The 54,351-nt window shown below is 42.4% G+C and overlaps 1 protein-coding gene across 7 annotated transcripts; it reads left to right on the plus strand.

Annotated features, from left to right (window-relative positions):
- Window positions 1-305: 305 nt before the first annotated feature.
- On the plus strand, window positions 306-48,839 carry LOC140211471 (spermatogenesis-associated protein 9-like). 7 transcript variants are annotated; one of them, XR_011889468.1, is made up of 6 exons: window positions 306-2,362; window positions 37,126-37,211; window positions 42,531-42,749; window positions 44,703-44,789; window positions 44,877-45,241; window positions 47,525-48,839. XR_011889468.1 is itself a non-coding variant. In XM_072281192.1 (5 exons), exons 2-5 carry the CDS (start codon window positions 22,699-22,701, stop codon window positions 44,847-44,849), a joined length of 483 nt encoding a protein of 160 aa, XP_072137293.1. In that variant the 5' UTR covers window positions 306-2,362; window positions 22,653-22,698; the 3' UTR covers window positions 44,850-48,839. The 7 variants fall into 7 exon arrangements, 5 of the variants coding, with proteins under 5 accessions (XP_072137293.1, XP_072137290.1, XP_072137289.1 ...); XR_011889467.1 differs by having other exon boundaries at window positions 306-602; window positions 44,877-48,839; XM_072281192.1 differs by adding an exon at window positions 22,653-22,729 and having other exon boundaries at window positions 44,703-48,839.
- The last annotated feature ends 5,512 nt before the right edge of the window (window positions 48,840-54,351 follow it).

Consider the following 54,351-nt stretch of genomic DNA (forward strand, 5'->3'; position numbering starts at 1 on the left):
TTTGACATACAAATTGCAGCTGCTTTGCTTTCTCTTATAGTTTTGAATACAGCTTGTTCCTCCAGTTGATCTAGTGAAACAGTGCCCCCAATTACCATAGCACCCACGCAGCAATAAAGTTATAAGCTCTGTCTCTGTGCTGGTCTAAGGTCAGATCCACTCTATACTTCTGCTTATTCGTTCGTTGTCAATGTCGTTACGGTGATGATGTCACTCACTCTCACGCAAGAAATTGATAGTATACATCCAGGCGCAGATCCATGGTCTCGCGAGACTAACGGATACCCCCCCCCCCCCACACACACACACACACACACACACACACACACACTGCATTTTTACAAGCTAGCGTGGGCCTGGCACGTGCATTATTTTGGCCGGCGTGAAAAATGGATCAATTTTTAGTCAGTAAATGACCTCATCCAGAGGAATCAGTGGTGTCTCAGCCTGAGCCTGTCTTAATTGAAAGTGACATGCAGAAAGAAGTGAGTGGAGATGAGGACGCAGCAGTTCATCAAAGGAGTGTGAGCGCGAAGTAGAGGAACAAGAAACGGAGCGGGATTCGGAAGATAAAGGACATGCAAAGATTGTCCAAGAAAATTGTGAGTATATGAGAGCAGTGGTTGAGTCTCTATGCTATACTGCGTGCCAAGGCATTGCCCAGCGACGACACCGGGATCTAGCAGTAGGGGAAACTTTGTTGAGTTGCTCAGTGGAATTGGGAAGTTTGATAAGGCTGTAGCTAAAAAAATAGAAGACAATCCTGGAAATGCAAAAAACACCCATCACGATATCGAAAATGAAGTTATGAGTATTATGGTAGATTTGTAAGAAGTCAGATAAGGGCAGAGATCAAGGGGGCTGGACATTTTGCCATCATGGTGGATGAAAGTAAAGACTTGAGTAAAAAGGAGCAAATATCAGTGCTGGTGCGGTATTTCAATAACGAAACGGTGCTTGAAGAATTCTTGCTCTTCACTCCAGCAGAAGGGTTGGACACAGAGTCGCTTCTTAAAAGCATTGAACAGACACTCGCCCGGTGTGTTATTGATAAGAACGCGTGTATGGGTCAGTGTTATGATGGGGCGGCAGTGATGTTGGGGTGCAATAACGGGGTACAAGAGAGGTTCAGGAAAGAGGTCCCGCAGGCATTATATATACACTGCCATGCTCACAGACTTAACCTTGTTTTAGTGGATGTTGTGAGCAATGTACCACAAGCGGGTGAGGTTTTTGAAACTGTGCAGCTGCTTTACAACTTCTTTTCAAACTCAGTTGCCCACGATCTTTTCATGAAGAAACAGAGAGAACTGGAATCAACTACACAGTCTGTGGAGTTGAAGAAATTGTCAGATACACGCTGGGCATGGCAGTATACAGCTTTGTGGGCTATAAGGAAATCACTCCCTGCCATTCTAGCTACACTACAGGATATTATGGGTCAACCAAATGCAGGGAGGAAAACGGAGGCCAGAGCTGTAAATGGACTGATTGACGAGCAGTTTGCTTTACTTCTCACTCTGTTTGAGAATTTATTCCAAGTCACCAAGTTCATGTCAGACCAGCTACAATCTCCCAATTTGGAGCTTTCATCCGCTGTGGATTTGGCTCAGTCTGTTATCGATGAACTCTCAGCAAAACGGGGAGAGGAATCATGGAGTGAAATTCAGACAAGAGTTAGGGACCTCTGCATCAAGGCCGGTATACAGAGCAGACCACATGAAAGGAGACAGGCCCAGCCACCCCGCCGCATATGTGATTTTGTTGTTGAGGCCCAAACTGAACACACACCTGTCACATCCTCTGATGACCTTCGCAAGCACTGTTTCTATTCGGTTATAGATAGACTTCTGACTGAAATGAAAAGACGGTTCTCAATTGAGACTGGGGGTGTTCTGACTGGAGTCTCAGCATTGAGTCCCAAACACAAGTTCTTCCTAGGCAAGAGCTGCCTTTGGCCAATGGCCCAATACTATGGAGTGACTGAAGTGAACCTGACTGCAGAGCTACATCAGGTTCGGCATCTGCTGGAAACAAGACAAAAGCGAGGACAGACAGTGAATGACACAGTGGAAGCTCTAGCTCCAATGAGACCCTACCACGATGCATTTATAGATTTATACAAACTAATCTGCATATCACTGACTCTGCCTGTGACATCTGCCTCATGCAAATGGAGTTTCTCTTGCCTCAGACGCCTCAAAAACTACCTGAGGAATAGCAGCGGCGATGCTCGGAACAGCAACTTGGCCCTGTTGGCCATAAACAGCCGGAGGACCGAAGCACTTGACATCCAGAAAATCAGTGATGCTTTCGCCACCAATCACAACAGACGGATTGTGCTTCTCTGAAAACATCAATGGTGAGTGCAGTTGATTTTTTAAAAATTTGGGCCAAGACTAATGCTGATTATTATTATTATTTTGTGGTGGATACCCCATAGTCCTCACGTTTCCTACAAATCCTAAAATATTACATTTACTGCTATTAAGCCTACTGGTTTTGCTTAGACTTCCAAGTGGTGATTCTGTTGATTTGTGTTTTAAATTCAATAGCTGAATTAATTGAGGTATTGCATGGTCAGAGTCCAATTTGTCCAACTCCTGGTAAAGCCTTGCATCTGTTGTTTGCCTTATTTGACTATAACAACAGTGTATCTTTTGGCATTATCTGTTAATGTAATGTGAATAGCAGTGGACATTGTGTTGAAAAGCATGAATTTGACACTGGTTGTGGGGTTGGTGCGTGATTCACGTTGTGCGCTGTGGGTCGGACGCTCTGTTGGTTTGTTTGTTTATGCTCTATGTAGTCCGGGTTGTCTCCGATGCTGTTGACTCTGTCACAGTTCACTTCTATATTAGATCTATCAATTGCTGTTGCTTGTGAATCAACAGAGGCATTTGTAGTAGGCACATAATGCTTGAAACTGACTTTTGAATGCCATACATCTGGCCTTACGAATACATATTATCATAGGGTACATCCCTCAGCACCATCACTGAATCATTCAGCCCCACTGTAGCACCAGCAAGAAAAAATCTCTGGTGCCGCCACTGGTGGAGGCCAGGTCGTCGGGTGTATTTAATGCAGAGTTTGATAGGTTCTTGTTTGGACATGGAATCAAAGGTTACAGAGAGAAGGCCAGGAAGCGAGGCTGAGGAGGAGGAAAAAAAAGTATCAGTCATAATTAAATGGCGGAGCAGATTCGCTGGGCCAGATGGCCTAATTCTGCTCCCATGTCTTCAGGTCTGTTCCCTGATGGGAGCTGACAAACAGTCCATGAGCAGGGTGGGTGATATTACCAGCCTTTTTGTATCTATGTCCTTAATGTCAGGGAGGCCGGTGCTGGTGAAGCACTGAGTAGTTTTGACCACCAGTTGTAGGGTCTTCCCATCCACTGGAGTGCAGTTTCCATACCATGCTGTGATGCAGCTTGTTAGGATGCTCTCTACTGCACATCTGTGGAATGATGTGAGTATAGATGTGCAAAGTCCAGCTCTCTTCAGCCTCCTCAGAAAGTAGAGTCATTGGTAAGCTTTGCTTGGTTGTGTAGGATGTGTTCTAGGACCATGAGAGGTTGTGCAAGACATGTACTTCTAGGAGTTTGAAACTGCTTGCAGTTTCCACTGCTGTGCTGCCAAAGTAAAGGGAGATGTGAATGGTGTGAGCTCTTCTGAAGTCCATCAGACACAAGGTGTAGGAGCAGAGGTCAGCCATTTGGTCCATTGAGTCTGCTCCACCATTTAATCTTGCCTGATCCATTTTCCTGTCAGCCCCAATCTCCTGCCTTTTCCCTGTATCCCTTCATGTCCTGGTTAATCAAGAATCTATCAACCTCAGCCTTCAGAAGGTTCACAAAAATGATTCCAGCATTAAGTGGCTTGCCATATGAAGAGTGTTTGGTGGCTCTGGGCCTGTGTTCACTGGAATTCAGAAGAATGAGGGTGGACCTAATTGCAACCTATAAAATGCCAAAAGGCCTTGATAGAATGGATGTGGAAAGGATGTTTCCTCTGGTGGGAGAGTTTAAGACCAGAGGACACAGCCTCAGAATAGAGGAGTGTCCTTTTAGAATGGAGATGAAGAGGAATTTCTTTAGCCAGGATGGTGAATCTATGGAATTCTTTGCCACAGGCAGCTGTGGAGGCCAAGTCTTTATGCACATTTAAGGCAGAGGTTGAAAGATTCAGGTCAGGGCATGAAGGGCATGAAGGGATGCAGAGAGAAGGCAGCAGATTGGGGCTGAGAGGAAAATTGGATCAGCCATGATGAATGGTGGAACAGGCTCGATGACAAATGATCTAATTATGCTCATATATCTTATGGTCATATGGTTTCAATGAGATCACCCGTCATTCTTCTGAATTTCAGTGAGTAGATCCAGAGCCATCAAAAGCTCTTCATATGACAAGCCTTTCAATCCTGAATCATTTTCATTAAACACCTTTGAACCCTCTCCAGTATCTGCAGATCCTTTCTGAGATAAGGAGCACAAAACTGCACACAATACTCCAAGTGAGGACTCATCAGTGCTTTATAAAGCCTCAACATTACGTCCCTTATTTTATATTCTAGTCCCCTTGAAATGAGTGCTAACATTGCATTTGCCTTCCTCACCACAGACTCAACCTGTAAATTAACTTTCAGGGAATCGTGCAGAAGGACTCCCAAGCCCCTTTACACTCCGATTTTTGAATTTTCTCTCCATTTAGAAAATAGTCTATGCTTTTATTTCTGTTACCAAAGTGCATGCCCATACACTTCTTGACACTGTATTCCTTTTGCCATCTTTTTGCCCATTCTCCTAATCTGTCTAAATCCATTTGTAGCCTCTCAACTTCCTCAAAACTACCTGCCCCTCCACCTATCTTTGTACAGTCTGAAAAGTCGGCTACAAAGCCATCGATTTCCTCATCCAAATCATTGACGTATAATGTAAAAAGAATCGGTTCCAACACAGACCCTTGTGGAACACCACTAGTCACCATCAGCCAACCAGAAAAGGCTCTCTTTATTCCCACTCTGCCTCCTGCCAATTAGCCACTGTTTTATCCATGCTGGAATCTTCCATGTAATACCATGGGCTCACAGTTTGTTAAGCAGCCTCGTGTGTGGCACCTTGTCAAAGGCCTTCTGAAAATCCATATAAATAACCAACCGATTCTCCTTTATCTATTCTGATTGTTATTTCTTCAAAGAATTCCAGCAGATTTGTCAGGCAACTTTTCCCTTGAGGAAACCATGCTGACTGTGGCCTATTTTATCGTGTTCCTCCAAGAACCCTGAAACTGCTTCTTTAACAATTTACTCCCACATTTTCTTAACCACCGAGGTTAGACTAAGTGGCCTATAATTTCCTACCTTCTGCCCCTCTCTCTTTTGGAAGAGTGGAGTGACACTTGCAATTCAACTATCTTTTGTAACCATGCCAGAACTAATTGATTCTTGTAAGATCATTACTAATGCTTCAGGCACCTCTTTCAGAACCCTGGGGTGTACAGCATCTGGTCCAGGTGACCTGTCTACCTACAGCCCTTTCAGCTTCCCAAGAACCTTCTCCTTAGTAGTGACAACTTCACACTCTTCTGCCCCCTGACACTCTCAAATTTCCAGTATACTGCTAGTATCTTCCACAGTGATGACTGATGCAAAATACGTATTCAGTTCATCCGCCATTTCCTTGTCCCTAGTACCTGTGTTACTATTATGCTGTCTTTAGTACTATTAGCTGGCTTACCTTCATTTTCCATCTTTTCCATCTTAATGACTTGTTTTGTTGCCTTCAGCTGGTTTTTAAAACTTTCCCAATCTTCTAATTTCACACAACATTTTGCTTTATATGCCCTCTGCGGCTCTTCTGTTGGCCTTGACCTGTCTTGTTAGTCACGGTTGTGGCATGTTGCCTTCAGAATGCTCCTTCCTCTTTGGGATGTATATATCCTGCACCTTCCAAATTGCTTCCAGAAATTCCAGCCATTGCTGCCCGAATTTTTTTCCCCCAAACAGTTTTGGCCAGCTCCTCTCTCTCTTACAGGCCTCTGTAATTCCCTTTACTCCACTCCAATACTGATACATCTGACCTTAGCTTCTCCTTCTCAAATTGCAGGGTGAATTCTATCATGTTATGATCAAGCCCCTAAGGGTTCCTTTACCTTAAGCTCACTAATCAATTCTGATTTATTGCACAACACCCAACACCCAACACCCAAACCAGAATAGCTGATCCTCCCATGGAATCAACCAGAAGCTGCTCTAAAAAGCCATGTCATAGGCATCCTCAAAATTCCCCATCTTGGAATCCAGCATCAACCTAATTTTCCCAATCAATCTGCAAATTGAAACCCCCATGACATTCTTAACATTCCCTTTTTGGCATACATTTTCTATCTTCAGTTTAAATTGTTGATTACATCTTTATTACTGTTTGGGGATCTGTATATAACTCCCATCAGGGTCTTTTTACTCTTGCAGTTCCTTAGCTCTAACCACAGTGATTCAACACCTTCCAACTCCATGTCTCCTCTTTATAGGGTTTGATTTCATTTGTTACCAACAGACACACTCCACCCCCTTTGCCTCCCTGCCTGTCCTTTTAATACAATATGCATCCCTGGACATTGAGTTCCCAGCTAAAATCTTTCAGCCACAATTCAGTGATGCCGACAACATCATACCCTCCTGAACAACCTAGCCTACCTGAATGCAAAGACTCTTTAGGTTCAGGTGTAACACATCTTTTTTTATAGATCGGATCTTCCCCAGAGGAGATCCCAATGATCCATAAATCTGAACCCCTGCACTCTCTACCAGTTACTCAACCGTGCATTCACCTGTGAAATTATCCTATTCTTACCCTCACTGGCTCATGGCACAGGCAGCAATCCAGAGATTATTACCATGGAGGTCCTGCTTTTCAGCTTTTTGTCTAACTCCCGATATTCTCTCTTTAGGACTCCTCCCATTTCCCACCTATGTCACTGGTGTCATTATGTATAAGACCATAAGCTCCCTAAAATCTCTTTTCAGGACCTCCTCCTGTTCTACCTACATCATTAGTGCCTCTAGCTGCTCGCCCTCCCTCTGTAGAATACCATGGACCCAATCTGAGACATCCCTGACCCTGGCACCAGGGAGGCAGCACACCATCTGAGTGTTTCTATTGCACCCACAGAACCTCGTCTCTGTTCTTCTGACTGAGGAATCTCCTCTCAACACTGCAGTCCTCTTCACCTCTCTTCTCTTCTGGGCAACAGCGCCAGACTCGGTGCCAGAGACTCAGTCACAGTGGCTCCCCATGCAGGTTGTTCCCCTCTATCTAAAGTAGTATGTTTATTATTGAGGGGAACGGCCACAGGTGCACTCTGCACTGACTGTGTGTCTCCCCTCCTTCTCCTGACAGTCACCCAGTTACCCGTTTCCTGCAACCTAGGGGTGACTACCTCCCTCTAGCTCCTAATTATCACCTCCTCATTCTCCCGTATCAGTCGAAGGTCATCGAGCCGCAGCTCCAGTTCCATAATACATTCTCTCAGGAGCTGCAGCTTGGTGCAGCTGGTGCAGATGTGTTTATCCGGGAGACTGGGGGTCTCCCAGACTTTCCACATCTCACACACAGTACAAAACAATGCTCCTGGAGCAGAATGGCTTCTGGATGAGAATGCACTGCAGTTCTTTGCCCAAACAGACGAGGAATGAACAATAAGAACAAAAAGAAAAACTTACCAGATATTTTATCTCTCCGAAAGCCAATGAGCCAAAGCCACTCACAAAATTGGCTGCTCGGTTTGTGCTTGCATTATTTTATTCACTCTTTCTAATGAATCCTGTTCAACGCTTTTTCACAGTCCTACTCTGAAAAACTGCCACAAAGTTCTGCCTTCTCAATCTTGAGGGCGGACCTGATTAAAAAAGGCAGTTCTCTTCATGTACTCCTGCCCAGTGATAAAGTCATCAGCTTAGTTGTGTTGACATCAAGGAAGAAATTATTTGCCTGGCACCAGGCCTCAAGCTCTTCCGCCTCCTCACTCCTGACAGGTCCTGACGAAGGGTCTTGGCCCGAAATGTTGACTGTGCCTCTTCCTATAGATGCTGCCTGGCCTGCTGCGTCCACCAGCAACTTTTATGTGTGTTGCTTGAAATTCCAGCATCTGCAGATTTCCTTGTGTTTGCAATCTTACAGAGGATAGCAGAATTCCATTTTGAATTCCAACATCCCAAGCTGTAATACCATCATGCTAACCACTATGGTATCGTGACACTCCTAGTATTAAATAGTGTTGAATGCCGAACTGAAGTTACAGCATCTTATGATAACAATCTCAGTATTTTTTCTTGTAACTGTTTCCTAACTTTCTCCTGGGTATGAGGATAAACTACATCCAGCTGTGGAGCATTTGCTTTGGGTAATGAGGTTACCATTAACCACAGCTACCACCAGGTCACCCTTAGGCAAGGTGTAGCACCTGTCAGCCTCCCTACCTGGGTTACAGTGAAGCCACGGATTGCAGGTGGTGGATGAAGCAGAAGGCAAGTTGTGAGTAACACAATCGATGGTTCCTGCTTCTCAGGTGCTGAGCAGTAGATCCTTTTAATAGGACAATGTTCAGGGTCACCCGTCTTGTAAAGACACTGCATCGGAAGCAAGCAAGGGGAAGCTGCTTCTTGTATTTCATAACGCAAACAACAGGAATTCTGCAGATGCTGGAAATTCAAGCAACACACATAAAAGTTGCTGGTGAACACAGCAGGCCAGGCAGCATGAGAGGCTGCCTGGCCTGCTGCGTTCACCAGCAACTTTTATGTGTGTTTCTTGTATTTCATCCCTAGTACAACCATGGTTAACACATACACAAATGTAAAAGACAACAGCGTAAATAGCAGCCCACTTCCGAATAGTGCGGACACCTCGCTCGGTACGGGATATCGTGTAAACAGACAGGTGAACCTGGATCGTCGTACCACTACTGTCAGCAAGAACAAGAGACTGCGAATCACCACTTGGAATGTTCGAACGCTGCACCAAGCTGGTAAGCTAGAAAAGGTAAAATTAGAAATGAAGAGGCTAGAAGTCAGCATCATAGGCCTAAGCGAAATAAGATGGAAAGGCACTGGAGTATTCTAGTCAGACGACTACAGGATGATATACTCTGGTGGAGATAAACATGAAAAGGGTGTTGCAATCATCTTAGACAAAGAAACATCCAAGAGCCTGCTAGGATACTGGCCTATCTCAGACAGAATGATGCTAATCAAACTAGAAAGACAACAAAACAACATCTCTATCATCCAAGTATGTGCACCCACAATGGCAAGCTCAGAGGAAGAAATTGTTGCCTACTGCCACTCCCTAGACAAAGCACTAGAAGAATGCAAATCACAAGAAGCCATCATAGTCATGGGCGACTTCAATGCAAAAATTGGTGAGGGAAGAGAAGACCATATTGTTGAGACCAGGGATTGGGAGAAAGAAATGAAAGAGGAGAAAAGCTTGTATCATGGTGTAAAGCAAACAATCAGATAATCACCAACACTTGGTTTAAACAACATCCAAGAAGGAAATGGACATGGAGGAGCCCAGATGGGAACAACAAAAATCAAATCGACTACATCACAATCAATAACAGATTCAAAAACTCGATAACTCAATCTAAAAGCTATCCTGGAGAAGACCGGAAGTGACCACATACCTGTCATTTGCAAAATGAAAATAAAGAGGAGAAAATTAAAGAAACCAAAAAGATCAGAACCATTGGATTATCGACAACTACAAAACAACCCTCATATGAAAACAGAATACACAATCAAGGTGAAAAACCGTTTTCAGGTTTTGGTGACGTCATTGTTCAGAATGGCGGCTTAAATCAACAGCTCCTCTGGAAAAACGCATATTTTGCCCTGTTAATCCATCAAATACAAGATCTTTTGAAAATATCTGAATTGATAAGGGGGGCAAGAATGGGGAGAAAGAATGGAGATTAAAAAAAAGCAACGCTGCAGAGCCTATGGAAGAGAGAGGTGCAACACGCGGCTCTCCTACACGCGTGCGTGGTGGCGAAGCTGACGTTGGGCCTCATGCGCGCGGTTCTCCTATACGCGCGGGTGGTGAAGCTGACGTTGGGCCTTATGCGCACGGCTCTCCTACACATGCGGGTGGTGAAGCTGACGCGGGGCCTCATGCAGGTGAAGCGGCAAGTATGACGAGGATTCTGGAAGAGATAAGGGAAGTCCAAAAAGATATAAAGCAGCAACTCAATGATATAAAGTCAGAGCTCACCAACGTCAATCAGAAAATAGCGGTGGCAGAGACTTGAATTGAGAAGGTGGAAGATCGCGTGCAAAACGTGGAACAGATACTAAGTAAGACGATAAAAATATTAAATCAACAGGAAAATAAATTGCTTAACCAGGAGGGAAGATCGCGACCGAAAAATATCATGATTTATAACGTTCCCGAAGGAGCGGAGGATTATCGATGATGGACTTTGTAGAAAAGCTGCTGCGGGAAGCACTGGAGATTCCCCAGACTATGGAGATTGAAACTGAGAGGGCACATCGTTCGCTTGTCCAGTGGCCTCCCGGAGACAGACAAAGTAAACCGAGCTCAATAGTACTTAGATTCCTTCGATTCAAGAGCAAGGCGGCGTTTCTACGAAGGGCCTGGGGTAAGAAGAGAGTTTTTTTGAACGGGAAGTTAACATACTTCGATCATGATTACCCCCCTGGTGGCCCTACAGAAATAGAAGGAGTATTCCGAAGCGAAACAAATATTAAAGCGAGAAAAGATTAAATTCCAAACCCCGTACCCTGCTAAACTGAGGGTATTTTACCAAGGAGGGATACGACTATATCAGACAGTGGAAGAGGCGACTACAGACATTAACAACAGAGGACTGCCCCATTAGCATGATCAAACCAAGGGAAAGTCTGGCTGAGCAGTTATCCCGATCTGCTTGGGAAATAGTAAGAGAACCAAGAAAGCAGGGGACGGGAGGAGGACGAGAGAAGGATATTAGGAAGAGACTGTGAGTTCTCCAAGGACAGCCCTCACCTCCTCCAGAAGACCTATAAGGTTTGGCTAACTTTAAAAGTGCTGATAAACTAAACGGAAGCAAAAATAGACGGTGATGTACCTATCTCAAGAAATACGTGTTAGAATGTGGATTTTATATTACTCAATTTTTAAAAATTCATTTATTCATTCCCTTTTCCCCACCTAAATGAGAATATATACATGGGAGGAATACATAGGGAAATCATTTCTGTATAATGGACATAGTTTTTTTTAACATAGAATAGTACAGCACATTACCGGCCCTTCGGCCCACAATGTTGTGCCGACCCTCAAACCCTGCCTCCCATATAACCCCCTGCCTTAAATTCCTCCATATACCTGTCTAGTAGTCTCTTAAACTTCACTAGTGTATCTGCCTCCACCACTGACTCAGGCAGTGCATTCCACGCACCAACCACTCTCTGAGTAAAAAAACCTTCCTCTAATATCCCCCTTGAACTTCCCACCCCTCACCTTAAAGCCATGTCCTCTTGTATTGAGCAGTGGTGTCCTTACTTACTCTTATGGGTACTGCAACGGGGGCGCTCAACCCACAGGTAGGAGGGGCTATCCCCCACGGCTAGACTTTTCTTCTAGCCCAACCCAGGGTCATCTAGAGACCCCAGTCTTGGAATCACACCTTCCTTACCTTCTTTTTTTATTATTCACGTTTCTTGACTCTTATTTGTTCAGGGAGTAGATCGATTATGTTCTACAAATTTCAATTTTATACTAACAGATAAATACACATAGCTAAGGACAAAGTAAAATTGATTTCTTTTAATGTCAATGGGTTGCTGAACCCAGTCAAGCGCAGTAAAATTCTATCAAAAATGAAAAAAGAACAAGCCCATGTAGTATATTTACAGGAAACTCACTTAAGTGATAATGAGCATGGAAAATTAAAGAGAATGGGCTTCACTAATTTGTTTTTCTCCTCATATAAATCAGGACATAGAAGAGGAGTTGCTATTCTCATCTCAAGTAAGCTAAATTTTGAAAAAGTATTTGAAATGGGAGATAAGGAGGGCAGATATATTCTGGTAAGGGGGAATATAGATGGAAATCCAGTTACTTTATTGCTCCCCCAGGAAGTGATATTAGTTTCTTCCAGAAAATTACTAATATTATGGTAATGGAAACAGAAGGTGTCTTGATATGTGGGGGAGACTTAAATTTACAATTACAACAAAAGTTAGACTCTTCCAATAGAAAAACTTACGAAACAAAGTCCTTACATAAGAAAGTTAACACTCTCTTTGAGGTTGTTGGCCTAATTGATATATAGAGGGACCTTTTCCCTGACAGAAGGGATTACACTCATTATTCTGCCCCCCTCCATTCTGTATATACAAGAATAGACTATTTCATAACATTTAGAAAAGATAGAGACAAAATGATCACCTGTGGAATTGGGACAATAGATGTAAGTGAACATTCACCTCTATATCAAAATCTGTTGGTTTTGACCTACAACCAAAAAATACTATATGGAAACTAAATTCAAGTCTACTCAATGATTATGATTATGAGGACACGCAGTCTCCTTTTATTGTCATTTAGTAATGCATGCATTAAGAAATGATAAAATGTTTTTTCCAGAATGATATCATGAAAACACACGACAAACCGACTTAAAAACTAACAAAAACCACAGAATTATAACATATAGTTACAACAGTGCAAAGCAATACGTAATTTGATAAGAACAGACCATGGCACAGTAAAAGTCTCAAAGTCTCTCAAAAGTCCCATCATCTCACGCAGACGGTAAACCTCCAGCGCAGCCGACTTGCCGGTGCAGCGTCCCGGAAGCATCCGACCACAGTCCGACTTCGAGTCCGTCCGAAAAACTCCGAGCCTCCGACCACCCCTTCGACACCGAGCACCGAGCACCATCTCTGCCAAGCGCTTCGACCCTGACCCCGGCAACAGGCAATATGCAAAGCTGAGGATTTGGGGCCTTCGTCTCTGGAGATTCTCAATCGCACAGTAGCAGTGGCAGTGAAGCAGGCATTTCAGAAGTTACTCTAGATGTTCCTCTGTACTTCTCACGGCTGTCTCCATCAAACCCGGATTGTGCACGGCCCCTAGTTACACATAATCGATATTCATTCGGAACGGCCGCGCGCTCTGCGAAGCGCTGCCATCTTCTTCTTCCTCCAGGTCCCCATTTTAAGGAACAAATTAAAAAAGAAATTGGTCTTTACTTAGAATTCAATGATAATGGAGAGGTTTCACCTCCCATTCTATGGGATACTCTGAAGGCTGTCTTCAGAGGGAAAATTATAGCGATATCTTCATGTAAGAAAAAAATAAGGAATAGAACACTAGAGGAATTACAAAATAAGCTGAAGGAACTAGAAAAAAACACAAATTGAGTTTGGCACACGATACACTAGAGGAAATTTTAAAAATTAGGAATGAAATTAATAGTTTGGCTACACAAGAAATTGGAAAAATTTTAATGTTTCTGAAACAGGGACACTGTAAAAGTGGATCTAAATCTATGAAAACATTGGCATGGAGACTGAAAAAAAAGATAGCAGAAAATACAATCCATAGAATTAGGAATCCAAGAACAAAAGTGATAAAAAATAAGCTAAGTGAAATTCAAGAAACTTTTGAAATGTTTTACAAAACTCTATGTTCCAAAGTTTCAGGGGAAAGCATAACCCAAATTGACACCTTCCTGAATTCTTCAGAGTTACCCACTTTAAGCAAAGAACAAAATAGAACGATGACTGCTGACATGACTGAGGCTGAACTAAAAACTACAATTAGTAGGCTTAAATTAAGCATGTCGCCAGGATCAGATGGATATATGGCAGTGTGGTATAAAGAGTTTAGAAGTGAGTTAATTCCTATTTTACCCTCCACACTGAACTGGACTCTAAGAAAGGCGCAAATGCCACCCAGCTGGAAGGAGGCGATAATCTCAGCTATACCGAAAGAAGGCAAGGATAAAATGGAATGTGGGTCATTTAGACCAATATCTGTTCTTAATGTGGATTATAGAATATTTACCTCCATCATGGCCAAATGATTAGAAGAGTTTCTACCCACACTGATACATAATGATCAGGCAGGTTTTATACAACAACGCCAAACACAAGACAATATATGAAGGACACTTCACATTATGGATCATATCAAAAAAATGAAATTGAAGCAATAGTGATAAGCGTGGACACTGAAAAGGCATTTGATTCAGTTAATTGGAATTTTCTTTGCAGAGTTTTACATAGATTTGGTCCACATGACACAATTATTAAAACTATACAGGCACTATACGGCAATCTTACTGTTAGGATTAAAACCAATGGATATTTATCCAATAGTTTTACCCTAGAAAGGGGCACGAGACAGGGTTGTGCATGGTTACCGCTACTCTTCGCATTATATCTGGAACCATTAGCTCAATATATCAGACAAAATGAAGATATCAGGGGAATTACAATTAAAGGGACAGAGCATAAATTGGCCTGTTACGTGGATGACATTTTGATCTATTTAGGGCAACCAACATACTCGTTACCTAAATTGATGCAATCCTTTGAACAATATGGCCAATTGTCAGGATACAAGATCAACATAGATAAAACTCGACTACTTTCATATAACTACAGCCCACCAAGAGAAATTGAAAGTAGATATCCTTGGGCGTGGCAAACAGAGTCCGTCAAATATTTGGGCATCATTATGCCAAAAGATTTGGCAAAATTATCAGAATGCAATTAATAGCCTATATATAAAAAAATTAAGGAAGCTATAACAAGATGGAACTTAATTCCTTTTCTTGGTCTCAGTTCAAGGATTGAATCTATTAAAATGAATATACTGCCCGGACTACTATATCTCTTTCAGACCCTACCAATAGAGATTAACCAAAATCAATTCAATGAGTGGAACAAGATGCTATCAAGATATATATGGCAAGGTAGAAGGCCTAGGGTTTGTGTCAAAACTTTGCAATTAGGAAAGGAAAAGGGGGGATGGGGCCTACCTTCTCTTGGAGATTACTATTTTGCAGCACATTTGAGAGCTGTGATATGCTGGTGCAACCCATTATATCTCGCTCAATAAAAAAAAAATTGGAACCATTGAAAAATCACTCTGAGCACCGGTGCCCCACAAGGCTGTGTACTCAGCCCCCTGCTGTACTCACTGTACACCCATGATTGTGTAGCCAAGTGTCCATCAAATTCAATATATAAGTTTGCTGATACCACAATTGTAGGCCGTATCTTGGGTAATGATGAGTTTGAGTACAGAGAGGAAATTAAGAACCTGGTGGCATGGTGCAAAAACAATAACCTATCCCTCAACATCAGCAAGACGAAAGAATTGGTTGTTGACTTCAGAAGGAGTAGCGGACCACACGACCCAATTTACATCCGTGGTGCACAAGTGGAACAGGTCAAAAGCTGTAAGTTCCTCGGGGTCAATATCACAAATGATCTGACTTGGACCAACCAAGCAGAGTCTACTGCCAAGGAGGCCCACCAGCACCTTTACTTCCTGAGAAAGCTGAAGAAATTTGGCCTGTCCTCTAAAGCCCTCACTGATTTTTATAGATGCACCATAGAAAGCATTCTTCTAGGGTGCATCACAACCTGGTAAGGAAGTTATCCTGTCCAAGACCGGAAGAAGCTGCAGAAGATTGTGAGCACGGCGCAGCACATGACACAAACCAATCTTCCATCCGTGGACTCACTTTACACCGCACGCTGTCGGAGCAGTGCTGCCAGGATAATCAAGGACACGACCCACCCAGCCAACACACTTTTCGTCGCTCTTCCCTCCGGGAGAAGGCTCAGGAGCTTGAAGACCCGTACGGCCAGATTTAGGAACAGCTTCTTTCCAACTGTGATAAGACTGCTGAACGGATCCTGACCCGGATCTGGGCCGTACCCTCCAAATATCCGGACCTGCCTCTCAGTTTTTTTGCACTACCTTACTTTCCCTTTTCTATTTTCTATTTATGATTTATAATTGAAATTTTTAATATTTACTATCTCCAGGGAGTGGGAAGCGCAGAATCAAATATCGCTGTGATGATTGTACGCTCTAGTATCAATTGTTTGGTGACAATAAAGTAAAGTAAACATTGAGGAGAGGATACTTCCCATCCCCATACAGGCAATTTTGGCTGATAACAACCTACAAAGTTACATAAATAATACTGACAACCCGTGGGTGAAATGCACTCTTAAAATATGGAAAACTATTATAAAAGAGTATAAACTAGAGAGAGACATTGCAATTGTTAAATGGTGTGCATATGACTCGGATTTTACGCCGAATAAACTGGATATTAGATTTAAGGACTTGACAGCTAAAGGAATAACAGCTATTTGCAATATAATGAAAGAAGGGACACTGTTCAGTTTTGAAATGCTCAAAGAGAAACACTTATTAGAAAAACAAGACTTTTACAAGGTATTTACAGATGCAACAGTATGTTAATAGGATGATTAAAAATGTAACCAAGGCAAGTACATGTCTGATAGAGCTATTTAGAAAAGCATATAATTCAGACAACAGTAGTAGAATAATTTCAAGCATTTATAAGGCTTTGTCAAATCTTAAAACACATTCAACTTCATACATTAAAACAAAATGGGAGAAGGAAGGAGGGATAATAATATCTGAGGAAGACTGGACAATAATATAGAGGTATCAATGGAAGTGTACCAGTTCACAGAAATGGAGGGAGTTCGGATGGAAAAACTTGATAAGATATTTTTTTACACCCTCTCAGAAATCCCATTATGATAGTAACCTCCCTGTTTGCTGGAGAAATTGTGGAAACCAAAATGCAAACCATTATCATATTTTCTGGGAATGCCCCGTTATCAAAGACTATTGGAGTGGGATACATAATGCCCTACAAGACACCTTTAAATGTGAAATACCCTTCGAGAGTAAGACCATATATTTTGGGTATATACCTCAAGAATGGTTGAAAAGAGATAAATATTTAATGAATGTACTGCTGGTGGCTGGTAAAAAGACCCTTACCAGGAAATGGTTATCACAGGAGAGCCCAAATTTAAATGTATGTATGGAAATTACAATGGACATTTACAAAATGGAGAAGATAACAGCATCTGTTAATCATAAATTGGAACAATTTTATTCATACCGGAAAAAATGGTTTAACTACATAACACCTCATAGGCCTGATTTTATTCTCACAAGTCAATGAATAGGCTGTAAAAAACAATCACTCCCTACTCTGTACATAGTTTTCTTCTTTCGATTTTTCTTTCTTTCCTCTCTTTTCTATAAGTGTATACCTCAGATAAATATTATGTGGAGGTTTGTGACAAATATGATTATATGATATACATGTATAGTATCTGAAATACATCTTATGGAAATGTTTGTTTGATGATGAAATTCAATAAAAAATAAATTACAAAAAAAAAGAAAAAAACATTTTCAATTGCTGCAGAATGAAGGAGGCAAATCTTCCTGGGACATACTGAAGGAATCCATGGTTGAAGTTGCAAAAGAAACCATCCCATGAAAAGAATGGAAAAGTAAGAAGAGATAGTTAACTGAAGATATAATACAATTGATGCAACAAAAACAGACCATCAAACAGCGAAGAATACAAACAACTTGATAAGACAATAAAAAGAAAATGCAGAGAAGCTAAAGACAGATGGCTAAATGAGAAATGCTCAGAGATAGAAATGCTACAAACCCATAACCCTGGAACAAAGTTAATGCACAGTAAGATTAAAGAACTAATGGGGAAATTACCTTGCTCAGCAAGTGGATGCATCAAGGCAAAAGACGGCAGCTTAATTATGAGCAAAGAGGAAATCCTAAACAGGTGGACAGAATACATAAAAGAAATTTTTGAAGACCAAAGAGGAGAAAAACTGAACATAAAGAAGAATCTTGAAGGACCGAGCATTCTAAAATCAGAAATTCGAGCAGCCATAAATAAAACAAAAGATAACAGAGCAACTGGTACAGACAACATTGCTGTTGAAATGATACTAGCTGAGAAGATTTTGGAATAGAGAATTCCAGAAATAGCAAATGAAATCTATGATCATGGGGAGATACCTGATGATTTAAGTAAATCAGTGTTCATCACACTTCCAAAGAAAGAGGCAGCAACAGAATGTGAGTTACATCGTACAATAAGCCTGATGAGCCACGTGGCAAAAATTATTCTCAGAGTAATCATGATGAGAGCAAGACGCTGTATAAAACCAGAAATCAGTAAAGAACAATGCGTCTTTGTGGAAAACACTGGAACCAGAAATGCAATTTTCGTGCTATGGATGATCTGTGAATGAGCCATCCAGGTACAAAAAGACATCTACCTATGTTTCATTGACTATACAAAAGCATTTGACACTGTCAGACAGCAAGATCTTCTGGAAATGCTTCAAGATCTTGACATAGATGGGAAAGATATACGTTTCTTAAGAAACTTATACTGGGACCAGACAGCATCCATCAGAATAGAAGGAAAAGTGAGCGAGTATGTGAATATCATGAGCGGAGTCAGACAAGGTTGTGTCTTTTCACCAGACTTATTCTACCTGTATAGTGAAAATATCTTGAGAAGTATCAAAGACATCAAAGGATTCGCAATTGGAGGCCATAATATAAATAACGTCAGATATGCTGATGACATCGTACTAATAGCTGACTCAGAAACAAAACTTCAAGAACTACTCACTATAGTGGCAGCAGAAAGTAATCGCAGCGGCCTCTCAATCAACACCAAGAAGACAGAAAGCGTGGTCATCTCCAGAAAGACAAACATCCCACAATGTCTGATTAAGATCGGAAATACAAACATTAAACAAGTCAACAAAGTCAGATATCTTGGCAACCTAATAACAAGTAATGGCAGGTGCGACACATATATCAAATACAGAATAGCAATGGCGAGAGAAGCTTTCCAAAAAATGAAGACCATATTAACAGACAGAAAGATGAGCACGTACACTAAAAACAGAATACTGCAGTGCTACATTTATTCTATCCTGACTTATGGAAGTGAATGCTGGACCACTTCCCCAGCAATGGAAAAGAGACTAGAAGCAGCTGAATTATGGTTCTACAGGAGAATGTTAAGAATATCACGGACCACAACACATCAAATGAAGAAGTTCTCAGAAGAGCCCAAGCAGTTTGATCACTCATAACAACAATAAGAGAATGTTAACTCAGATTCCTAGGACACATCGTGCGGAAAGATGAGCTAGAAAAACTCATACTCTCTGGAAAGATTGAGAGAGCAAACCTAGAGGAAGACCTCGGCTTATGTACATCAAAAGCATAGCCGAGTGGCTACACATCTAGGAAATGGAAGTCATGCAAAGAACGAGAGATAGATCTATATGGAGAACCATGGTCACCAACGCCTGCATCGGATATGGTACCTAGACAGACAGACAGTATCCTAACTCCTTCCAACTACTAGATTCTTTACAACACACACAAAATGCTGGAGGAACTCAGCAGGCCAGGCAGCTTCTATAGAAAAAAGTACAGTCGAAGTTGTGGCAGTTCTGCCGAAGGGTCTTGGCCGGAAACATCGACTATACTTTTTTCCATAGATGCTATCTGGCCTGCTGAGTTCCTCCAGCATTTTGTGTGTGTTGCCCGGATTTCCAGCAGCTCCAGATTTTCTCTTGTTTGTTATATTCTTTACACTCTTTATCGTATTTTGACAAAAGATTTCAATCCCAGACAGAACCTATCTTCAAAGTTGATGAGGGGCCTACTGTTGTTGTGAATGCCCTACAGTTTACAATATAATTGAAATTTCCTGCACTTAATGAAATAAGTTCCCATCTGAGGATGGGCCTGCTGTAAAAAGAAATGGCCCATCCTAGGAGAGGTTGTTGTACAAAGAAATAGCTCATCTCAGGATGGGCCTGTTGTACCAAGAAACAGCCCAGCTGAGGATGGGCCTGTTGTAGAATGAAATGCAGACATCCCACCTCTCCCGGAAGTTCCGCGAGTCTCCCACGTATTGATAGCGGCTCCCTGATGCCCGCAAATTATATACAGTATCCCGGAAATCGATTTATTTGTGAGCGAGAGAGAGAGAGAGAGAGAGAGCCATAGCAGAGTGTTCCAAAAAAAGAAAATATAAGATGTACTTCACCCCAGACTACGCTAAGGTGTACCCCTGCCTAATAGGGGTCAAAAATAATGACAGTGTTGCTCGCTGCACTGTTTGCAACAGTGACTTTTCTATTGCCCATGGTGGGTTAAGACTGTAAAAGACATTTTGAGGTGAGTTTAACAGGTGTCATTCGTTCATTGGCATAGCTAACATTATTTAAACTAGCTGGCTAGCTGCTAAGGAGCTACTCTATTGCAGACATCCCACCTCTCCCGGAAGTTCCGGGAATCTCCTGCAAATTGATGGTGCTACCTCCCTGAAATGAGTTTTTGCAGGGTGGGATGTCTGGAAACGGCCCAGCTGAGGATGGGCCTGTTGTAAAATGAAACAGTCCAGCTGCGAATGGGCCTGTTGTAAAATGAAACAGTCCAGCTATGAATGGGCCTGTTGTAGAGTGTAATGGCCCAGCTGAGGATGGGGGCCTGTTGTAAAATGAAACGGCCCAGCTGATGATGGGCCTGTTGTAGAATGAAACAGCCTAGTTGTGAACAGACCTGTTGTAAAATCTGTTCTGCTGCTCTTGTCAATCAGTTTAAACAAAGAGCCTCCTTCTGTGAGGGGAATGGGGCCTCAAATATCCAAAAATTCATCACTATTAGCATTCTGCAAAGCAGGTACTCTTGAATATTTTTAAAAATGAAAGTGCTTCATCAGTAATGACCTCTAGTGTGAACTAAATTTCTGAAAATGTAAAAACAGGAATTCTTGAAACTTCAGTCTGTAAGGAGACAGAATTGTGAGTGTGTCTCAGGTGGTTGGAAATACTTTGCCCCAGGTAGAGCAGGATGGGAAGGGCATGTTGGTTCACTAAATTATTTGTGAATCATTTTATAATATCTTCTGTACCGAGATACAGTGAAAATCTTGTCTTGCATACTGTTCATACACAGTGCATTCAGGTAGTAACAGAGTTAGACTTTCGTAGAGTGCACAGTGAGGTAGACCAGCTACAGAGAATGCAGTGCAGGTAGACGTAAGGTGCAGGGGTGATTGTGGGGTCAAGAGTCCACCTAGTGTACTGGTGAACCAGTCAATGGTCTTACAGCAGAGGGTGGAGGCTGTGAGTGATGCACACAAAATGGTGAGCTCAGCAGTTCCTGCTGCTGTCTGTAAGGAGCTTGTATGATTTCCCTGTGACCACATGGGTTTCCTCCTATGGGCCAAAGAGGAACTGGTCGGTAGGTGAATTGGTCATTTAAATCAGGGGTTTACTGTAAGGTACGGCTTGTTGGGATGAAAGGGCCTGTTCTGCGCTGTATCTCTAAATAAGTAAATAAATAAAGAGTTATTTGTTTAAAAGAACACTAGCTCTGGCGGTACCATGAGACCTAGGATCAGAATTAGGCCATTCAGCCCGTCGAGTCTATTCTACTATTCCATCATGGCTGACTTATTATCCCTCTCAACCCATTCTCTTTCTCACCATAAACCTTGATGCCCTTACTGTAAGGAGAGCACAGACACTGTTTCAGAGACATCTCAGAGACACAAGAGATTCTGCAGATATTAGAGATGAAGGGTCTTAGCCTGCAACATCGACTGTCCATTTCCCTCTATCAATGCTGCATGACCTGCCAGGTTCCTCCAGTGTTTTGAGCATGTTGCTGTGGGTACATTCCATTGTCATCACCATTTTGGAGCCAGATTGCTGGAGACGATGGGATGATCGCAGCAGCAGTCATTCAGCTCCTGTTCTGGGGTGAACAGGGGAAAGGAGGGGTTAACTCCTCTGACACTCAGGTTCGTTGTCAACTTAGTTCAGTAGAATCAAAGGTTACCCATCTAGATTTCAGGAACACAGTGTTGATGTTATTTATCCTGCTGTAGTGGGAGAGTGACAGAGTTAATCAGAAAGTATAGCTAGCTTTTGTATTGTAAATAAGAGCGAGATGATACTGTTGCAATTCAATCTAAAATATCAACATCAAGGATTTGCCTTGTACGTTTACAGGTACTTGGAAATCTGTTGTGGTGTGTTGGTGTGACAGGCAAAAAAGGCAACAACATTCAACAATTCTAAAAAAAAAATTACATAAAAAATAAACTTGGAGGTTAAAGTACAGATACAATAAAATATAAATACTAGCATGTGTTTACAATGCAAACAGCATTTTAAAAATGATTTAAAGCATTTCCATTTGGAATGGAGTTAAGCATGAAAATTCAGAACTTACTGACAATGATTTCCTGCTCCTCCGTATTCTACAGAAATCACGGACAAATCTAAAAGTAATTCTGATGCAAAATAAAATCCAAAAGTGGTGAGCTTGTTTGCATGTATAATTCATAATTCACAGACATTTTTGTATAAACATCTCAGCATTTTTGTGTCAATTTAAGGATGTTGGTAGGTGTTATTACATTAACTTGATTTTCTCCGCAGTGCATAACTTATGACTTTGCAATGACCTCAATGGCCTTGTGTTTCAGCCCAGACGCTTTTCGCTGATTGTATAAAGCAACGGCCATCGTCGGCATGTTCAGAATCATAGAAGTCAGAGAATCAGGTTTAATATCACTGGCATATGTTCTGAAATTTGTTATTGCAAATGTTGATGCTTAACTGATATTAGTTACTATCAAATAGAAAATGATATTAAGTAACTATTAAATAATTGTGGCCATTATGGAGAATTGGATGACTTAGAGGCAGGACTGGCTGCTGAATGTGCTGGGCTTTAGATGTTTCAGAAAGGACGGGGAGGGAGGCAAAAGAGAGAAGAGATTGCTGAGCCTCTGGCTAGGATCTTTATGTCCTCGTTGTCCACGGGAATGGTATCGGAGGATTGGAGGGAGGCGAATGTTGTTCCCTTGTTCAAAAAAGGTAGTAGGGATAGTCCGAGTAATTATAGACCAGTGAGTCTTACGTCTGTGGTGGGAAAGCTGTTGGAAAAGATTCTTAGAGATAGGATCTATAGGCATTTAGAGAATCACGGTCTGATCAGGGACAGTCAGCATGGCTTTGTGAAGGGCAGATCGTGTCTAACAAGCCTGATAGAGTTCTTTGAGGAGGTGACCAGGCATATAGATGAGGGTAGTGTAGTGGATGTGATCTATATGGATTTTAGTAAGGCATTTGACAAGGTTCCCCATGGTAGGCTTATTCAGAAAGTTAGAAGGCATGGGATAAAGGGAAGTTTGGCCAGGTGGATTCAGAATTGGCTTGCCTGCAGAAGGCAGAGGGTGGTGGTGGAGGGAGTACATTCAGATTGGAGGATTGTGACTAGTGGTGTCCCACAAGGATCTGTTCTGGGACCTCTACTTTTCGTGATTTTTATCAACGACCTGGATGTGGGGGTAGAAGGGTGGGTTGGCAAGTTTGCAGAGGACACAAAGGTTGGTGGTGTTGTAGATAGTGTAGAGGATTATCAAAGATTGCAGAGAGACATTGATAGGATGCAGAAGTGGGCTGAGAAGTGGCAGATGGAGTTCAACCCGGAGAAGTGTAAGGTGGTACACTTTGGAAGGGCAAACTCCAAGGCAGAGTATAAAGTAAATGGCAGGATACTTGGTAGTGTGGAGGAGCAGAGGGATTTCGGGGTACATGTCCACAGATCCCTGAAAGTTGCCTCACAGGTGGATAGATTATTTAAGAAAGCTTATGGGGTGTTAGCTTTCATAAGTCAAGGGATAGAGTTTAAGAGTCGCGATGTAATGATGCAGCTCTATAAAACTCTGGTTAGGCCACACTTGGAGTATTGTGTCCAGTTCTGGTCACCTCACTATAAGAAGGATGTGGAAGCATTGGAAAGGGTACAGAGGAGATTTACCAGGATGCTGCCTGGTTTAGAAAGTATGCATTATTATCAGAGATTAAGGGAGCTAGGGCTTTACTCTTTGGAGAGAAGGAGGATGAGAGGAGACATGATAGAGGTGTACAAGATAATAAGAGGAATAGATAGAGTGGATAGCCAGTGCCTCTTCCCCAGCGCACCACTGCTCAATACAAGAGGACATGGCTTTAAGGCAAGGGGAGGGAAGTTCAAGGGGGATATTAGAGGAAGGTTTTTTACTCAGAGAGTGGCTGGTGCATGGAATGCACTGCCTGAGTCAGTGGTGGAGGCAGATACACTAGTGAAGTTTAAGAGACTACTGGACAGGTATATGGAGGAATCTAAGGTGGTGGCTTATATGGGAGGCAGGGTTTGAGGGTCGGCACAACATTGTGGGCTGAAGGGCCTGTACTGTGCTGTACTATTCTATGTTCTATGTAAAAGAGGTAGGGGCATGTCATTGCTAATCAGGGATAGTGTCACGGCTGCAGAAAAAGAGGAAGTCATGGAGGGATTGTCTACTGAGTCAGTGTGGGTGGAAGTCAGAAACAGGAAAGGGGCAATAACTCTACTGGGTGTTTTTATAGACCCCCCCCCCCCCCAATAATAACAGCGATATCAAGGAGCAGATAGGGAGGCAGATTCTGGAACAGTCCAATAATAATAGGGTTGTTGTGATGGGTGATTTAAACTTTCGTAATATTGACTGGCATCTCCTTAAGAGGAAGGGGTTTGGATGGGGTAGAGTTTGTTAGGTGTGTTCAGGAAGGTTTCCTGACACAATATGTAGATAAACCAACTAGAGGAGAGGCTATACTTGATCTGATATTGGGTAATGAACCTAGTAAGGTGTCAGATCTCTCGGTGGGAGAGCATTTTGGAGGTAGTGATCACAACTCTATCTCCTTTACCATAGTGCTGGAGAGGAATAGGAACAGACAATTTGGGAAAACATTTAATTGGGGTGGGGGGAAATATGATGCTATTAGGCGGGAATTTGGCATCATAAATTGGGAGCAGATGTTCTCAGGGAAATGCATGGCAGAAATGTGGCAAATGTTCAGGGAACATTTACAGAGTGTTCTGTATAGGTATGTTCCATTGAGGCAAGGAAAGGATGGTAGGGTAAAAGAACCATGGGGTACAAAGGATGTAGAAAATATAGTTAAGAAGAAAGGAAAAACTTATAAAATGTTCAAGAAACTAGGTACTGTTCGAGATCTAGAAAATTGCAAGTTTGCAAGGAATGAGCTTAAGAATGAAATTAGGAGAGCCAGAAGAGGCCATATGAAGGCCTTGGCGAATAGGATTAAGGAAAAACCCAAGGCATCCTACCAGTATTTGAAGAACAAGAGGATGAACTGTGTAAGAATAGGACCCATCAGGAGTGAGAGTGGAAACGTGTGCATGGAATCAGAGGAGGTAGAGGAGGTACTTAATGAATACTTTGCTTCAGTATTCACCAGTGTAAAGAACCTTGGCAACTGTGGGGATGACTTACAGCAGACTGAAACGCTTGAGTGTATAGACATTAAAAAAGAGGATGTTCTGGAGATTTTGAAAGGTATTAAATTAGATAAGTCACCAAGACTGGACGAGATACACCCCAGGCTACTGTGGGAAGTGAGGGAGGAGATTGCTGAGCCTCTGGTGATGATCTTTGCATCATCAGTAGGGACAGGAGAAGTACCGGAGGATTGGAGGGTTGCAAATGTTGTTCTCTTGTTGAAGAAAGGGAGTAAAGGTAACCCAGGAAATTATAGACCAGTGAGTCTGACTTCAGTGGTGGGCAAGTTGTTGGAGAAGATCCTGAGAGCAGGATTTATGAGCATTTGGAGAGACATAATCTGATTACGGATAGTCAGGCATTTGATAAGATTCCCCATGCAAGGCTCCTTCAGAATGTAAAGAGGCATGGGATCCAAGGAGACCTTGCTTTGTGGGTCCAGAATGGACTTGCCCACAGAAGGCAAAGGCTGGTTGTAGACGGGTCATATTCTGCATGGAGATCGGTGACCAGTGGTGTTCTGTAGGGGTCTGTTCTGGGACCCCTCCTCTTTGTGATTTTCATAAATGACCTGGATGAAGGAGTAGAAGAGTGGATTAGTAAGTTTGCTGATGACACAAAAGTTGGGAGTGTTGTGGATAGTCTAGAGTGTTGTCAGAGGTTACAGCGGGACATCAATAGGATGCAGAACTGGGCTGAGAAGTGGCAGATGGAGTTCGACCCAGATAAGTGTGAAGTGGTTCATTTTGGTCGGACAAATTTGAAGACAGAATATAATATTAATGGTAAAACTCTTGGCAGTGTGGAGGATCAGTGAGATGTTGTGTTCTGTGTCGACAGGACGCTCAAAGCTGCTGTGCAGGTTGACAGTGTTTTTAAGATGGCGTATGGTGTATTGGCCATCAACTGTGGGACTGAGTTTAAGAGCCGTGAGGTGATGTTACTGCTATATAAGACCTCAGTTAGACCCCAGTTGGAGAACTGTGTTCATTTCTGGTCACCTCATTACAGGAAGGATGTGGATGTTATAGAGAGTGCAGAGGAGATTTGCAAGGATGTTGCCTGGATTGGGCAGTGTCCTTGATGAGAATAGGTTGAGTGAACTTGTCCTTTTCTCCTTGGAGCGACAGAGGATAAGAGGTGACCTGATAGAGGTGTACAAGATGATGGAAGGCATTGATCTTGTGGATAGCCAGAGGCTTTTTCCCAGGGCTGAAGTGGCTAACATGAGGGGGCATAGTTTTAAGCTGCTTGGAAGTAGGTACAAGGGGGATGTCAGAGGTAAGTTTTCACACAGAGAGTGGTGGGTGTGTGGAATGCACTGCTGACCATAGTAGTGGAAGCGGATACAATAGGGTCTTTATGAGCCTCTTAGATAGGTACATAGAACCTAGAAAAATAGAGGGCAATGCAGTAGGGAAATTCTAGGCAGTTTCTAGAGTAGGATACATGGTCGGCATGACATTGTGGGCTGAAGGGCCTGTAATGCGCTGTAGATTTCTACGTTCAAATTTGTAACGATGATAGAAATCTATCCAACTATATTTGTATGGTTGTCAACTCATTGATTACATGAAAAATTAGTAAACACAAACTTTAAGTGCAAATAAATCAAATAATGAAATTGATCTATTACCTCTTACTTTACAGTTCAGTGCTTTGTAACGGTAAAAACAATATCAGGAAAGGTCAAATTTAAATATTCACATGAATTTGACAGATGTTGCCCGATATTACTAAACTAGTATTGTTAAGATAAATGATATGAAGTACTTTTGAATTTAGTCCTTTAACTGCAGAATAAATTTGTTCTCTATCAATTATTGCTGTTGTACCCTTCAGTTTTCAGCAGATTTTATCTGGTAATCCACCTGACTTAATGAAGGAAATAATAAATAATGGACTTTTTTGAAGAAGAAGAACCAACAATTCAACAGAACAGCACTAAAGTCAACCATTTGCTTGGAAAGGACATGAATCAAAAAGTGAAAAACGATGACTATGATAAAATTTCAGTTAATTGAGCTAAACGGAGTTATGCAATTTTCTCTTCTGCTATGTGAATTCCCTTTACATATGTCATAGTCATAGTCATAGTCATATGGAATACAGCTTGTGTCTCATTAGTGGAATTCACACACATTGTTGACGTGTCAGGTTATCAAAAGCAAATAAAGCAATGAATCATTGCACAGAACAGCACCAAGGGAATCCCATCACCACACAACATTCACCCTGGGAATACCGTCACCACACAACATTCACTGTGGAATCCCGTCACCACACAACATTCACACTGGGAATACCGTCACCACACTACATTCACCCTGGGAATACCGTCACCACACTACATTCACCCTGGGAATACCGTCACCACACAACATTCACCGTGGGAATACCGTCACCACACAACATTCACTGTGGAATCCCGTCACCACACAACATTCACCGTGGGAATACCGTCACCACACAACATTCACCGTGGGAATACCGTCACCACACAACATTCACTGTGGAATCCCGTCACCACACAACATTCACTGTGGAATCCCATCACCACACAACATTCACACTGGGAATCCCGTCACCACACAACATTCACCCTGGGAATACCGTCACCACACTACATTCACCCTGGGAATACCGTCACCACACAACATTCACACTGGGAATCCCGTCGCCACACAACATTCACCGTGGGAATACCGTCACCACACAACATTCACACTGGGAATACCGTCACCACACTACATTCACCCTGGGAATACCGTCACCACACAACAATCACTGTTAGAGCTCCTTGATACCTCATTACTGAATTTGGACACAGAATTTGAAACCATGACTGTCTTTTTGCATCCAGCTGTTTTTTTTTCATTTGCTTCATTCAGGATTGCCAGCCTGGGGTCCTCTGCCCCCTTGAATATGGTATTGGTCCATGATAGAAAAACATTTGGGAACCACTGACCTGAAATGTGCACTCATGTCCTAGAGCAGAATAATGGTTATTAGTGATTAAAACATGGGCTAAATGCTGCTGTACTTTTCTATTTGAATAGAATACTTTACTTTTTTATTCCACATTGACAAATTTCTCTTTTTAAGTCCTGCTTCACAGAACAGTATTATCATGAAAACAATACCTTTTCATCCATGTACAGCTAAAATGTTAAACTGAATGTGAGGTGCACAGTATTGTAGCGGTTAGCATAACACTATTATAGTGCCTGTGAGCCGGGGTTGATTCTGTCAGAAGTGTGTACATTCTCCTGTGAGCACATGGCCCTTCCTCCAGTTCCTCCCGTTTTCTCCCACAGTCTGAAAATGTACAGGTTTGCAGGTTAATTGGTCGCATTGGTGTAATTGGGCAGAGCAAGCTCAGTGAGTCAATTAAACAGTAAAATAAAAAGATAAATGGAGATGCTTCTTCATTCTATCTCAACATTCACTCCTGACCATATCTGGCATTCCCCCAAGGGGTGGGGAGAAAGGAGGAAAGAGAAAGAGAGAGACAGAGAAAGTATGAGAAGGAGGAGGAAGGGAGGAGAGGGAGAGGATGATGGAATCAAAACCCAACTAAGAACTCAGCTCAATATTTAGTTCAGAGGGTGTAGTAAATTGAAGCAAACCCAAGGAATTTTAACCAGTAAACATGCAACACTTTGAGTTGCTGTTATAACCATTTACACAGCTGTCCCTGCATCACAATGGACTGATATTATTACCTATGACTGCACTGAGGAGAGACTCAGCCACAAGCACAAGACTCCCTCAGACTGCATTGTAACTGTGTTTTAGTCTTTACCATTAAATACCCACTGACCATCTCACTGTGATAACGAGCTCATCTCCTGGGAAGGCCTGTCACTAGTATGTTTGCAAGACCAATAGGATGGCTTTGTGGTGAGCTTCTCTCTAAGTTTTCAGGGCATGGTAAGTCCAGAGAAAATGAATTTTTGTTAACAGGCACGAAATTGGATTAGATGCCTTCACTTTGCAATTTAGCTTCAAATCCAGCTCAGAATAACAGAATGAAATACCCATTTTCATGGGTACTACTTGAGAAGCATTTGATTGTCTCAGACTAGTGCTTGGTCAGTCTCATTCCAGTGCTTGGTTTACTCAGTTCAGTGTTCAGTCAGTCTCAGTCCAGTGCTTGGTAGCCTCAATCCAGTGTTCAGTCAGTCTCAGTCCAGTGCTTGGTAGCCTCAATCCAGTGTCCATCAGTCACAGTCCAGTGTTCAGTCAGTCTCAGTCCAGTGCTTGGTGGCCTCAATCCAGTGTTTGGTCAGTCTCAGTCCAGTGTTTAGTAGTTTCAGTCAATCTCATTCCAGTGTTTGGTCAGTCTCAGTCCAGTGTTTGGTCAGTCTCAGCCCAGTGTTCAGTCAATCTCATTCCAGTGTTTGGTCAGTCTCAGTCCAGTGTTTAGTAATTTCAGTCCAGTGTCCATCAGTCACAGTCCAGTGTTCAGTCAGTCTCAGTCCAGTGCTTGGTAGCCTCAATCCAGTGTTTGGTCAGTCTCAGTCCACTGTTTAGTAGTTTCAGTCCAGTGTTCAGTCAATCTCATTCCAGTGTTTGGTCAGTCTCAGTCCAGTATTTGGTCAGTCTCAGTCCAGTGTTTGGTCAGTCTCATTCCAGTGTTTGGTCAGTCTCAGTCCAGTGTTTAGTAGTTTCAGTCCCGTGTCCATCAGTCACAGTCCAGTGCCTGGCAATGTTCTTGATTATTCATGGTGTCAAAGATTTGGGGAAAGGCGGGAGAATGCTGTAAAAGGGAAAATAATTAGCCATGATGGAATAATGGAGAGACTCGATAGGCAGTCATGGTCCATGTTCGGTAGGCTCAGTTTAAGGTTTGGTAGTCTCAGTCCATTGTCAGGTCCTAAGATATAGGAGCAGAATTAGGCCATTCAGCCCATTGAGTGTCTCTGTCATTCCATCGTGGCTAATTTATTATTCCTCTCAATCGCATTCTCCTGCCTTTCCCCACAATCATTGAAACCATAAGTAATCAATAACTTGTGCCTTAATTATACCTAATGACTTGGCCTACTCAGCTATCTGTGACAATGAATTCCACAAATTCACCACCCTCTGGCGAAAGAAAATCCTTCTCATCTCTGTTCAAAATGGACATCCCTCAATACTAAGGCTGTGCCCTCTAGTCCAAGACTCACCCACTACAGGAAACATCCTCTTCACACCTTAACACTTTCATTCCTGGGATCAGGCTTGTGAACCTCCTCTGGACTTTTCCAATGCCAACAACATCTCTTCTTAGATAAGGGGCCCAAAACTACTCACAATACTCCAAGTGCAGTCTGACCAATGCCTTATAAAGCCTCAGCATTACATCCTTGCTTTTATATTCTAGTCCTCTCGCAATGAATGCTAACATTGAATTTGCCTTCCTCACCACCGACTCAACTTGCAAGTTCACTTTTAGGGAATCCTGCACAAGGAATCCCAAGTCATTTTTCACCTCTGATTTTTGGATTTTCTCCCCATTTAGAAAATAGTCTACACTTTTATTCCTTCTACCCAAGTGCATGACCATACACTTCCCTACACTAAAATCCACCTGCCAGTTCTTTGCTTATTCTCCCAACCTGTCCAAGACCTTATGCAGTCACCCTGCTTCCTCAACACTACTACCCTGCCACCTATCTTTGTACTGTCTGCAAATTTGACCACAAAGCCATCCATTCCTTCATCCAAATCATTGATGTATACATGGAACAGTCCCAACACTGACCCTTGTGGCACACCAACTATCTCTGGCAGCCAAACGTAAAAGGTTCTCTCTATTCCCACTCTTTGCCTCCTGCCAGTTGGACAATCTTCTATCCATGGTAGTATCTTTCCTACAATACCATGAGCTCTAATCTTGTTAAGCAGCCTCATGTGCAGCGCTTTGTCACCGCCTTCTGAAAGTCCAAGCACACTACATCCATTGTTTCCTTTGTCTATCCTGTTTGTTATTTCCTCAAAGAATTCTAACAAGTTTGTAAGGTTTTCTCCTTTAGAAAACCATGCTGACTTTGGCCTATTTCATCCTTAATGATAGAGTCCAACATCTTGCCAGTCTCTGAAGTTAGATTAATTGACCTATAATTTCCTTTCTTTGATCTCCGTCCCTTCTTGAAGAGTGGAGTGACATCTGCAATTTTCCAATCTGTTGGAACCATTCCAGTATCCAGTGATTCTTGAAAGATCATGACTAATATCTCCACAATCTCTTTCAGATCCCTGGGGTATAGACCACCTGGCCCAGGTGACTTATCTACCTTCAGACCTTCCAGTTTTCTGAGCACCTTTCGTGTAGTAACAGCAACTGCACTCACTTCTGCCTTCTGACACTCTTGAACTTCTGGCATAATGATAGTGTCTTCCACGGTGAAGCTTGACACAAAATTCTAATTAAGCTCTTCTGCCATTTCCCCATTCCCCCATTACTACCTCTTCAGCATTATAATTGCCAGCGGTCCAATATCCAATTTCGTATCTCTTTTATTCTTATGTATCTGAAAAAACTCTTGGTATCCTCTTTTATAGTACTGGCTAGCTTACCTTCATATTTCATCTTTTCTCTCTTTATGCTTTTTTAGTTGCCTTCTGTTGGTTTCTAAAAGCTTCCCAATCCTGGAACTTCCCACCAAATTTTGCAATATTATATGGCCTCTTGTTTGCTTTTATGCTGTCTTTGGCTTTGCTTGTCAGCCATTGTTGCCTCATCCTCCCTTCAGAATCCTTCTTCAGTTTTGGGATGTATCTTTCTTGTGCCTTCCGAATTTCCCTCAGCAACACCCACCATTGCTGCTCTACCGTCATCCCTGGTAGTGTCTGCTTCCAATCAACTTTGACCAGCTCCTCTCTCATGTCTCCACTCCACTTTTACTCATCTCTTTACTCTACTGTAATACATTCAATTTTAGCTTCTCTTTCTCAAACTGCAGGGTGAATCCTATCATATTATGATCACTGGCTCCGAAGGGTTCCTTAAGCTGACATGGACAACACCCAATCCAGAATTTCCATTCCCTTTGTAGGGTCATCCACAAGCTGTACTAAAAAGCTATCTTGTAGGCATTTCACAAATTCCGTCTCTTGTGATCCAGCACCAACCTGATTTTCCCAATCTATCTGCATATTGAAATCCCCCATGATCATCATGACATTGCCCTTTTAATATGACTTTTCTATTTCTTATTGTACTTTGTCGCCCACATTCTGGCTACTGTTCAGCACTGTATATAACTCCCACCAGGGTCTTTTTACCCCTGCAGTTTTCTTAGCTCTGTCCACAATGATTCAATAGGGTCCGATCACGTCACCTGTTTGTAAGGATTTGACTTAATCTTTTACCAACAGAACCACCCCATCCCCTCTGCCTACCTGCCTGGCCTTTTGCTACAATGTATATTCTTGGATGTTAAGCTCCCCACAGTGATCTTCTTTCAGCCACAACACAGTGATGACCACAACGTCATACCTGGCAATCTCAAACTGTTAGAGGATAGTCTATCTTATTCCATATACTTCCTCACAGTCTCGCTGCACACTGTAAATGAACAGCCCCGTCCCCTGCCCTATTACCCATCCTCCAACAAATAAACCTTCCCTAACAGCTCTAGTAAACCTGCCCGCAAGGATATTGGGCTCCCTCGGGTTCAGGTGTAACAGGTCAAACCTTCCCCAGAGAGATCCCAATGATCCAGAAATCGGAAACACTGCCCCGCACCAATTCCTCAGTCACAAATTCATCTGCCAAATCATCCTATTCTTGCCTCATTATCATGTGGCACAGGCGGCAATCCAGAGATTACTACCCTGGAGGTCCTGCTTTTCAGCTTTCTATCTTAAAACTCCCAATATTCTCTCTTCAGGACTTCCTCCCATCTCCTACCTATGTCATTGGTGCCAACATGTACAAGACCATAAGACCGTAAGACATAGGAGCAGAATCAGGCCATTCAGCCCATCGAGTCTGCTCCACCATTCCATCATGGCTGTTCCCAGATCTCACTCAACCCCACACACCTGCTTTCTCACCACATCCTTTGATGTCCTGACTGATCAGGAAACTATCAACTTCCACTTTAAAATATACCTATGGTCTTGGGCTGCACGGCTGTCTGTGGCAGAGCATTCCACAGATTCACTACTCTCTGCCAAAAAAAAATCCCTCCTTACCCCTGTTTTAAAAGGTCGTCCCTCAGTTTTGAGGCTGGGTCCTCTAATTCTGGATACCCCCACCATAGGAAACATCCTCTCTGCATCCACCTTATCTAGTCCTTTCAACATTATGTACCAAGGCTGCTCACACTCTTCTTTGTGAATGCCATGGACCAAATCTGAGACATTCCTGACCCTGGCACCTGGGAGGCAATATACCATCCAAGCGTCCCTATAGTGTCCACAGAATCTCGTCCCTATTCCTTTGAACTGTGGAATCTCCTCTCACTACTGCAGTCCTCTTCTCTCTTCTTCCTTTCTGAGCCACAGAGCCAGACTCAGTGCCAGGGACCCAGTCATGCGGCTTCGCCCCAGTAGGTCCCCCTCCCCTACCCAAAAGTACCAAACCGATATATTGTATTATTCAGGAAACAGCCAAAGGGTCTTATGGTCTTATGGTCAATGTTGTCCTGAGGTTGAGAACTTCCAGAAGGGTCATTATTCTGCTTTGAAAATTTTAATGTTTGATCAGATGAAACTGAAATTAAAAGCAATTCATCCTGCGATAGGTGTGAATTAACACCAATTGGTAAAGCAGCACTAGGCTAAAAAAAGCTGTCAACAGAGCTTTTAATTGTTATGTTCTTAACAATAGGAATGGTAAGATATCTGCTCCCAAACTATAAAATTAATCTTTCCATTATGCATTTTCACACAATTGAAGATAATTGGTAACTTATTCAGACCTGAAGGCAAAACCAAGTCACTATTACAATCTACATTTTAATGGCTTCATGAATCACTTTTATTTATTAAAGATTTTAGCTTGTTACTTTAAAATATAATAGATTAATCACCATCTGGAAATTGATTAGGTAGATTAGCAATTTGTAAACTAAATCTGACAAATTGATTTTTAAGTCTTTGCGCAGAAATACAAAGTGGACAATTTATCAACAATGCACACTAATTGAATCTTTGACATGTCACTCTCTGTTCTGATGTTGTTAGAAGATTGAACATAGACAAGTTCACAAACAAGTTCTTCACACAGTAATGTCTGCCCAAATGTGACGCTGAATTAAAATGAATTTCTTCAACAGGCACAAAATTCAAATCTGTCCATCCCTGCACAATCTTGTTTCTAACTACCTCATTAACATCTCTATTGTATCTGCTTCCACCACTTGTCCAAGCACCCACCAATTTGTAAAAAACTTGCCCATTTCATCTCCTTTAAACCTTACCCCTCTCACCTTACAGCATGTCCTCTGATACTTGACATTTCTACACTGGGAAAAGACTCTCACCTATCTTTGCCTTTTCTGTCACTCTGTGACTCTATGACTCCAGTACTGCCGAAGGGTCTCAGCCCGAAATGTCAACTGTACTCTTTTCCTAGACACTGAGTTCCTCCAGCATTTTGTGTGTGTTGCTCAGATTTCCAGAATTAGGCCATTCAGCCCATTGAGTCTGCTCTGCCTTTCCATCACAGCTGATCACAGATCCCACTCAATCTCATACACCTGCCTTCTCGTCATATTCTTTGATGCCCTGAACTATCAGGAATTGATCAACTTTCACCTTAAATATACCCACAGACTTGGCCTCCACCGCAGTCTGTGGTAGAGTATTCCACAGATTCACCACTCTCTGGCTAAGAAAATTCCTCCTTACTTCTGTTCTAAAAGGTCACTCCTCAATTTTGAGGCTGTGCCCTCTAGCTCTGAATACCCCCATCATAGGAAACATCCTCTGCACATCCACCCTATCTAGTCCTTTCAACATTCCGTAGGATTCAAAGAGATCCCTCGCATTCTTCTAAATTCCAGTGAGTACAGGCACAAAGCTGCCAAACGCTCTTCATATTTTAACCCCTTCATTCCTGGGATCATCCTCATGAACCTCTTCTGGACTTTCTCCATGACAATACATCCTTTCTGAGATACAGGGCCCTAAACTGTTGACAATACTCCACGTGTGGCCTGACTTTTGTTTTATAAAGCCTCAGCGTTATCTTCTTGCTTTTATATTTTACTCCCCTTCAAATAAATGCCAACATTGCAACTGCCCTCTTTATCACAGACTCAATCTGTAAATTAACCTTCTGGGGTCTTGCATGAGGACTTATAAGTCCTTCTGCACCTCTGATGTTTGAAACTTCTCCCCATTTAGACAATAGTCTGCACTATTGTTCCCTTTACCAAAATGCATTATCATACATTTCCTAAAACTGTATCCATCTGCCATGTTTTTGCCCATTCTTCCAATTTGTGTAAGTCCTGCTGCAATTGCATTGCTTCCTCAATACTACCTATCCCTCCACCTATCTGCGTATCATCCTCAAGCTTTGCCACAAAGCCATCAATTACATTATCCAACTCATTGACAAACAATGTAAAAGTAGCCACTACTCGAGGAACACCACTAGTCACCGGCAGCCAACCAGAAAAGGCCCCTTTTGTTTCCACTCACTTTCTCCTGCCTGTTAGTCATTCCGCTATCCATGCCAGTATCTTTCCTGTAACACCACAGAATTTTATCTACTTAAGCAGCCTCATGTGTGGCAACTTATCAAATGCCTTCTGAAAATCCAAGTAAATGACATCCACTGCCTCTCCTTTGTCCACCCTGCTTGTTTTTCCTCGAAGACTCTAACAGCTTTGTAGGCAAGATTTCCCTTTACTGAAACCATGCTGTTAATCTAGGATTCTAATCTTTCTTTGTCTTTTCTATGATTTTAGCCTCACTTTGCCTTTTCTGTGACTCTAGCACTCCACCCGATCTATGTCTTTTTGGTCTGTGGCTTGTTGTTGAGCAAACACTCAGGGGCCGCTTTATTAGGTACAGGTATATCTGTGGCCTTCTGCTGCTATTTCCCATCCACTTCAAGGATCAACACGTTGTATGTTCAGGGGTGTTTTCCTGCACACATCTGTCATCTTGAACCAGTCTGGACATTCTCCTCTGATCTCTCTCATTAACAAAGAACTGCAGCTCATTAGATATTATTTTATCTTTCACACCAAGCTCTGTAGACTCTAGAGAATTGTGTGTGAAAATCCCAGGAAATCAGCAGTTTTGGAGATACTCAAACCACCCTGTCTGGCACCAACAATCATTGTATGGTCAAAGTCATTTAGATCACATTTCTTCCCCATTCTGATGTTTGGTCTGAACAACAACTGAACCGCTTGACCATGCCTGCACACTTTTATGCGTTGAGTTGCTGCCGGGTGATTGGCTGATATGATACTTGCATTAACGAGCAGGTGTACAGCTCTACTTAACAAAGTGGCCACTGAATATAATTCACTTCTGACACATTTATCCACATTCTACTTTGATTGTGACTGAAAGGTGTGTTTCAAATTTCAGTACCTTATATTTTGATGTGATAATTAACTTGTTTGAGAAAGCTCTTTTCTGTGATGCAATGCTTCTCTTGCAGCTTCGGTCATTCAAAGGGCGGCACTGGTCATCGTAGAGGAGGCCAAGGACGAGTTTCCAAACCTGGCATCATTGGTACAGTCCCAGGTATGCTTGTGAAGAATAAACAACTGGACTTCTGTTGAAATAGTCTGTAAGTGACGGGAACATAAACCATACTTCAACTGATGTGCTCACTCCCAAAGCACATTCCTGGCAACATATTGAAAATGGAAGAGTACAGCACACCCATGGAATGTGCTCCAGGTTCTTCCCACAGTCCAAAGACGTTCCAGTTAGTAGTCATTGCAAATTGTCCTATCATTAGGCTAGGGTTAAATCGGGGGTTGTCAGGGTTTGCTGGATGGTGTGTCTCGAAGGGCTGGAAGGGCCTATTCCACACAGTACCACTAAATAACTGTTCGATTTTCACAGGATCTTTGATAAGGTGCCACATGGTGAGCTGGACTAGGTTAGATCCAATGAGACCCAGGCTAACCTAATCAATTGTACACAAGATGAGTTTGGTGGTAGTAGAGATTTTTTTTCAGTTTGACGTGGTGTGCCACGGGGATTGGTGCCTGATTCTCTGTTGTTTGGCTTTTTACAATATATCAACAACCTGGATGAGAATGTAGGTGACATCATTCATAACCATATAACCATATAACAATTACAGCACAGAAACAGGCCATCTCGGCCCTTCTAGTCCATGCCGAACTCCTACTCTCACTTAGTCCCACCGACCTGCACTCGGTCCATAACCCTCCATTCCTTTCCTGTCCATATATCTATCCAATTTAACTTTAAACGACAACATCGAACCTGCCTCAACCACTTCTGCTGGAAGCTCGTTCCACACAACCACCACTCTCTGAGTAAAGAAGTTCCCCCTCATGTTACCCCTGAACTTTTGCCCTTTAACTCTCAACTCACGTCCTCTTGTTTGAATTTCCCTCACTCTCAATGGAAAAAGCCTATCCACGTCAACTCTGTCAATCCCCCTCATAATTTTAAACACCTCTATCAAGTTCCCTCTCAACCTTCTACGCTCCAAAGAATAAAGACCTAACTTGTTCAACCTTTCTCTGTAACTTAGGAGATTTCCTATAATTCGGTGACCAGAACTGTACGCAATACTCCAAGTCCGGCCTTACCAATGCCTTGTACAATTTCAACATTACATCCCAACTCCTATACACAATGCTCTGATTAATAAAGGCTAGCGTACCAAAAGCTTTCTTCACCACCCTATCCACATGAGATTCCACCTTCAGGGAACTATGCACCATTATTCCTAGATCCCTCTGTTCTACAGCATTCTTCAATGCCCTACCATTTACCATGTATGTCCGATTTTGATTAGTCCTACCAAAATGTAGCACCTCACATTTTTCATCATTAAACTCCATCTGCCATCTTTCAGCCCACTCTTCTAACTGTCCTAAATCTCTCTGCAAGCTTTGAGAGCTTACTTCATTATCCACAACGCCACCTATCTTAGTATCATCTGCATACTTACTAATCCAATTTACCACCCCATCATCCAGATCATTAATATATATGACAAACAACATTGGACCCAGTACAAATCCCTGAGGCACACTGCTACACACCGTCCTCCAATCTGACACACAGTTATCCACCACTACTCTTTGGCGTCTCCCATCCAGCCACTGCTGAATCCATTTTACTACTTTGATATTAATGCCTAAAGATTGAACCTTCTTAACTAACCTGCCGTGTGGAACCTTGTCAAAGGCCTTACTGAAGTTTATGAATGATACCAATGTTGGTGATATTGTGGACAGTGGAAAAGTGTGTCTAAGGTTACCAGAGAACCAACCTGCACAAGCTGAAAAATTGGGCAAAGAACTGGCAGATGGAATTTAACTCAAATAAATGTCCAGCAATTCATATTGTGAATTTACTGTAATCCAAGGCAGGACATATACAGTGAATGGCAGAACCATGGAGAATGTTATAGAACAGAGAAACAAGTCCATAGTTCCCTGAAAGTGGCAACACAGTTAGACAGGGTAGTGAAGAAGTCATCTGAAAAACTTGCTTTCAATAACCAGGGCAGAAATACAAGATATTGGCGAGAATGCACTTGAAGTATCGTCCGTGGTCCTGGTGCCATATATAGAAAGGATGGATTAAGCTCAAGAGAGTGTAGAAACGACTCACAAGGATATTGCTGGGTCTGGAAGGATTGTCTACCATCCATGCCATGCTCTCTTCTCACCGCTGCCGTCGGTAGAAGGTACATGAGCGTCAGGACCCATGCCACCAGGTTCACATGACTTCACTTGCCCATCGTCAAAATGTTCCCACAACTAATGGCCTCACTTTCAAGGACTCTTGATCTCATGTTCCTGTAGATTTATTTATTATTATTGTATTTTTATATTTTCTCAGCTCAAGCTGGTAAAAATCTGAGGTATGGGTGTAACCAAGCACACTCATATTTTAATTGCTAGGAAGCGTCCAGCTATTCCAGTGGTGTTTAGTATAGTGGCTTTCTGGAGATTTACATAGATATCGCTGTGTAGGCCTAATTGTTTTTACCATCCAGCTCTCTTTGGCAGATTTTCTTAAACCTTGAAATTAATTCTGTCATAAGTTTTCCCTTTATCACAGTAGGATCTATTTTCTTTGCTTGTTGATATCCCAGATACTTACATGTTTCATATTCACCCATCGGTTGTGTTGTATCCTGCTGCTCTGTTTTATATTCTACTAGCTCTATTGCACCTTCCTTTATGTCTAAGTTCTGCATTTACCTAGTCCAATGTTCATGTTTATATCTTGCGAAAATAGCTCTGCTATTTGAATTAATTGCTTTACCTTTACTGACGAAGGAGTGTATAATTTCAAATCGTCCATGCATAGAAGGTATGTCAAGGTAACATTTGTTTTTTCCTGATTTGATAACCTATTTTCATCTGATTCAGTAAATTAGAGAGCCCTGGAGAATGCCTTGGTTTATTTTGAAATGGTGGTTGTTCTTTTTTGTTTGTTAAGAGATAGAGTGATTTTAGTATGCCAATGCACCATCAAATGATTGGGTGCAGGTTGTATATATTAAGAACTTCTATGAATCATGAGTTCATAGAATGCTTTTGGTAGTCAATATAACAACATGAAAAATGTCTGCCTTCCTGTCGGACTTGGTTTCAAATTGCGATATCTATTATCAGTTGTTCTTTACATCCTTTCATACTCTTACAGTATCCTTTCTGCTCTTCTCTAAGTACATTGTGGTTATCTAAGTGAGTGGTGGTTAGTGCAAGGTGCACGATGTTACTATTTCATATATAGTTTTGTAATCAAGTAATGGGAAGATAATTTGATGGGTCATTTGTGATTTCTCCTTTAGGTAAGCGGTGTGATGTTTCATTGATTCTATTGAGTAGATTTCTTTGCTTTGGATAAAATGATTACTGAATCACAAGAGATTCGGCAAAGGCTGGAAATTTTGAGCAACACACACACAATGCTGGAGGAACTCAGCAGGTCAGGCAGCGTCTACAGAGATGAATAAACAGTCAATGTTTTGGGCCGAGACCCTTCTTCAGAACTCAGATTCATCGAGGGCCTTCACCTGAAACGTGACTGCTTATTCCTCTCAATAGACGCTGCCTGACCTGCTGAGTTCCTCCAGCAGCTCTGGATTTCTGGCATCTGCGGAATCTCTTCTGTTGATGGAAGATTAATTTAACTGGAAGGTGATGGTGTGGATTTGGTGGCCCAACGGTCTGTTTCTATGCAGTACGTCTCTATGATGCTCTGATAAATAAGGAATCACGCTCAGATTTATTTAATTTCCTTCACATTTCCCAAGAAAATATAAACTAACAAAGTAAAATATACTGGATGCAAGTTATGTACCACCGATGGACATTTTAAAGCTTGTCCATTTGAGATCCCAGTGGATTTATTGTCCTAACTGTGGTCTTTAGGTCTGAGCCTGCTAGAAAATGCAGACAGACCTTGGCTAAATTGAGCAGTTTTGGGGGCACTGTAGGTCAGTCCATGCTTGGAATCTCGTATTTCAAGTCAGGTCACCATGACTGTCATTTTCAGCAGTATGTTGGGCTACAGTTATGAGAAAAGTTTGCTGTCAACAGCATCACAGCCACATTAATTCAGATGAAAGACAGAACATCAATGATACACACATTAAACAACAATTAAAGACATTTGGAATGATAATTTTAATGGAAAATTATATCAGGATGATTCTTTGTGTATTTCTCTGCCTGTTGTCTTAGCATGAAATCCTGGGAAATTCGACCTATTATATTAGCAAGGAATCCTGGGAAACTCTGTCTATTACCTCAGCAAGGATTCCTGGTGAATGGCAAATCCTGGACACAAATGGTTAACAGCCTTTGTTCAGTGAAGATCAGATACTCTCAGTGCAAATACTGCATGAGCTCCTCTGGTATGACCAGGTCTCTGGAACTGATTCAGAAAGGGCGGAGAGGGAGAAGAGGGATGCAGTAATGGTAGGAGATTCCATAATTAGAGGAGCAGAAAGCAGATTCGGTGACTGTAACAGAGACACCTGCATGTTATCTCTCAGGTGCCAGGGTAGGGACGTCTCAGAGCAGGTCCATGGCATTCTGCAGGGGGGTGGTGAGCAGCCAGAAGTTTTGGTACACATCGGTGCTAATGACGTAGGTGGAAAGAGTGAGAAGATCCCGAAGAGAGATTTTAGGGAGATCGATAGAAAACTGAAACGTAAGGTAGTAATCTGTGAATTGCTGCCTGAGCCACATGGCAGTAAGGGATGATTTGGCAGATCGATGCGTGGCTGAAGAATCAGTGTAGGGGACTGAGTTTCAGTTTCTAAATTATTGGGATCTCCTCTGGGGAAAGTATGAGAGTTACATCTGACAAGGGGCATCAATAACCTTGCGGGCAGGTTTGCCGGGGTTGTTGGGAGGGGTTTGGGAACCGGAGTGATGGGGCAGTTGGTGTACAAGTAGGTGCAGTGTGTAGTGAGACTGTGAGGAAGGACAGGCAGATGATGGGGCAGAACTGTAGTCAGTGGGATGAGTTGAAGTGTTACTGGGGGCCAAGATCAAAAAGCGTGATGCAAGCAGGGCTGAAGGTGTTATGTCCGAATGCGCACAGTTAGTGGAATAAGGTATACGATCTTGTAGTGCAGTTAGAGATTGGTAGGTATCATGGTGTGGGCATCTCTGAGTCATGGCTGAAAGAAGGCGACAGCTGGGAGCCTAATGTCCCAGGATACGCATTGTATCGACAGGATAAGCAGGATAGGCAGGAAGGCAGAGGGAGTGGGGAGGCTCTGTTGGTCTCGATGTGACACTGTCTGATCTATTTGACCATTTGTTCATGCACTGCCTGATCAATTTGCTCTGTCCATAACTGACCACTATCATTTCACCACAGAAAAGGGACCCAGTGTTAAAACGATCAAGAAGCGTAATATCTAAAGTCATGAGTGTGCACGATGATGGGGAGCTTGCTAATGGAATGACCAATATCTTCAAGTTCAGCAGATCAGCACCTCAACTTCTACAGATACAAATCCTTCCGAAAGTGGCGAATTGGCATCTCAGCTCCCAGCAAATGATGGTAGCCCAGGCACCAGTTCAAACCTGTCTCCCGGTAGGGTATTTCATATTGTGTGCGATTTGTTATTGTGAGCTCACTGTTTGTTGGGATACTTCTCATTTAAGTCAAAGCAACTGTCATTAGAACTACCAATCGATGGAGAGGCAACCTCAACCTTTAATTGACAAAAATCCTTGCACAGGATTTTAAAATCAATCATTAATTACACCCCCATTATACTGTTGACTCTTAGTGGAAGATATCAGAATTGCAATTTAATTATAACTGAACACAATTCTTGTTTTAATTGGAAGAGTACACCACAGTACAGGACCTCCAACCACTATATTTTCTTTCAAATGCTTAGCAGTTTGGGCCCTGCAAAGGATACACAATGGCTTCATGGTATAGAGATAGGTTAAATGAATAAGCAGGGATAAAGCAGGTGGATATTAATGTGGCAAGTAGAACACTATTTCAAATGGTGAGTAATTGGTAGGTGTTGGTGTTCAGAGGAATCTGAGTGTAAAGGGAATACGCTGCAGGAGTCAGCCCAGTTACGACATCATCTCCAGTTTCCTGCCACCCCACAGCAACCTTTCAGCCCTTGCTACCTCCACCTTTAACTTGGAATGGTACAAAAGAGCTGCCCAAGAAACACAGGGCGCGGGTGTGTAGAGTTCCATCTCAGTGTCCTCTGGAAGGAATTCCTGTTTGTCGTCCCTGGAAGGAGTTTCTGTTTGTCCTCTCTACAAGGAGTTTCTGTTTGTCGTCCCCATAGAATGTGTGGATCTCCTCTGGGTGTTCTGGTTTCCTCCCACAGTTCAAACACATGCTGGATTGTAGGTTAACTGGTCATTGTAAATTGTGCTGTGATTAGACTAGAGTTAAACTGGGGATTGTTGGAGTTACTGCGGCAGGGTGGCGAAAAGGGCCAGAAGGGCTTATTCTATGCTGCATCTCTAAATAAAATAAATACTCAGAGTTCAAAGTAAATTTATTATCAAAGTACACGTGTGTTACCATATACAACCCTGAGATTCATTTTCCTGATACTGGGTTATACTACCCTGACACTGGGATTTCTACATGAGATATCCAACACTGACACTGGGATTTCTACGTGAGATATCCGACACTGACACTGGGATTTCTACGTGAGATATCCGACACTGACACTGGGATTTCTACGTGAGATATCCGACACTGACACTGGGATTTCTACGTGAGATATCCGACACTGACACTGAGAGTTATACACAAGATATCAAACACTGACACTGGGATTTCTACGTGAGATATCCAACACTGATACTGGGATTTATACGTGAAATATCCAACACTGACACTGGGATTTCCACATGAGATATCCAACACTGACACTGGGATTTCTACGTGACATATCCGACACTGACACTGGGATTTCTACGTGAGATATCCGATACTGACATTGGGATTTCTACGTGAGATGTCCAACACCGACACTGGGATTTCTACGTGAGATATCCGACACTGACACTGAGAGTTATACACGAGATATCAAACACTGACACTGGGATTTATATCACAAACAGGAGAAAATCTGCAGATGCTGGTAATCCAAGCAACAAACACAAATGCTGGAGGAACTCAGCAAGCTGGGCAGCATCTGTAGAAAAGAGTACAGTCGATGTTTTGGTCTGAGACCCTTCAGCGGAACTGGAGAATAAAAAGATGAGGAGCAGTTCCACAGGATATATCCAATGTATACAACATACCCTCACTTAACCCTGTCACTAGCAATTCCATAGGATATATCCAATGTATACAATGTACCCTAACTAAACCCTGTCACTGGCAGATTCATAGGATATATCCAATGTATACAACATACCCTCACTAAACCCCGACACTGGCAGTTCCATAGGATATGTCCAATGTATACAACATACCCTCACTAAACCCCATCACTGGCAGTTTTAAGCTGAACATTTTTGACTCTGTTAATATCAATGATTTTGTTTTAAGATGAGGCACGAAGATTTGCTGATTGCAAACTCCTTTCCTGCAAGAACAGTCGTCGTTAACTTAGTTTATGCAATAATCATTTGTATGGTAGGTAAAAAATTCATCAATTTTCAACAAGTCCTTTATTGTATTAATGAGCCCGCTTGAATAATAATATTTTCTCAACTCCAACAGGTAAAATGGCAGTGGGAGTTTTGAAGGAATTTGTTTTTGTTTCACCTACTCAACAGGGAAAAGGCAGCAGCACTGGCAACCGATATGCATGTCAATGTAAAGAATGAATCTCCATTAGAAACAAGCAATTGAGTTTGAAGAATTAGACAATATCATGATCAGAGAAAAAATCAGAAAGAAAGAAAACCTGCACAATGAATCTGTTCACAATTGTTTTGTGGACCAACTGAGAGGACTACAGATAACTACAATCAAGTGCCACAAACTTCCCAACTTAATGTCATTTACGGGGCTGCATTTTAAGATCTAATTGTTCTACTTTTCCTTATTGCAATGATAGAAGTAAAGATGGCCTTTTACACCAGGTTTGTCTGAAAAAACACTCTGAAAGTCTTTATCCTTTCAATATGAACATAGCACAATATATTTTCAATGAAACTAGTACCTGTTATGCTAAAATTTATCAAAATGGCAAAAGAGCAACTCTGGCCATTTTGAGAAAAAATGCAACTGAGTTAATTCTTAGGCAAAGTTCTTATACTCCATCCATAGACTGTTCGAATTAGGTGGCCTTAGACATGACTATGGTCATGGAAAATTGTCATCTTCATTCTTGAACCACGGTCTTGTCCCGAAACATTAACTCTTTATTTTGCTCCATTGATGCTGTCTGACCTGCTGAGTACCTCCAGCATTTTGTGTGTGTTGCTCTGGTCCTGATGCTACGAAGGGATCCCATTTTTCCAAGCTGAAAAAGAGGAAAATATGTAAACAGGCTTTATTTTTCTGATGGTATTCAATGATTATTGCTGAAAGTATTTGCAGCAGAAATCAGCAGCGTTGACTATCCTCCACTCTTCAGCATGTAATAACTGTCAACCATGTATTTCACAGAGGTTTGCGGGTAATAAATTGTTCTACATACAGTGTATTAAAATTGGTGTCATCAAAGCTGCACATAATAAGAAATATGTGCTAAGCTTTCAAGTTTTGGATGGTCTAATTAAAATAATTAGAATTTGATTCATTTATATCATTAGTGGTGATGTATCTGAGTTCCTCAGGGAGGGGTAGCACCTCTGGTGGGGGAACATGTCGCGTCCTTTTCAGGGTGGATAGTCCACCTTTGGTCCCCACCTGGCACTCAGCTCTCACCTGTGGCTCCCCGTAGCTGTTTGCGTGCGACAGCGGCCACACTCCGGGCAACGGCTTCGACAAGCCGGCTAAACCAGGTGAGGGTAGCCGATGGGTCTCAAACCCTCAGTGAGATAGGGAGTTGTCTATCCCAGCATGTGAAGACAGACTCTGGCGGACTGAGCGGACGAGACCAGCGGAAGGTCCAACGGTCATGAAGGCGGTCTCTGCAAGCGTCGTGGAACGTGTAGAGCAGGACAAGACACAGGAGATGTCCTGGTCATCCACTGCGCCTAGTCCCATCTCCAGCCGTCTAGACTCTGTCTTGCCACTGGATCCAGATGGGAATTGGGAAGAGAGAGTGAGGCTGACACTGCGCAACTCTCCCTCACTTAAATCCAAATGACGCGCTAGTCTTGACACCATCATTATGGTGTCGAGGTCCTCATCGATGTCTACGATGGACGAACAACCATCTGAGTTCCTAAACTTTATTGTTGACTTTTGAATTCAAAATGTGTTTGAACATAGAACGTAGATCAGTACAGCTCAGGAATGGGCCCTTTGGCCCTCAGTGTTGTGCCAAATCAACTAAAAAGTAAATTAAAAAAACCCCAAACTAATCCCTCTAATACCTACACAATGTTCATATCACTCCACCTTCCTCATATTCACGTGCCTATCTAAACGTCACTTAAAAGCCTCTAATGTATTTGCCTCTACCACCATAGCAGGCAGCGCATTCCAGGCATCCACCATTGAGTAAAAAACTTACCCCCGCATTCTCTTTGAGTCTACCCCCTCTCACCTTCAAAGCATACCCTCTGGTATTAGACATTTGTACCCTGGGTAAAAGAAACTCCATCTACTCTGTTTAATCTTATAAACCTCTACCAGCATCCGCCACTCCAGAGAAAACAACCCAAATTTGTCCACCTCTCATGATGCCCTCTAATCCTGGTAAACCTCTTCTGCACCCTCTCCAAAGCCTTGGCACCCCTCTTATAGTGGGGTGATCAGAACTGTATGCGATGCTCCACTTGTGACCTAATCAGAGTTCTCTAAAGTTGCCACATAATCTCTTAACTTTGAACTCAATGCTTCAACTAATAAAAGCAATTATTCCATAAGCCTTGTTAATCACCCTATGGACCTATGTGGCCATCTTTTCTCTGCCTTTTTCTGAAATAAGTTACTGTCCTGAAAAATAGCAAATTGAAATCTCAGTAACATGAAAACATTTTTCATGAGATAGGAATTAAATAATTTTTCTGAATGAATTATTGGAAAAGTGTGGAAGAACAAAAGAATCACATTTCCCTTAAAATTATTGCACACTGGCATTTTTCATTCTCAGCACCTGATCAGCAGTCTTCATTTTTTTTTAAAATTTAAGGCTATAAAATTGCATTCTGAATGGAGCTGGTTGTGTAATTCCTTTAAGAATCAAAGATATTGACATGCTGTGCTGTCAAAGCAACTTGCTTCTTTTCTGCTCTTTATTTGCATGGAAGTTAACTCGGCCCTGAGATTACTGAAGAAATAGAAGCTGTGTTTACAGTCATATGCCCTGGACTCAGAGTAGCAGCTGAATCGTCTTACCAGAGAAGGAGCCTCTGTGGATGTGCTGGAATCTGTGCTTGGCTGGGGACTGGGGCTCGCCAGTGCTCACTCACTGCTGTACTCCCACGTTCTCTCTAGTGGTTGCTTGCTGCTGCCCTCCAGTGCTTGTTCAGTGGAAGGACAAGCTGGACCCCAACACCTTCCTAGACTCACACGACTCAGGGACTTCAGCAATATGATTTTTTTTCTTTATACCTGTGTGTTTTTCTGTAATAGTAACCATATTGTGCTGTGTGCTGCTGGTAACGTGTTTTGCACCTTGGGCCCAAAGAAACACCGTTTCATTTTGTTATATTCATGTATGGTTGAATGAGATTTGAACCTGAATTTGATACCTGATTGAATGCCATCTCCTTCACCTCTAAAATAATCCTTTTCTGGATCAGTGAACTTTGTCAAACAACATTCTGTAAACCCATTCATAACTTGAGCACCATTCCCAAATTAGTAGCTGAAACAAAGTCAATGGAGGTGGCGAGGGCGATTGAAGTGTCAAGGTGAGGGCGGAGGGGGCCACTGTGGTGATGATGGTCAGCGGATGGATTGGTACGTTTGGACCCAGATCGGCAGCATTCAGATCCGGGATGGAGGTCACTCTTTAAAGAAGGACTGATTTTATGCGGCTGCGCTGCGTTCATCTCTATGCAGATGAAAAGATGTTTCCGATATTCTGAGATTTCTGTGATTTTTGAACTGTATATTGGTTTCTTTCAGTTTTTCACCGTTTATTTTCTTGTGGCCGATTGGCAGTGGCTGATCTGTTAATTTTTTGTGCGAGGGCGGGTCAGGGGTTTGATGCTACTTTTGCTGTTCTTTTCTGGCGGGCGAGGGGGTCGGGGATTGTTATTGTTTTTTCTGCGAGGGGATGGTGGGGGATTGTTATTGTAGCTGTTTTTTTCTGTGAAGGAGAGGGTCGGGGATTTTGGGGTCTGCAAATTTTGTTTCTTTTCTTTTTCGTGACGGGGAGAGTTAATGTCTTTTCTTTGAAGGGCTATGGGTAGACTGGGGCCGAAAGGAAAATTGGATCAGCCATGATGAAATGGCAGAGCAGACTCAATGGGCCAAATGGCCTAATTCTGCTCTTATATCTTATTGTCTCACGGTCTTTCATCAACTCTCATGGTCTTTCTGTATTTTATAGCTAGCTGGTGAAGACAAATATCAGAGTTGTATTCCACATGCATACTTTGAAAATAAAATGAACATTTGAACCTTTTTTCTTAATTTGGTCTATTTCTTTAATCTGGTATTTCCTCATAGTAAAGCTTCCTGTAGTACCTGGTTGTTACCACCAAGAAGCGCTGAAATTAACTTCACATCAAAACATACCTGATGGGCTAAATGGCCTAATTCTGTTTTTACAGCTTGTGATCTTATCACGAATAATGTGCGGCTAAGGAGAAATCATAAAAGCAAATACGATAGAGAAAATAAGGCAAACAAAATGAACGAATCCTGAAGACAGAAAATAAAGGAAATGATTGTGTGTTCCGTGAAAAAAACCCTAAACACAGGGAAAATATAGGAAATGATTGTGTGTCCAGTGAGAGAACTCTAAAGACAGGGAAAATATTGGAAAAATCTCACTCGGCATTAATCAGAGCTGAATTCCCAGTTCTTTAACCCAGGATAGAGATTATGGTCCTCATTTCACCAATCAGACAAGAAACCAATATCAATGTTAGAATTCTGCTTCTGAATTGGATCAGTGAGTCTTTCTTGTCATTCTTTGCAATCGCAACCTCAGAGGGTTTTTTCAAGGACATCAATGTACCTCTCATATGGAGGGATAGTTTAAAAGAATAATTGATATGGCTACTGCATTAATGATGCAGATGAGAAAATTATTACCTGACCTTAGATATTGACAGGAGGAACAGATCACAGCTGCAGCTAAAATTTCCTGCTGCCTTTGCTTCACTCACAGAGATCAAGTACTTGTCTAATTAGCTCTTATCCTTCATTTTAATTTTCTTCAAACTCTCAGAACATGCATTATTCATCAGAGAAAAAGTAACAATAAGCAGGCTCCTCATTAGTGTCTACCTTCTGACAACCACAATAATTAAGATTCACAAGTTCAGTGTTTCCATGTTATACAATAGGCAAGTCTAGGACCACAGGGCACAGGCTCAGAACAAAGAGGTGTCCAATTAGAACAGGGATGAGGAGGATTTTCTTTAGCTAGAGGGTGGTGAAACTGTGGAATTCATCGCCACAGACGGATGTAGAGGCCAAATATTCAGGTATGTTTAAAGCGAAGGTTGTCAAATTCTTGATTAGTAAGGGTGAGCAAATGTTACGGGGAGAGGCAAGAGAATGGAATAGAGAGGGAAAATAAATCATCCATGATGGAATGGCAGCACAGGCTCGATGGACTGAATGGCCTCATTCTGCTCTGATGTCTTATGAAGATACATTGCCTCACCGCTCAACCTACAATTGGGCAGTGTTCCGGCAATCATTATCAAACACCATGCATGTTACAATAAATGTAAATGTGTATCTAATTTGGATGTGCAGTAGAGAGCATCCTGACAAGCTGCATCACTGCTTGGTACAGAAAACTAAGGTGGACAGGAAGGCTCTTCGACGGGTGGTCAGAACTGCCCTATTCAACTCGGGTATCAGCCTACCCGCCATCGAGGACATAGACACGGAAAGGTGCCAGGGAAACATAGAAACATAGAAAATAGGTGCAGGAGTAGGCCATTCGGCCCTTCGAGCCTGCACCACCATTCAGTATGATCATAGCTGATCATCCAACTCAGAACCCCGTACCAGCCTTCCCTCCATACCCCCTGATACCTTTAGCCACAAGGGCCATATCTACCTCCCTCTTAAATATAGCCAATGAACTGGCCTCAACTGTTTCCTGTGGCAGAGAATTCCACAGATTCACCACTCTCTGTGTGAAGAAGTTTTTCCTAATCTCGGTCCTAAAAGGCTTCCCCTTTATCCTCAAACTGTGACCCCTCGTTCTGGACTTCCCCAACATCGGGAACAATCTTCCTGCATCTAGCCTGTCCAATCCCTTTAGGATTTTATACGTTTCAATCAGATCCCCCCTCAATCTTCTAAATTCCAATGAGTATAAGCCTAGTTCATCCAATCTTTCATCATATGAAAGTCCTGTCATCCCAGGAATCAATCTGGTGAACCTTCTTTGTACTCCCTCTATGGCAAGAATGTCTTTCCTCAGATTAGGGGACCAAAACTGCACACAATACTCCAGGTGTGGTCTCACCAAGGCCTTGTACAACTGCAGTAGTACCTCCCTGCTCCTGTACTCAAATCCTCTCGCTATAAATGCCAGCATACCATTCGCCTTTTTCACCGCCTGCCGTGCATGCCCACTTTCAATGACTGGTGTATAATGACACCCAGGTCTCGTTGCACCTCCCCTTTTCCTAATCAGCCACCATTTAGATAATAATCTGTTTTCCTGTTTTTGCCACCAAAGTGGATAACTTCACATTTATCCACATTAAATTGCATCTGCCATGAATTTGCCCACTCACCCAACCTATCCAAGTCACCCTGCATCCTCTTAGCATCTTCCTCACAGCTAACACTGCCACCCAGCTTCGTGTCATCCACAAACTTGGAGGTGCTGCATTTAATTCCCTCATCCAAGTCATTAATATATATTGTAAACAACTGGAAGGGCTAGTAACATCATAAACCATAGACCACCCACCTGGCATGTGTTCCACTCTCATCAGGGAGGAGGCTACATAGAATCCACATCAGGATCACCAGACAGAAAACCAGTTACTTTCCCAAGCAATGAGACTGATCAGCTCCTCAACCCACGAACCCACCTCTCTGCAGCACCCCCCTCACCAGCAACACTGCTCTATAGCAACACACACAAATTGCTGCAGGAACTCAGCAGGACAAGCAGCGTCAACGGAAATGAACAAGCGGGTGACGTTTCAGACCGAGACCCTTCATCAGAACTGGAAAGGAAGGGGGAAGACAGCAGAATAAAAAGGTGGGGGAGGCGAAGGAAGACAGTCAGAAGGTGAAGCCAGATAGGTGGGGAAGGTCAAGGGCTGAAGAAGAAGGAATCTGATAGGAGAGGAGAGTGGACCATAGGAGAAAGGGATGGAGAAGGGGAACCAGGGGGTGGTGATAGCCGGGTGAGAAGAGGTAAAATGCCAGAGTGGGGACTAGAAGAAGAGGGGAGAAGGAGGGAAACATTTTTTTTATATCAGAAGAAGAAACTGATATTCCCATCATCAGGTTGGAGGCTACCCAGACAGAATATAAGGTGATTCTCCTCCACTCTGAGGGTGACCTCATCTTGGCACAACAGGAAGCCATAGACCAACATGCTGGAATGGGAATTAATAAGTTTGGCCACAGGGAAGTTTTGCTTGCTTTTGGTGAGTGGAGTGGAGATGCTTGATTAAGCAGTCCCCCAATTTATGATGAGGCTCACTAATGTAGAGGAGGCTGAGTCAGGAGCACCCCACACAATAGACAACCCCAGCAGATTTGCAGGTGAAGTTTTGCCTCACCTAGAAGGACTGTTTGTGGTGCTGAATGGAGATGGGGGAAGAGGCTCCGGGACAGCTTCTTCCAGCAGGCCATCAGACTGATTAATTCATGCTGATACAATTGTATTTCTATGTCATATTGAGTGTCCTGTTGTACATACTATTTATTATAAATTACTATAAATTGCACATTGCACATTTAGACAGAGATGTAATGTAGGGATTTTTACTCCTCATGTATGTGAAGGATGTAAGTAATAAAGTCAGTTCAGTTCATTTCAATTCAGGTGAATGGGCAGGTGTAGAACTTCAGGTGCCTGCAGGGAGATTAGTGAAGAGTGATGATCGGAAAGGGAATCACAGAGGGAGCAATCCCCTAATGTCCACATTCCTGTGCTGAATGTCACTTTACGGACTTAACATTAATCTACATATATAAGCTACCTTACGTATTTATATTTATTGTTTTTCTATTCTGCTCTTTAGCACATTGTGTGTGTTTTTGTGCTGCATTGGATCTGGAGTAACAATTGTCTGATTCTCCTTTACACTTGTGTACTGGAAATGACATTAAACAATCTTGGGTCTTGGATATAGTTTATAAGTTAAAGGTTGAAAACCCAGAGTTTCAGACAAACACAGGAATCAGAGACCCAATTAATGCAAAAGGAGCTAAAATGGAGAATAGGTTCATTCAAACATGCATGCAGTTCGAACATTAGAGTCAGGAAGTTTTGAAAGTACATTCAAAGTATATAAAATAAATAATTTAATGACAAAAATTATTTTCAGTCTTCTTCACTGATGAGTCAGGATCTTTGAAGACCTGCTTTTCCTTGAGTTTGATGTGGCCTCTGAGGGAAGAGATTTTGCCACCTCTGAGGCAAAAGGTATTGGATGGGTCAGGAAGAGGAGTACTTTGGGAGGTCCTGTCCTTCTTCCATTGGGCTTTTCTGTGCTCAATGCTATCTCAAACATTCCTCTTTACTTTGAGTGGCTAGTGGACAGGAATTCCCAGTTGTTGCCGGAGATTTTGGAGTTTTCAATGTAATTTTGAGAACACCCTCTAATCTTCAGTAACACATACAAAATGATGGCAGAACTCAGCACGTTGGACATGCATCTATGGAGAGGAATAAACAGATGATGCTTTGGGCCGAGACGCTTCATCAAGACAGGAAAGGAAGGGGCAAGTGAAGCTGGGTGGGTGGGAAAGGTAAAGGGCAGAAAAGAAGGAATGTGATAGGAGAGGAAAGTAGACCATGGGAGAAAGGGAAGAGGAGGGGCACTGGGGGAGGTGGTAGGCGGTTGAGGAGAAGAGTAGGAGGTAAGAGGTCAGAGTGGGAAGAAATGAAGAAGGGAGGGGAGGGAAATTTTTACCAGAAGAAGAAATCGATGTTCATGCCATCAGATTGCAGGCTACGTAAACAGAACAAGAGATGTTGCTCCTCCACCCTAAGAGTAGCATCATCATGGCAGTAGAGGAGACCATGGACACTCATGTCCGAATGGCCACTGGGAAATTCCACTCTTGGCATATGGAGTGGAGGTTCATGGCCTCCTGTACTGTCGCAGTGAGGTCACACTCAGGTTGGAGGAACACCTTCTATTCTGTCTGGGTAGCCTCCAACCTGATGCCATGAACATCATATCTCGAACTTCTGGTAATGTTCCCCCCACCCCTTCACCATTTCTCCTCTCCCCCCTCCTTCTAACACTGACTCCTCATCCTTTTTTCCTCCAGTCCTGATGAAGGGTCTCAGCCTGAAATGTCGACTGTACTCTTTTCCATAGATGCTGCCTGGCCTGCTGAGTTCCTCCAGCATTTTGAGAGTGTTGCTTGGATTTCCAGCACCTGCAGATCATGTCTTGTGTTAACATAGAACTTTACAACACAATACAGGGCCATTGGGCCACGAAGTTGTGCCGGCCTTTTAACCTACTGGAAGTTCAATCTTACTCCTCCCTCTTGCACAGCCCTCCATCTTTCTATCATCCCTATGCCTATCTAAGAGTTGCTAGCTCAAACAATCTTTTCAAAAGTGGTAGTTGTTTAAACATAGAGTGCCAAGGCTTTCTGGAACAATGGCCTCTTCTACATACAGTACTTGAAACTTCGTATAAAGTGGTCCCTGGTCTAGTTTTTAATTCAGAAACGGCACCCGCACGTGTAGCCGATCCGCTCATACGAGAAGTCTGAAACACTAGACTAC

This window comes from Mobula birostris, chromosome 17 (genome assembly GCF_030028105.1).
Source record: "Mobula birostris isolate sMobBir1 chromosome 17, sMobBir1.hap1, whole genome shotgun sequence".
Taxonomy (NCBI): Eukaryota; Metazoa; Chordata; class Chondrichthyes; order Myliobatiformes; family Myliobatidae; genus Mobula; species Mobula birostris.

Coding starts and splice junctions, on each gene's coding strand:
- LOC140211471 (XM_072281188.1), top strand. CDS start 19,394: ATGGAAGTCATGCAAAGAACGAGAGATAGATCTATATGGAGAACCATG. Junction 19,467..37,125: donor CAACGCCTGCATCGGATATG/GTACCTAGACAG, acceptor CTTCTCTTGCAG/CTTCGGTCATTCAAAGGGCG. Junction 42,750..44,702: donor CAGTTCAAACCTGTCTCCCG/GTAGGGTATTTC, acceptor TTTTGTTTTAAG/ATGAGGCACGAAGATTTGCT.